Source organism: Hevea brasiliensis, chromosome 3, assembly GCF_030052815.1.
Source record: "Hevea brasiliensis isolate MT/VB/25A 57/8 chromosome 3, ASM3005281v1, whole genome shotgun sequence".
In the NCBI taxonomy this organism is placed as follows: Eukaryota; Viridiplantae; Streptophyta; class Magnoliopsida; order Malpighiales; family Euphorbiaceae; genus Hevea; species Hevea brasiliensis.
In genome coordinates this window covers 5248918-5321006 of record NC_079495.1, presented here as the reverse complement: position 1 = coordinate 5321006, position 72089 = coordinate 5248918, and the positions used below count along the sequence as shown (strand labels likewise).

The 72089-nt window shown below is 30.7% G+C and overlaps 6 protein-coding genes across 14 annotated transcripts; 3 read left to right on the top strand and 3 right to left on the bottom strand.

The window, feature by feature from the left end:
* Positions 1-7835: 7835 nt before the first annotated feature.
* On the top strand, positions 7836-12095 carry LOC110642614 (BEL1-like homeodomain protein 1). Of its 5 annotated transcripts, none has more exons than XM_058143680.1 (8): positions 7836-7852; positions 8113-8217; positions 8387-8439; positions 8820-8924; positions 9081-9887; positions 10316-10689; positions 10807-10867; positions 10958-12095. In XM_058143680.1, exons 5-8 carry the CDS (start codon positions 9123-9125, stop codon positions 11786-11788), a joined length of 2031 nt encoding a protein of 676 aa, XP_057999663.1. In that variant the 5' UTR covers positions 7836-7852; positions 8113-8217; positions 8387-8439; positions 8820-8924; positions 9081-9122; the 3' UTR covers positions 11789-12095. The 5 variants fall into 5 exon arrangements, with proteins under 5 accessions (XP_057999663.1, XP_057999664.1, XP_057999661.1 ...); XM_058143681.1 differs by lacking the exon at positions 7836-7852 and adding an exon at positions 7942-7984; XM_058143678.1 differs by lacking the exon at positions 7836-7852 and having other exon boundaries at positions 8067-8217; positions 8817-8924.
* A 306-nt stretch (positions 12096-12401) lies between these two features.
* Positions 12402-17706, bottom strand: LOC110642616 (BTB/POZ domain-containing protein At3g05675). Of its 5 annotated transcripts, none has more exons than XM_021794722.2 (4): positions 17549-17706; positions 16543-16606; positions 14252-15527; positions 12402-12789 (listed from the first exon to the last, which is right to left on the bottom strand). In XM_021794722.2, exons 2-4 carry the CDS (start codon positions 16543-16545, stop codon positions 12671-12673), a joined length of 1398 nt encoding a protein of 465 aa, XP_021650414.2. In that variant the 5' UTR covers positions 16546-16606; positions 17549-17706; the 3' UTR covers positions 12402-12670. The 5 variants fall into 5 exon arrangements, with proteins under 5 accessions (XP_021650414.2, XP_021650417.2, XP_021650415.2 ...); XM_021794725.2 differs by having other exon boundaries at positions 12402-12784; XM_021794723.2 differs by lacking the exon at positions 17549-17706 and adding an exon at positions 17191-17542.
* Positions 17707-26189: 8483 nt separating this feature from the next.
* Positions 26190-27967, top strand: LOC110642621 (E3 ubiquitin-protein ligase PUB24-like). The gene has a single exon (XM_058143449.1). The coding sequence runs from the start codon at positions 26374-26376 to the stop codon at positions 27589-27591; it is 1218 nt and encodes a 405-aa protein (XP_057999432.1). The 5' UTR covers positions 26190-26373; the 3' UTR covers positions 27592-27967.
* A 6645-nt stretch (positions 27968-34612) lies between these two features.
* On the top strand, positions 34613-36273 carry LOC110642606 (E3 ubiquitin-protein ligase PUB23-like). Its single transcript, XM_021794709.2, has one exon. It carries the CDS (start codon positions 34785-34787, stop codon positions 36027-36029), a length of 1245 nt encoding a protein of 414 aa, XP_021650401.2. The 5' UTR covers positions 34613-34784; the 3' UTR covers positions 36030-36273.
* A 3561-nt stretch (positions 36274-39834) lies between these two features.
* On the bottom strand, positions 39835-41589 carry LOC110644054 (dof zinc finger protein DOF3.5-like). Its single transcript, XM_021796659.2, has one exon. It carries the CDS (start codon positions 40808-40810, stop codon positions 39890-39892), a length of 921 nt encoding a protein of 306 aa, XP_021652351.2. The 5' UTR covers positions 40811-41589; the 3' UTR covers positions 39835-39889.
* Positions 41590-41716: 127 nt separating this feature from the next.
* On the bottom strand, positions 41717-68131 carry LOC110642617 (protein virilizer homolog). Its single transcript, XM_021794727.2, has 28 exons — positions 67861-68131; positions 67495-67583; positions 67105-67228; positions 66200-66850; positions 65626-65994; positions 65427-65531; positions 65161-65343; positions 63674-63815; positions 63412-63593; positions 63207-63292; positions 63071-63119; positions 58864-58930; positions 58290-58768; positions 58112-58211; positions 57266-57399; positions 53538-53605; positions 53236-53452; positions 52744-52959; positions 51948-52103; positions 51816-51869; positions 51511-51722; positions 51335-51404; positions 50790-51112; positions 49326-49506; positions 47870-49240; positions 46966-47745; positions 46804-46875; positions 41717-42106 (listed from the first exon to the last, which is right to left on the bottom strand). Exons 1-28 carry the CDS (start codon positions 67933-67935, stop codon positions 42086-42088), a joined length of 6576 nt encoding a protein of 2191 aa, XP_021650419.2. The 5' UTR covers positions 67936-68131; the 3' UTR covers positions 41717-42085.
* Positions 68132-72089: the final 3958 nt, after the last annotated feature.

Sequence of the window (72089 nt, the reverse complement as noted above, 5' to 3'; positions counted from 1 at the left end):
ATTATTATTATTATTATTATTATTTAATAAAATCCTTGTTAATTGTTTAGAATGTTTCAACTAATTTTGGAAGCATTTGATACCGGGTTAAAAAATTAAATGTAAAGTGTTATTCTTGTAAATTTTAAAAGAGTAATTATTAAGGAAATAAAAAATAATTAATGATGTAACAATTAATGATATTTGGTAAGGGGTTAAAAAAAAAAAACCCTTCAATAAAAGTATGCTATTACTCAATTTATTAAGTTTTGTTAACCCAAGTTAACATTTAACCCCTAAAGATGGGTTAAATGTTAAGGAGGTTAAAAATGAATCTATTATCTTATAGCATTCAAACAACAGTAATAAAAGATTAAAAGTTATAATGGCAATAATTACCTAATTTATATCTTACCAAACGCCCCAATAATGTGATTTGAATCATATATTACTTAGTTTCTAAAACATTTAGCTCCAAAGAGAGTAATTTACAGTTAATCTAATTTTACATGTTGATTATATGAAAATTTTGATGTGGGTAGGTAGGTAAGTTTTAACTCTCTCCTCTTGACGATTAATTTTTGAAATAAATTAATTTGTCTCCTAAAATCAGCACGAAATAATTAAATTTAAAACCATAAATTAGTTAGGAGGTAGGTCAATTTAACCCGAAGTAAATAATACATGTTATAAAAGTGAGACACCTAAATTATTAAGAGTAAATTATATTATTATCCTTTGTTAAAAAAAAAAAACTATTTAGACATTAAAATTTTACAAAAGTGAGTACTTATATTTTTTCAAGATTTTTTTTTCAAAACAAATATTTTTTTCTGTTAGAATTTTTTTTTATATTCATTAAATTTTATTTTTAATTTTGCTGTGACTTTGAGAGAGAAAAAAAAAATAAAATTATGATGATTTTATATTTTATTTTTTAATTCAATTTTATTTTCTATCATTATTATGATTTTTTTAGAGGAAAAACAAAGAAAAATAGGACAAAATTTTTTCTTTCATAAATTACTAACTTATTTAAAAAACAGCTAGTAATTACCAACTAATTTATCAAAATCCATTTGATAAAAAATAATAAAAACTCATTAGTAATTTAATAATAGATTTAAAATTCGTTCGTAATATTTAAGATAAAAGAAATGTGATTAAATTATCAATGGATTTCAAAATTCATTGACAAATTTTAAAGAAAAAAATATCAAATTTCTTTTTTAAAAATTCACCCTTTTTTTCACTTACTAATAGATTTTAAAATCATTGGTATATTTTAGAAATGAAAATCCCTATTAAATTTTAGAAATGAAAATCTCTATCTTCCTTTTTTAAATGCTCACCTTTTTTTCATTTACGAATAAATTACTAATAAATTTAAGTAATTGTTGAAGGAAAAATTTTCACTTTTTTTCTTCTTTTTAAATTTAACAGTTAATTTGTAAATATTTATTAAATCGAACTTAAATATCAACTTAATACCATCTTTCCTTTTCTTATTTCATTTATTTAATTTTTTTTCATTAATTTTAATCTTTTTTTTCTTTTCTCTCCTTTACTTTTCTCTTCTATCATTATTTTCTTATATTTTCTCTCATTTCCTTTCATTTTCTCTTAATTTTCTTTTCTCTTCTCCCATTATTTCTTTTTTTTTTTCCTTTTTCTCTTGACTTCTCTCGTTGTCTTCTTTTCTTTTCTCTTATTTACTTATCTTTTCTCTCATTTTCTTTTTTACTTCTCTTATCATTTTCTTCTTTTTTTTCCATCTCTCATTTCTTTATCTTTTCTCTTATTTTCTTGACTTTTATTTTTTTTTTCTCCCTTCTAATTTTACCATATATTTTTCATTTTTATTAATATAATTTTCCTTCATTTCATTTACTCTTTTTTTTTCCCTCTTTTAAATGCCACTTTCCCTCTCATTATAATATATTTCTAATAATTATTAGTCATAAAAATAAAACATATAATAATAAAATAAATTTAAAGAAGAAAATTAGTCTAAATAATAATAATAATATGTATTATTTTCATTGAATATATTATTTATTTTTTACATTACAGTATTTATTGTTTTTCTAATTTTTCCACTTGATAAGCAACAGATTCTCTAATCCATTGATAATATTAATGAAAAATTCATTGGTAAAAAATTACTAATGAAATTCACTGCAACTGAGTTAATTCGTTAATAATTTAAATTATCAATGAATTTTATAAGATGACCAATAAAAATATTCATTGATAATCTTAAAAATTCTTATAGCGTATTAAATTGACACAACAAGCTATCCTTATAATTAATGTGAAAGATAAATATCAAATTTGTAACTATTTACATAATGTCATTGACGACTTAATTATCTATCGATATTAATTTGGCTAAATTATCAATATATATATATATATATATATATATATATATATATTTATTTATTTATTTATTTATTTATTTTATATGTTATATAATCACACTATTAGTAATTTTCATTTGGTCTAATAGACTTTTTAGGTATTGATAGAGATTTACAATTTTATTATGACTTGTTAATTCAATCTAAAATCAACCAATTTAATTTGTTAGGATATCTTTAAATATTTTGTGAAAAAAACAAAAAAAAATATATTTTTTTAATTTGAGTGAGAAAAAATATTTATTAATCAGTCGGATATAAACTAATTTTTTTTATTAAAATCAGAATTAAAAAAAAAGTAACAATAGGAATTATAAAAAATGATATTTTTAATGATTTAATTCTCTATCAATATTAACTCGGTTAAATTATCTATACATTTTTTTTTCCTTTTCTATGTTATATAATCCCACCATATGAAATTCGATCGTTCTTGCTCTACGGACACGCTTTAATTTAGCTTCATACAATGTTATGTCAATTGGATTGATTTGATATTTCGGATTGAGTTTTTAGTTGAATTAAATAAGAAATTGACTAAAAAAATTTAAGTGATCCGACCGATTTTTTATTAACTTGTGTGACCCAGTGGATTGACTTGTGTGATCATTTTCAAAGAAAATTATATATATATATATATATATATATATATATATATAATTACATTATTTCTTTGTAAAATCATTTCATGTTAATTGAATTATCATATATAAAACATAATAAAATTAAATTTCTTTTTTTTTATAACAAATAAAATTAGCTAACTATTTCTTATATTATACAATTTAGTAATTTTAAATTTCAATAAATTGTTTAAATAATTTATGAAAATAAATATATTTTGCTCAATTTTTTAATATTTTAATACTCATATCGAGTTTTATATATTAAGTATTCGTTACTCAAATTTATTTGTATAAATAATTAATTAAATATAAAATATATATTTTTATAATAATATTTATAAATTTTTATATAATATTTTTAAATAAATATAATTTCAACATTTTATAAAATTATAAAATTTTTAAAATATAAATCATTAATAAAGATATATTTTATGTAAATTACTAATTAAAATATATAAAATTAAATAGGTTTGATATTTTTTTGAATAATAATAAGAGAGTTTATGATAATTCAAGTAAATTTAAGATAAATTTTAATTGAATTTGAGATAAATTTGAGTATTAAGAATAATAATTAGTTTAAATTTGAGTAAAATGATTTTTTAGTATTTTATCCGTTATCATCCCTACTCTAATATATATGCCACTAAAACCAAAATTAAAGGATGTTTAATAAACCGTAAATTGAAAATTTTTAATTTGTTCATATCAAAAATATTATATTAAGTAAATAAAAAAATAAATAATACATGATGATGGAGATAATTTTACATTAGCTAAAATTAAAAATTCATTTTTTCTACCAGGAATTAATTTTATACCTGAAGATTTGCAAAAAGTTTAGAGATTGGCTATTCAACTAATCAGCTTCTTCACCTTTCCAAGTGTATATATATTATAAATACTAAGTAGAATATGGTGATATGGCCCATTTTCTAAGATAGTTTACTAACCTAATGGTGAAGATGGTCCCACAAATTTGCTCACATCACCACCTATGAGAAGATATAAAAATTAATTAAACATTAATTAACTTAATAAACCAATAAAATTATATACAATGATGATGATAATGATGATGCAAGTATATAACTAGGATGCACATATATATTGGTAGCTATATTATATTAGCTTATGCTTTGTGAAATTTCCACATGCCAACTTCTTTCTTTCACCTTTGATATCTTTCATGCCTTCTTTTGACACATATATGAATTGTTTAAGCATGAAATCTCAAGCTTTAATTTTCAAATTGTTGAGTCATTTTCTTGTGAAAAGAAATGGGAAATTTGAAAAAGAAGAGACAAGCAAAGAGCATCCATCTCCATGATAACTATATTGAATACTATATAGATAGACACACTTAAAAGAAGCATATATGTTCCCACTTACTAGCTATTATGCTTTAAAATATATTTGGTATACATTTTCATGAGATGGAGCATAGAATATTCAATATGTTGGCTAAGAGATTTAGGGATTGGGATTACTATGATGTGATATATGAGCTTCTTCTCATATTTTTCAAATGGATTAATTACCATTAAGGGGACATAATTGTACGGCCTTGTACTAGCTAGGGAAAAACAACATCACTTGCTCATCAATATAATTTGTATATCACCTTCAAAAAGTTGGTTCAGAGAGTAAGAAAGATTTATTTAACTTGAGAGATTTCATATCCAAATCTCGTTACTGATATCTTGATGTAATGGTAAATTTACGTTTAATTAACCCCATTCACAGAAGTATTCTAAGTTTTGACCTCGATAAATACTTCCAAATGTGTGTAGATGTGAAAGGCACAATGTTCCTTACTAAATATGTAATCAGTCTATTTATACACTAAATATTTTATTAAAAAATCTATAATTTGTATATAAGATTCAGATTTTGATAGCTAATTTGTATATTTGTTAATTATTAATAATTAGTTAATTGTGATATATATATATAGGTCATCATCAAAGAAGTTGCTTTTACTCTTAGATTCTAGTATGGAAACTTCCTTATCATTCTTCTTAGTAAAAACCCATTAGTTAATATAGAAATACTACTAGAATATGATCTCAAGGCTATATATCAGAGTAAAATTTGGATTGTAGATTAATATACCTTCTCATTTGACAATGTCTTGATGCAGTTGAAAAGGACATTGGAAGGTCACCACATTTTGATGGTTGCATACATATAAATCCACTTTTAAACTGCGACTAATGAAGAAATAATAATAATAATAATAATAATAATAATAATAATAAGAAGGATTAATTACAAGACCAAGTCAACAGTCAATCTTTTGTTTTTTTTTTTTTAATCTTATATTTCAATGGACAATTACTGACACATCATTTAGTTTTGAATTTATGCAGTACTGAGCTTTGCTAACTGATTTTGCAGGCAGCCTCTCTTGGAAGAAATTTCCCAAGAAATTTATTTTCTTCAGCAAGGTCAATCAACTCCTTGAAAGTTGGGCTTGAAAAATTGAAAGATTTCCCCTAACTATTGATAAAGATTCTTGCGTAAGATTGCCGGAAAATAAAGGATATGCATTCAATTCTACAATAACTGCTTCATTTTTTATTTTAATTCATTCTGATACTGTGTCATAGGACACTGCTATAATTATTATAATTAAATGCTTTAATATTGGTTAATTTACAAATCATATTTAGATTTATTAATCAATTTTATTTTAAGAAATCATTCATAAATTTGAAATATTGGTTAAAAAAATTGCATAATATTCAAATAGAGGTTGCAATATTTTTATATGATCTGTCAATTTTGCACCCAAACCTAACTTTGCCAGATGAGTTATGTGCTTTTTAGTTACAGAATTAAGCCAAGATAGGGAAAAAATATATATATATACATAACAATGTTTCACATAAAAAAAAATTGATAATCAAATGGTGTGATATTAATGGAAGGAAACAGAACTACAGAAGAAGTATTTTCAATGGGTATAAGAAAAGACTAGGGAGGGGCAGCTAATAATTGAAGAAGAATCTGACCAAATGGGTACTTTCAGAAGTATACGGGGTGGATGAGCAGCTTTCACTAGCAGTGAAATTAGTTAATGTGAAAGGCTGACAGAGAGAAGTTATAAAAGTGTTTGATGTGGAAGAATCATAGGAAAAGAATATATTTATATATATATAAATAAATAAATTTTGGACTCAGTAGAATTAAAATTCATTAATTTCAGTAATAAATTAATGGGTTTGTATTAATTAACAGTAGTGTCTATTTTTAATTACCAGGTGATGATCAAATAATAAATTATATATTGTGTCCTTGTTTGAAACCCAAGTCCTGTTAACATCAAAGCTTCATTCTTGCACTTACCCTTGTTTTTCTGATGGTGATAGAAGAAATGATTTCTCAATATACGGTCCTATATATATATAGAAGGGTAGCAGACTGGTCCTGTAAAGGATCTTGCCTTCTGGTCCATTTGTGCATTTCTTTTATTTATTTACTGTCAAAAACATTCTTAATGCAAAAATTACATTTTCTTTCTTAACAATTTTAAGAATGCATTTCTCTATATCGAATTAATACATTATTATTTGTCAATATGTAATTTTCATTTAGATTTACATCAAATTATAGAATATATTCGATACACTAAAAATATTCATAATAAAATAATTATTTTTTAAATTTAAAAATATAAAATTTATAATTTTATAAGTAAAAGTACACATAAATCGATAAACGGTGAGAAGTAGGGCTATATTGAGAGAAATGCATGAATTTAATGAGGACCAAACATTGAATTTGGTAGGTTTAGACTTAGAGGAGTTCATTTTTTATGGTACATAAGATTAAAAAGAAACGTGTTTACACGTTTCAATTGTATATATTGGAAAATAATTTTATATGAATTTTCTTTTTTTTTTTATATATATATAATAAAAATAAATAAATAGATAACAATTAAAAAAAAAAAAGATAATTAGATGAAGACCTTTTTGGAGCATTAAAGTAGCTGTTGTATGGTGGTTGGTTGTGTGTTCCTTAGCAATTTAATTGCTTTATCTTGAAACACTGGCATCCAACCAAAATAAATTTTAAAATTTAAATAAAATTATACCAAAATTATGAAAAAAAAAAAAGAAAAGAAAGCAAACAAAAATATGAAAAAGACAAACAGATATTTATTATTGAATTGAAGCATAGGGACCCTCTCACCCTCTTTCCTCTCTTTCTTCTTTCTGAATGTTCATATGGTGTAACTGTTATATATATAATTAAATTTTTATTATTAATTATAATAAAATTTATGTATAATTTATCATAATTAATAATTATAATAAAATTTTATATATTTTTTATTATATAATTTTTTCCTAAATTCACAGATTATTAATAAAAATAACTAAAGAATTAATTAAAATTAAATTAAATAAATCAATTTAATCTGATTTTAATTTACATTTTATGAAAATTATTTAAATTTCATTCTATTTGCAAATTGATCATCCATGCTCGCCTCTACTCAGGTCTTCTCTATCATCATGATTTACCATCATCATCAATTCATCAGCTTCCTATTTCTCTCTTTCTTCCTTTCTTTAATTCTTTTTTTCAATTTTTAAACTTTAGGGTTTATGAGAAGAGACGTTCCTTGCTTTTCAGCCGTAATTTGTTTCATCTACTAAATTCCCATTTTAATTTTTTTTTAAAAAAAATTAAAAACTATTTTTAATTATTTATATATTATTTTCACACTTGCCTTCTGGTTGCAGCAAATGATGATTTGAAAAATGGGAGGTCAAATCAGAGAAGTTCTCTTGTTTGATGTACTCGCAGGTACCTCACTCAAAACCCATTAAAAGAGAAAGATAGAAAAAAGAAGCAACATACATAATTTCTGATGAGTTACTCATAAATCTGCCCAAAAATGTGAAAAAAAAAAGAGAGAAACTTAATTTTGGAAAATAGGTTTGTGATTAATCTTGATTGCTAAATATAAAAATAAATGGTATGGATAATTAGAGAATAAAGATGGGTATCTTTTTCTCAGCCTTTTTAACCAAGTCTTTCTCTTTACTTCTCTTTTTCCTTTTCAGTAAGAGAGTTGCAGAGATTTTAGTCTGACAAAGGGCTTTCCCTTGTGTGAAGAGACTGATCATCCAAATCCCATAGATTTATTCATCATTCATACATATAGACAGGTTTGTGTCTCTGTGTGTGAGTTTTCTTTTCTTTTTTTCCTTTCCTTTCCTTTCCTTTCTTTTCCTCTCCTCTCTTTTTCCTTATTATGTACTTTCTTTCTTTCTCTTAATTTTCTTTCATGGGTTTTAGGTCATTGTAAGTGAAAAAAAATTCTTGTTTCCTTTGCAGTGCAGATGAGATGATCATGAAGCACGTGCACACTCAGATTTCCATCACAACAGGTTCCAATTATATAAAAACTAATACTATAATCAATTCTTCTCTCTCTTTCTCTATCAATCTCTCTCTATTTCTATATATATATATATATAAAAGCAAACTTCCTCCATATATCCTCCTCCCCTTCCCTCTTTCTGTTCTTGTTCTTGTTCTTCTTCTTCTAGATGTTCTGTTCTTACTCTATAGGATGATGAAGCAGTAATACCATAATTTGTAGTTAAACAAGAAGAAGAAGAAGCAACACAATAATTCATTCTTTCAAGATCTCATATTTCTTCAAACTTCAGTTCTTGGACCCATGAATTTGCATAGCTATATATTCTTTCATCTTCATTTGCTTTCAGAATTCCTCATTCTTTTCTTGTCTCTTCGCTCCCAGCAGGCTTTCACTGAAAACAGAATATCAGAGTTTCCTCCTGTAAGAGTATTCCCATCGATTTCAACTCCTTCTTTGATGGGTTGATCAACGCATCCACACTATCGCAAGGTATTTATGTATGTATAGTGTGAGTATATGCATGTACGTGTAGAGAGGAAGCAGATGAAGTAGTGGTTTTCTCTCTCCTTTTTTTTTTTTTAATGTTCTTGGATTTGATATGTGGATGTGAAGTTTAAGTAGCTAACTAACGTAGTCTCTTTTCAGTCCAGAGAAAAAGTCTATAATTTTCCCAAGAAAACAAATCCGATGGCGACGTACTTTCATGGGAATCCGGAAATCCAAGCAGCAGCTGCAGCTTCAGCTTCAGCAGAAGGACTTCAAACCCTCGTCCTCATGAACCCTACTTATGTCCAATACTCCGATACTCCACCGCCACCGTCTTCCAACAACCTCCTCTTCCTCAACTCCGCCGCTAACAACCTTTCTCCTCCACCGCACCTCTCTCACGCGCATCCCAACGCCCAGCAATTTGTCGGCATACCTTTGGACTCCCATGACACTTCTACTTTGCATGGACTTATTCCGAGGATTCATTACAATCTCTACAACCCAGTTGACCCTTCCACGGCTGCGCGTGAAACTCCACGCGCTCAGCAAGGACTCTCTTTGAGCCTTTCGTCACAGCAGCAACCGGGTTATGGGTCACAGGCTCAAGCGGTGTCAGGTGAAGATATTAGGGTCTCTGGTGGGTCAGCATCCTCAGGTTCAGGGGTGACTAATAATGGGGTGTCTGGTATTCAAGGGGTGTTGTTGAGCTCCAAGTACTTGAAGGCCGCTCAGGAGCTCCTTGATGAGGTTGTTAATGTGAATAATAATGGGATTAAGACTGAATTGTCCAAGAAGGGTAATGGGATTAGCGGTAATAATAGCAACAAGGTGATTGGAGAATCATCAGGCGGAGATGGCTCAGCTGGTGGCGATGCCGGTGGGAAGCGCGGAGCAGAGCTTACCACGGCGGAGAGGCAAGAAATTCAGATGAAGAAGGCAAAGCTTATCAGCATGCTTGATGAGGTATGTGGTTTTTAATATATTTATTTATTTAACCAAGGATGATCAATTCAATTGTGTGTTTGTTTTGCGGCGTGATGAGGTTTTCTCTATAGTAGTTTCTTGTGAAAATTAAGCCGAGAGGATGAGGAATTTTAAGAAATTGGTTTCTATCATTTGAAGAGATCCATGAAAAGGAATTGGGTCCATAATTTCAATGTTTTGATCTTTTCATAGCTTCTCCAAGTTCTTGAATGATTTCAAGTGTCAACTCATAATTCACTCTTGAATTGGAAGAGCCATTAATCTGTTATGTTAGTTCGGATTTTCGCCTCCAAACAAATATTAGGCTTTAAAAGAAGAAAATTGAACAAAATGATGTTGAATTTTCATGAGATTAGATCAGAGAGAGATCAACACTTATTGTTGGTTCATTTCTTGTTAAATTGAAGGTGGAGCAAAGGTACAGGCAGTATCATCACCAGATGCAGATAGTGATTTCGTCATTTGAACAAGCTGCAGGAATTGGTTCTGCAAAGACATACACAGCTCTTGCACTGCAAACCATCTCCAAGCAATTCCGGTGCTTAAAAGATGCAATAACAGGTCAAATTAAAGCAGCAAACAAGAGCCTAGGTGAAGAAGATTGCCTTGGAGGAAAGCTCGAAGGTTCAAGGCTCAAATTCGTCGATCATCACCTTCGACAACAACGAGCACTTCAACAGTTGGGAATGATCCAGCACAATGCTTGGAGACCCCAGAGAGGATTGCCAGAAAGATCAGTTTCAGTTCTTCGTGCCTGGCTTTTCGATCACTTTCTCCATCCGTAAGCACTTCAACAAACTGGGAAATGATCTTCTTTTTTTCTTTTCTTTACCAGCATCTTAGATATACAACAATTTTACTCATTGGTTCATGTTCAATTTGTGAACTTGTCTTTCAGTTATCCTAAAGATTCTGATAAGCACATGCTGGCCAAACAGACAGGGCTCACTAGGAGCCAGGTATGCACCTAACTCTGCATTTTTTTTTTAAACTCTATTCCTTTCTCAATCGTTGGAATTCTTATGCTTAAATGTTCTGTTCTATTACAGGTGTCTAATTGGTTCATAAATGCTCGAGTTCGGCTTTGGAAGCCAATGGTAGAAGAAATGTACTTGGAGGAAATTAAGGAGCAAGAACGGAATGGATCAGAGGACAAAACTAGCAAGAGCGAACAGAATGAAAATTCAGCTTCAAAATCAGTGCTGCAAGAGAAGGGTTCAGTTAATGATAATCAGACTAAAAGTTTCAAGTCCTTGGACAGTTCTCCAAACCAGAATGGTCCTGCAATTTCAATATCTACAGCTTCAACATCCCCTGTAGCAGGAAATGTACGAAACCACTCTGGCTTCTCCCTCATAGGGTCATCTGAATTTGAAGGGATCACACAAGGAAGTCCAAAGAGACCTAGAAGCACTGAGTTGATCCAATCCCCAACTAGTGTTCCATCCATAAACATGGATGTCAAGCCTGGCGAAACGAACAATGAACAGGTTTCAATGAAGTTTGGCAATGAGAGGCAGAGCAGGGATGGCTACTCATTCATTGGAGGCCAAACCAACTTCATTGGAGGTTTCGGGCAATACCCAATAGGGGAACTTGGAAGGTTTGACACAGAACAGTTCACACCAAGGTTTCCTGGGAATGCTGTTTCTCTCACTCTTGGCCTTCCCCATTGTGAAAACCTATCCTTATCAGGCACCCATCAAAGCTTTCTTCCCAACCAGAGCATTCAATTGGGAAGGAGAGTAGAAATTGGCGAACCGAATGAGTTCGGAGGCATTAACACATCCACACCTCACTCTTCAACTGCCTACGAAAGCATCAACATTCAGAACAGAAAGAGGTTTGCAGCACAACTGCTGCCAGACTTTGTGGCCTGATGACTAGGACAAGGCCATGGAGAAGTCACCAGTGGAGGTTTCATGGCTTCAGGATGTCTTCACACTATTTCTTGCTGTTCCAACCATTAGTAGGGAACAAGGATAATGCATGGTAGTGTAAAGAAAGAGCAAATTTCACATAGTATAGGTCTATACTTTGGCATATAACCATTTGAGTTCTTAGACAGCTTAGGATTATATGAGTTGAGGATTGTATATTATTTTTGTAAGTTTTGAAGATGGATAGATGGATTGATATCATAAGGATTATTGGGGTATACTAATATATATATATTGATTGTGAGCATATATGTTGTCATTCCATGCATGGATGGTAGCTATTATTATTATTATATTATTATTATTTTCAATTATAAGATAAAAAAATGCATTGATGGTTTCATTATAAACTCTTTATTGCACATCAGGATCATAGTCTGCAGTTGGCAGCAACCTATACTTTCACCTGCATTCTTGGAAGGAAACAATCAATGCAGTTTCAATCAGTTTTTTTAACTCTGATTTTTAGTCCATTAATTGCTGAATTACACAAAAGGAGCAACTGAGCAAATCTTTTTTCATTGCATGACCCATCCACCCAATTCTAGCAAGATTCAAACTTAAAATCTTCCTATTGAATTCCAAATCCCACCTGTGTTTTTCCATGCAAAGTTACTAGAGCAATACAAAAAAGCTAATGCACTGGTAATCTAGCATTTTATGAGCACCATCTCTTAGATCATGGAGAGGAAAAACGAAAAAATATCATGAGATTCTTTCAAATCAATATGTTAGCATCAGCCATAAGCTGCCCCAGACTTAAGGGAAATCCATTGGTCAATTTTCAGAACTCTGAAGAGCGAGCTTCTTGAACCATCAATATCACGTCCCATTCAGACCAAGGTTACACAGACAAGTCACCTTGTTTGCAAATATAATTTTCTGATGCATGTATCCTATGAGATTAGATGAATAGAAGTGGAACCCCATAAAGGTCTGCCCTAGAAAAGTTTGAAAGAAACAGAGGCAGCAGAAAATGAAGTCAGCGAGAGTGAATTGATATAAAACTAACCAATCCAAATGTTGCAAAATCATTGCCTAATTAAAGAAGAAAAGGAAACACAATTATTTTATATTATGATATAAAATATACAAAAGATACCAGATATAGCAAAAATAACTATTTATTTATAAAGATTGCTTGTTTGGCAAGGATATTGATAACTTTGACCTAAACTAGTATAATATTATTATTACTAACATGGATAGAAATCCTCTCAAACAATTTCTATATTCTTCTGGTAGGGTCGTTCACAGATTCAATTTGACCTATAAATCAAACGGATAAATTACTGAAATAGACTTTGGCAATACAAGGGGAAGGGCACATATGTCTCTCATATTCTTACCAAACTTCATCATGCAAGAAGTCTCATGCTCTGAGACACCCAAGATTATTCACAAGCCAATCCTACAGGGATTAGCATATCATAGACTGTATCCACTTTTCTCACGACTTTGGAGTTTGGACGTGACAGTTTGCTAATAATAGATCTCACAATGCCATTATCTTCTTGAGAATATCAACAACATGATAGAAATCCACAGAGAAATATTTTTCCACTTCAGTGGTTTTTGTTTATCTATAAAGTTATTCAAATTTCTACTCTCTACCAAGTATCTCATGCCCCATGGCCAGTTGTCACCAACAATATTCATTCTTCATTCAGAAGATCAATAGTGCCCAAATAATTGCCTAGAATAATTCCAATATAGCTTCATTCAATTTCTTAAGTGGTTAAAGTTTAGTGTGCGCTAGAAAAGGAAAATGCATACAAATCAAATTGTTAAACTCATAGATATGATATCTACAAATCCATATTTCACAATTGCCCAGCTGATATCTATGTTCATTACTCTTTAGATATATTCTCAGTGCCTAAGGGTCCCCTCGCAATAGTATACTACCCTCAACCAACATGGTTTTATGAGTATCAAAAAAATCATACACTCGTGAACTCAGCTTAAGATACTACAACTACCACTTGAATAAAAAACATGAAATCAGCACAAGCCAACATTATAACATAATGCCAAAATATAGAAAGATTACAGAACTTTCATTTTTTGGGGGACAGATTACACAACTATACATCTTGAATTCAGTTGTTCTAGAATAAGAAATATTCACAATTACAGTTTTTACAATCAAATAGTTCCTAGCAATATAGAACTAACAAAAACCTAGCAGCAATTTCATATTTTGAATAATAAGCTAAGAATCAATGCACCTACAGCCCTTGTTCTCTTGGACCTTTCTTTCTATACCAACCTCTGATATATGCAGATGAAAGGAAACAAATGAATTCTTAATACTAGCTTAAGCAAAATTGGACTAAATTTATGCCTAATGAAACAATGGAAAATAGGTTACATGAAATTATCAAAGTGTGTCTGTCATACCATGGTTTTCCTTTATATATGCTAGTCTTCTCTTGGCAATCTTGGACCTGTAACACCAAACCTCAAATGCTTCAGTAAAGTCTGGATAGTGAATATGCTCATTCCCCAACCATTCAGTCAAAATCTCTGCCTGGTCTCCTGAAGGCAATGCAAGAACTATTGAAACAAATGCAGATTCCAAGGACTGCCACATCTCACCATCCATCTTAAGCTCCATAGCTTCCTCATCATTAGTTGTCACAGAATCAATTAAAGGTTTTGAAACCCTCACAAATGGAAGCCAAGCCTTCACCACATGAAGCCGCTTTGCAGTAGGCAATATAACAGTGCCATACCCTATTGCTTCTAAAACCTTTGATGTCACCTCAATAACCTTCAACTTTGTCTCAATTATTTCACCTGCTGAACTAGCATGTTTGACAACTTGAAGTACCTTATCGGATGCATCTACCCAACTGTTGACAAATTCAAATATGATTTCCAACTTGCTTAAAATTTGACAGGCCCATGACATATCCGATAGATGACAATGAAATGATTGCATTTTCCCTGACTCAGAAACTGATTCTACAGGTTTAAATAAGAAAGTGTCCAGTAGGTTGTTAAATCTGCAAAATAGTCCCTTCACACATTCTTTTACAATAGATTTTATCTCATCATCAGCACTTAATAGAGGGGCATCATCATCTTCAGTAAGCATGTACTCCAGCTGCTCTTGTGCAGAAGTTTTAAGATTATTCATGGGTGAAGGAGGTGATGATGTGGCAAACTGAACAGCTGACAGAAAAATTCTCCTTATAGTTGATGAATTAACGGGTCGAAGACGGGCAAGAATTGGCTCTGCTTGTGATCCCATGCCTGGTATGACCCTTAGAATCTCCTCCTCCTCTGCTTCTTCCCAAGGGACTGCTTCTAAGTAATTCACACAAGCGGTAACAATTTGTGGGCACCCAAGTTCAACAGCCACCTGCAGAATACCAAGGGCATTCTTCACACCATGCCATATGTCATCTGATGAGCCATCTATAGCAACATATAGAAGGCGAACAAAATTGACAAAGTGATCAAAATCTGCTTCTTCACAGTGGACTTCAACACAATTCCGTGAGTCAATGATCTGGCAAGTTGGCCAGTTCTCAGAAAGACGGTCAGCAAAATACTTGCTCTTCTCTACCAGGATATGAGAATGACAATAAAACCAATCATCTCGGCCTTCCTGCGTTCGTAGCCTTACGACAACATCACTGGTTGATCGGTCACCAATCCTACTCAGTGCCTCCGTTTAATTAATCAGAAACCATAGGAAAATGTATGAGCAAAGTTGGAAAATTAGACATTTACAAATTACTATATATGCAAAAAATAAGAAAGAAAAACATGAGAATAACTTGTTAAATTCCAAGAAGTTGTATGGTAATACATCACTTACAACTATTCGATAAATTACATGTAGCACTGCACTATCAGTCTCTAATAAAACCGAAAAAAAGGTACCAAAACCTATTTTGTACTGTGTATTACCCTTGACAAAAACTAATGGAGTGCATTTTCTCTTCATCGTTCTATCTTTTGTTTTTTTTCCCCCATTCCATTATACTTCATTATGATTTATTAGATGAATCACAAGCAAGGTTCATCAAGAGAGTCTTTGCAAGAGAGGAGAAAAAGTTAGAGGAACAGAACCCAGAAAAACAATAACAACGAAACAAGAGCAACGTCCATGGCAGTAATTCATTCAGAGTTTTTAAACCCAAAAAATAAGACAATAAAATGCAGAATTTTCAATGTCCTCAACTTAACTTGTACAATTTCATTGCTAATATTAGGAAATTAGTACATACACTCTTAAAGAAGAAATAGAAAATCATTATCAAGGGTTTATCCCAATAAACAAATGAAAATGCTGCATTTGGACCGAAATTTTGAAATGCTAAGATATGTATCTGAATTTTAGTTCAAATTGTATAAATCAGGATTTGGACTTAATAAACATCCAGTTCAACTAAATCTTAAAGAGTATTCAAAATTACACTTTTTTGGGGAGGTATTTTAAGTTCAGCATCAAGCTAATTTTCATCCACACATAAACCTGATATCCATTCAATGAATCTATCTGACTATAACATCAAAATCTACATATCATGACACTAAAACCAACATTAAATTCAAATGCCTCTTCATTTCAAGTCCTCTGATATCCAAGTATTACACTAAATGGAAAAAACCAAAAAAAAAAATACATGCATGCGGAAATGTAGAAAATTATTACAATAAGTGACTGGAAAGCTTACCATAAATGCAAACTGCACTAATAAGTATTTATCTTACTCAGGGCTCCAGTAAACGAATGAGAATCTGCAAGCAAAAGAAGTGTAACTACATAGTTAAAATAGTTGATTAAAGAAAGTAGTATAACTAGAACTCATGCAACTTATTGGATGCTGCGTTAACTTTCTGACCTTGCCGTAGCAATTAGGGTCATAAACTCAACCAAAGAAAAATGCAGAATAATAATCTAACTAACAGGTACAGCGGATGGAATCTAAAGTTTGAATAATAAAACAAACTGCATTCTCAATAAAATTTCCAAGATAGGCATTATATTAATATCAGAGATCACATTCCAATATCAAAATGTTAACATACAACCAGACTAAATGGAAATTAAAAGACAACTTTCGTGAGTATACCTGCAAACCTTATTAAAACATGGAACCCTCTTAACCTCAAATTGAACCAAGATTCATCCAAAATTAGAGAAACAGAAAAAGATCATATTCTATCAATTGTAGTACCCTACTCACACTATTTATCCAGAGCCATTCAAATATAATGGAACACTCAATGGGAGGCGGGTCTGTGTTAAACAACAAACTAGCATCATGGATAAACTAAATGCAAAAAACCGATAATAAATTGGCTCGATGAAGAAAACCCACAAACAGATTGGGCCTGCATTTTGACCCTCATTTATCAAACCAGCATTTTAATTTATCTTCTCCACATGCCCTCTTCACCACTACGTACTTGTACACCACCTCTAGAGGTAAAGAATGAAAAGCAAGAAAAAAAAAAGGGGGGAAAATATGAGAAAGAAAATAAAGATTTGCAAGCAAAGCAACGGTGGGTGTATAAAGAAAGCCCTAAAAACCTGTTTTCTGGCACAAGAAACCAAGTGCCGAACTATGGAAGTAGAAGTTCAAAGAGAAGCAAAAACTGAGTTCAAATTGAAGTTTCAATACGAAGAGAATATATACTGAAGCAGAGAAATGAAAGGAAGAAGCTAGGAATCGAAACCTCTTCGTGTCTCATAATCTTGCCTCTTTCTTGATTCCGCAACAGGATTCAACAGCAGTAGATTACATGGTAAAGCATAAGCTTTGCCTCGGTGTCTGTCTCTCTCTGAAGTGTCGTCAAATGTCAAGTGGGTTTTCTGAGCGGACCCTGATTTTCTCACTCCAAGCGAAATTGCCCAAATACTTGATTTCGTTTTGGGCTTTTGATTTGAAAGACCTAGCCCACTGTGTTCATGTCCAGTTTAGTTTGGACTTACATTTCCAAGAAAAGAATTATTGTGCCCTAACTCCTCACAATACCAAATTGATTTTCAATTAAATTTTTTGATGACAAAAGAAGTGGAAAATATGTTTGAATTTAGGTCTATTGAAGATTAAAAAAAAACAAAAAAAAAGATGTTTTCACTAATTGATAATTATATCAAAATTTTTTTAATTTTGATTGGAAAAGTCTAAACCTTTAATATTAAGAATAATTGTATCCAAATTTTAAAATCTGTATCAATAAATTGTAGATTTAAATGTTTTGGAAATCCTAAATATCAAAACAAAGTGATTTAGAAATTGTTTGTGCTTAAAATGTGAAAATACTAAAAATTAGGTTATAATGTTGCTATTTTTGTGGGCTATTTTTTAAAATATATTTGGAATTAAAATATGAATGATATGTCATTACAAAGCAGATTATTTTGTGACCCCAATCTGATAAAAGATGATAGAGAATTGTTTTAACAATAATTCATTCTCGTCACTAATCCGTATGTGCATATATTCTATTCTTTTTTTAAAAAAAAAAATTTGTAGGGGTGAATATTATTTGATTTAAATAGAATAAACCAAATCGAACCATCTTAATTTAATAATTCAGTCTGATTTTTAAGATAATTCAATTTAATTCGATTTTGTATTTTAAGAATTTTTATTATTTTGGTTCGATTCGATTTTGAAGACAAAAAAAAATTAATTAAATCGAATTACTTTATTATTTTTAAATTGATTTATTTTTAAAAGAAATTTACGGTAATTATATATATAAATTATTTAATTTTATTAATTAATTATTATTATATTCAAATCAATATTCAAATTAAATCAAATAACTTAAAAATTAAGTCTAAATTAAAAAATAATTAAAACTAAAAAATAAATTAATTCAAAATAAATCGAAATAGAACTGTTAAATTTGATTTGATTTTTTATTTATTTTAATTTTATTTAACTTTTAAAACATAATAATTTAATTAATTTAATTTTAATAATTCCATTCGATTGAACTGGATGCTAAAACCTGGGAACTTGCAGCATTGGAAACTAGAGATTTTTGTGACAAAACCCTTTAAGTTAAAACAACGTAAAACCCCTTTTGATATACCATAATTGGTTTTTAATTTATTTTTGTTGATGGGATATATGTTATATTAAAAATTATTTTTTAAAATAAAAATTTAGTAAAAAAATTTATTTTTTATTTTTTATTGATCATTACTCTAATAATTAAAATTATATAGATCGATACCTTAATAATATAAGTTTATTTTGTCGAAATTATTAATCATTAAAATATAATCTTTTTAATTTAATAAATCACATTAGTATAAATAATTTAAAAATTTGTTATTGAATTTATAAGGAAATTTTATATTAGTTAAATTAAAAATTAGAGGCACATACTCTAAGTTACCATGTATATATAATTTACCCCTACTTTCCTGCTCTCAGGCGGTGAAAACAAGCAAGTGGCAGTGGAAACTTCAAAGAGACGGTACGATTCGCCAAATAGTTTTCCAAACTCTCTTAAAAACCACTTGAATGTTGGCCGCCACCCACTAGGCTGTTGCCTTGCCCTACCGCCACCAACCAGTGCAAAGCTTGCTGCCACCCTCTAAAGCCTGCAACAGAGACACTTACCATTTTTTAACCCATTTTCTCTAGGGTTAGGGTTGTATTTTTGCTAGTATTGTGATCATAAATCATCCTAATTACCTCACCAAATAGCCCTATATAAATACATGTTAAACTTTATGGTTTAGAGGCTGAAAATTCACAATAGTAGCATAATAGAAAGAGTTATGTGAGTTAGTAAGCTAAAAATTTTAATTAACTTCTAATTAATTAAAATCAATTTCCTATACCATAGTTTATAATTTTATGTACGCAATTTTTTCACGCTTGAAATAAGAGTGATATTAAGATAAAATTCTCTCAATAATGACAACTTAAAGAGTTTAATTGAATCTCTGAGCTTACAAGTAAAATTTACCTAAGAATCAATTCTATACTACTATACAGCCACTTATTGGTAAAATTATAAGAATTTTAATTCTTTCTTTAAAAGAAAATATAATCATGTTAAAATTTCACTCCATGAAATTATTAGAATTAATTAATCATTTAAAATTTTTTTCCTTAGTTATAATTTTAAAAACTTTTCAAGTCTCATTTGTTAAGTCAAACCATTGAATGTTCAAAAATTGGAACGATGAACAGGTGATTCCCTCATTCTTATGTGCAGACTGTAGTTATCATAATTTAACTACTCCCCATTTAATTATCTTCCTCCGAAAAGAATATTAATTAAACTTTAATTATTATAAAATTCTACAATATTATTCAACCATCTATATTGACAAAGCAAAAAAATTTGATTTTGTAAGCAAAGAAAGTTCTATCATTAATTTTGCTTTATTAAACTGTGGGTTGCTATGGTACGTAGTTTTCTGTATCTTTTCTAGTAATAATCTTCCTTCATATTTAATTTTCATCCATTACTTCATTATCATTACAGTTTTATAACATTATTAGGTGCTCTAAATGTTAATTAGTTAATTAAGACTGTTGCATTTATAGGTTGATGTGAAGAAATTACTCAACTTAAAAGCTAGTATTAGATGCTCTCAAAATAAAATGTTAAGAGTCTGAGAATTCTGATAACCACATTTATTAATTAAATATTTCAACACAAAGCAAGATAGGTTTATACTTGTTCATACTTTAAACATAGTAGACATTCACGTGTACACGTATTACAAATATAAAACTATTATTGGATGCCTCGTCTACAAACTTAACCTTTTAGCTAAATTGAATTTTTTTTTTTAATTATTGGCAAAAAATTAGAACTCTTTAAGTATAACGGTCATAATCCTCTTAGGATCGAGGTCCAGGGCCATTAATTGACGTTCTCAATTTAATCTAACTCTACAAGAAGAGACCTACTACTGAGTTCAAGATGGCACACAATAAGACGAATCATTGAATAACATATCGCCAACTCCAATTACACTCCTAAATAAAGACAATATCTAGTTATCATACTAGCGTGGAAAGTCATGTTAAATTTTAAATTTGGAAAAAGTATTAGGCAAATTACATATTAATTTATTTTAATCTGTCTTATATAAGTGATTAGATTATTTTATACATTGAAATAACTATTTAATTTAATAGTACAATCTAGCTACTTGTATTTATCCTTTCATTTTCATTTACTCCTGATATGAGACTTAGATTGCCAATTCATCAAATCAAGATACAATAAGGTCATCTCATTAAGTTAATCAAATTTTTATTAGAATGCCATGAATTTATCAACCCTATAAATGAAAAGTAAAATTCGAGTTTATTATATAAAATATATATTTAATTCGGAATCGTGTAAGAACAAGACTAGTAAATTTTGGTATATTATTATTATTATATTTTTTTTTAAATTCTCTTCAAAGGGAGTGTTGAAAGGGAGTAGAGTGAAGAGAGACGACCAAGAAGCAAACAAAATTGGTGGACTTTAGAAGCATCGAAATTCAAAGTAAAAGCCGACCTTTTTGGCCAAAGAAATTAACACTAAAGTTAGTAGCGAGCAATCTATTTTTGCAACTTTTAATTAATGTCCTGTCCGTGTCCGATGGGATCCCATCCTACTGCAAATTCAGCCATTTCATGTTTCACGCCTGTTTGGTTTCCGAGAAAAATACAATTCAACTTTCTTTTTATCCCTCCCTTGTATGAAACCAGTTCACTCTCCAGGTTCTGATGTTAATTTATATATAATAATATCAAAATTTATTTAAATTAATTTTATATTAAAAATCCAATAGTATATATTAACTTATTTTATATATAAACCAATTACTATTACACCTCGTTTGTTTCACAGGATTCGAGCTTAGGAAACCAAATAATTATCTTTTCTTTTCCTTTTCTTTCTTAAGAATGATAACAATCATTATTGATTGTTAAGGAGTATAGAGGAAGTTGAGGGTATGTTGATTTGTAGAAAACAGTTTTGTATAGAGGAAGTTGAGGGTATGTTGATTTGTAGAAAACAGTTTTCATTTTTTAATAAAATTTTAGTTTTCATTTTATTTATAAAATAATCAAGAAAAAAAAAATAAAAACACATTCACCTATTAATAATAAAAAATAATTTTTCATTATTTTTTTTTTAATTTTCATAATTAAAAAATAAATTAAAAATAATTTAAATTAAAACTTATTTTACTTTTTAAATTTTTTTATTATGTATTATTCATTTATTTTATAATAATATGGTCAATTTTTTTTTCTTTAAAAATAAATATTTTTCTAAATAATTATTAATTTTAATCATAAAAAAGTTATAATTAACCTGTTTGGAAATTAAAAATTTGAAAGAATTCAATTTAATTAATTTTTTTTTCATTCTCATTTTTAGAAATATAATAAATAACCTGTTAAGAAATTAGAAATTTGAAAGAATTTAATTCATTTAATTTTTTTATTGTTAATTCTCATGTTTGAAAATATAATAAATGAAAAAATTCAATTCTTTTGTAATCTGTCAATAAAAAGGATTTGATGAGAAATATGACAATTAAATCACGATTCTTGAAAAAAATTTCTTTATCCTTTTTCTTAGATTCTATTTATTTCATAAAAAATATATTTATGTAAATAATTTTTCACATTTTCTATTGTTTGGGATACTAAAAAAATGAGTCAATAAAAAATAAGTCATTTTCAAGAAAAATAATTTTCACTCTTTAAAAATCATTTTTCATTTTCTAAACTTTAATAATTTTATTGAAATGTTAAAGTATAAATGATATAAATATATTTTATTAGTTTAATATTACAACTAAATAACAAAAAATATTTTTATATAAAATATTATTTATATAAAACATTTTACATATGTAAGTAATTTTTTACGAAATAAATAGTCTTAATTTTTTTTTATTTTACGATTTGGAGAGAGAGAATAAAATTTTATAAATTGTAACAACTACAATAATTAAATATTTTACTATATTTTAATATCTAGCTAGTTAGGTGGCAGTCAAAATTTAATAATTTATTTTAAAAAATAATTAAAAAATATTTTAGATTTAATTTAGTAAATGCATCACTTAATTTCAGAAACATCTAAAAACTATAATATTAAAACTCAAACCAATTATATTTTCATGTTTTTAAAATAATATAAAAATAAATTAAAAAACAAAGGCTTCGAGAGAGAGAGAGAGAGAGAGAGAGAGAGATGGGTTGGCTTATTTAAATGGGTTGACTTTGGTGCTAGCAAATGTTGAAAATTTGACTTGACTTTGCCCAATCCGCGTCCCGTGAATGGAGAATGGACTACGTGTAACTTATCAGTGTTTATTTTATTATTTTTATTCAAATTAACGAATTAATTGTTGTATTTTAATGCTCATTAATTATTAAAATTAGTAGTCACTTTATTTTTAAAAAATACATTTTTCTGTTAAATTATATATAAAAAATATTATTACACTTAATTAAAATAAAAATAAATTATTACTTAATTTTTGAGGACTGACAAAATTAATCAATCAAACTTTACTTTTTCTAAAAAAAATTATTTTCCCAGAATTTTTTTAAATAAATAATTTTCAAGAAAATAAATTTTTAAAGAAAAATATTTTAAAAATTATGTTCAAGAAAATTTGATTTGGAAAAAATTATTTTGTAGGAATTTTTTTCAAGAATTTTAATTTTTATTAGTATATATAATTTCACAATTGAAATACACATTTTGAAGAGGGTTAAATACCTTTTTAATTATTTAAGTTTTTCCTTGAGAAAATCATTTTTTATGTGAAATTTTATTTATGAAAAAAATTTTGAATTTTTTTGAAAAATATTTTTTAAAATTTTTTTATTAATGGAAGATTTATTAATATTTTAAATATTTAACTGCTTTAATTAAAGGAAAAAGATATATATACGAAATAAATGTAGTTACTAGTGTGTTTACAGAATCAAGCATTAGAATTAATTTAATTTTAAAAATACAAGAATAAAACCATTAATTTTGTTAAACCTTGACAACTAAATAATAATTTAATTTTTAAAATATCTTTGGGTTTTATTATCAAAATTGGGATTCTAATTTCCAAAATATACAACTTTATTTTTTAGTTTTCTCTCCTCAAAAAACATTATTATTTTATATTGAATTTACCATCCTTAATTAGCTACCTCTAATGTATCGTTTATTGATAGAGAAAATAACAATAATTGTTGTCCCTCGTTGATTTGGAATAGACGTTTGAGTTATATATAAGATTTAAACAAATCTCATTCTCTTTAGTTAATTTTTGGACGGAGTTAGTCATTTATAAATTTTATATTTCAAATGTTAATGTCTGAACACAAGGGGTGTGTTATTTAAAATGTTAAATATCAGAGGATATATAGTGTGTATATATATATATAAAATACACAAAATATATATTTATTTTGATTCCTTGGAAAATTATTTGATTTGGAGAATGAACCAATTAAGGGCGAGATCCTGAGGCTATGAGTCGTCTCTGCGTCTCTCCTTACAAGGCAAGCTTGAAAAGGAAAATCCCAATCATTGTCAGAAAAATTAAAGTAAACCCACCAATTGACTCAGCTTTATTGACTGGATAATGGCCTCAAGTATTGGCCATTGCGTCTCTTTGGGAAATGTTGAGGGCATGATTCACATATATCCATTTCTTAACTTCCTTATTAATATTGATTGAATGATGATATGTATGCACCTCTACAACAGTTTTGTGGATTTATAACTGGAACTCTTTTCTTGTCTTCATTACCTTTTTAATTGCGTGGCCTTTTGGTTAACAATGATATTCATCTATGCCAATAATAACTTAACTAAGCCACTGCAAAGTTACAGAGAAATGGGTAGTTGGCTTTGTTCACATATACTCATCTGATAAATGATTTTGGTTAACAATGATATTCATCTACGCCAATAACAACTTAACTAAGCCACTGCAAAGTTACAGAGAAATGGGTAGTTGGCTTTGTTCACAAATACTCATCTGATAAATGACAGGTCATGATTCAAATCCATGATTTCTAGGTTACTATACATTCTCCCAATTTCAATTCATATATATATATATAAAAGGGCACAAGAGAATGCTACAAGTAAAATTTGGCATGTGTGTAATGATTAATATTCCAATTCTATTCGGATCTTCTATTTAAATAATAATTTAATTGAATTCAAGAGATTATGGTCTTAAAAATAATTTAAATATGAAAAATTATATCCGACAATGATGATTATTTCATGTAAAGTCAATAACATGAAACACTTATAATGATAAGTATTTATTATTTGCTTATAAAAAATTATAATAATAAGTAATTAGCAATGATTCTCTCAAAATTTAATTTTATTTATATCTTTTTAAAACAGTTTTTTTTTCTTGAAATTTTAATTTTTTTTTCTTCATTTGTCACCTTGAGATTAGTTTATTAATTATTTCATGTATTAATCCAGCGGTGGAGGGAGAGACAAGAGGGAGGAGCATTGACCCCAAACACTTTCAAAAAATAAAATAGGAGTAGAAAAATGAATGATGAAGGAATAATAAAGAGTTTTGGCCCCCAATCACTTATAGAAAGTTTTAAATATGTATAACAAATTTTTTTTAATCAATTAAATTCCTCAAAATTTTTATTTCCTATTAATTTATAATTTATTTATTTATTAAAGTGTTAGAATATTTAATTATTAAATAAATAAGAAATTTATTTAGAAATTATTTATTTAAATTTTTATATTTACAAATTCAATTGTATTAAATATGAGATTTCATAATTCAAAAGTTGTATTAAAGTTGATTGCTTTAGTTAAATATCTATAATATATGAGATAGAAGATTTGATCTCATTGCTATATATTAAGGAAAAAGATTTCTCCTTTTACCAAAATAAATAGTACTCCAAAATAAAGTTGAAGGGAATAAACTAAAAAATCTAAAGACGAATGGTCTGAATAATAATGAGAAATTCTTACCTAATTAAATTTAGGATACAAATCTGTGAAATCATATAGTTAATAGTTAAATTTCATCGTATATTTTGTATCTTAAATTTATAATTAATTAAATTTAAATAAGCAAAATTCCTAAACAAATAATGATTTGATGCGGAGTATATTTTCCTTATTGGTTAGGTAAATTAAGTTTGTTCAAATGCATAATTAATACCCACAATTACTAAAATTCAGTAATTGGATTGGATCTTACGTGTGCTTTTAATAAATGTCCATTAATTGTCTATATCTCAATTTCTTCTTTGACCACTAACGTTTCCCTTTGGAATGTTATATCAATGGTAAGAGATCCTACGTTAGAATATATGACCACCAAGCCAAGAAGACCATTCCCCACTCTCTCTCTCTCTCTCTCTGAATAATTTTTCAATAAATTAGCCGCATTCTCTTACCAATATCCTCTGAACAAAAACTCTTTACTTCCCAGATTTGATCATTAACTTCTTCTTCTTCTTCTTCTTCTTCTTCTTCTTCTTCTTCTTCTTAACATGGAAGATATTGATGTTCCTCAGTATTTTGTCTGCCCAATATCTCTCCAAATCATGAAAGACCCTGTAACAGCCATTACTGGAATCACATATGATCGCGAGAGCATCGAGCATTGGCTATTCACCAGCAAGAACACAATCTGTCCTGTCACTAAACAACCATTGTCTGAAGATTCTGATTTAACCCCTAATCACACTTTGCGCAGATTAATTCAGGCTTGGTGTGTTGAGAATGCTTCCAGCGGTGTTGACAGGATTCCTACTCCTAAACCTTGTCTCGACAAGTTTTATTTCCTTAAGCTTGTTAAACATCTTTCCCATCCTCAGCTGCAAATGAAAACTATTAGAGAGTTGGAACTGCTCGCTGTTGGGAGCGAAAGGAATAGGAAGCACATGGCGGAAGCTGGGGTGCCTAAAACCTTGTTGCAGTTTATAATAACACGTTTCAAGCAAGGCCGGATAATTGATGGCCTACAAGAAGCGCTTAGTATTCTTCGGTTGATTCGAATTCCTTCTAGGGAATCCAAGGTTTTTCTCATCGAAAACCATCTAATCATCGAATCTTTGACATGGATTTTAGGGTTCAACATCGATAATCATGTTACACTTAAATCTAACGCAGTTTCTGTACTGAAGATGCTGTTTGAGGAAGCGAGTTCTAGTGTACTAGAAAGGCTAAAATCTGAATTTTTCAATAGGATTGTTGGTGTCATAAGAGAGAAAATCACTCAACAAGGAATTAACGCTGCTTTAAAAGTATTGTTAGATGCTTGTCCTTGGGGAAGAAATAGGGTAATGATTGTGGAATCTGGTGCAGTTTTCGAGCTGATCGAGCTTGAATGGAGATCACCAGAGAAGAAAACCACGGAGATGATATTCGGCATACTATTTCATCTATGTTCTTGTGCTGATGGAAGAGCACAGTTCTTGAGACACAGAGGTGGAATTGCTGTGGTTGCAAAGAGGATCTTGAACGTGTCTCCAGCAGCTGATGATCGAGCTGTTTTGATCCTTGCATTGATAAGCAAGTTCTCAGGAACAAGCATGGTGCTCCAAGAAATGTTGAACGTTAAAGCTGTGTCAAAGCTTTTTATGATAATCCAAGCTGATTGTTCACCTTATTTGAAGGAAAAAGCCAGGGAAATCCTTAGATCACATTCTGAGCAGTGGAAGAACTCTCCTTGCTTTGATAATGCTTACACTCTCTTGTCAAGGTAACTAAAACTTAATTTCTCTGTACATTTTTTTTTTCATCCCTCTTCCGGCAGCCGGCCGCGTGCACTGGTTAACCTCGTATTCTAAAGATTTGAGCAAATCTAGCTACTAAATTATAATAATGTTTAATTAGGACACCCAAATGGTATCGATTGAGATGAAGATCACTAATAAACTCAAACGTCTCAAACTTGATCATTTGAGTTTATTCTGCGGCCTTGAAGGATCAATATATATAGCGTTTATGATTTCTGGTTGGTCTTTGATTTTGGATTCATTTTTTCTTTTTTACTCCATGTTTTCATATTTAATTTATAAAATATGTAATTTTTCACTGCTCTTTCATATTATTTTACTTTAAAAATTTTATTTCATTTCACAGTGATTTTTAAAATTTTAAAATCGACTCTAACATCATTAAATTAAAACTAATTAATTACACTTTATTATTATTCTTTCTAAATTATTAAATTATAGAATATTTTAGTGTATAAATCTTGCACTTCTTATTAATAATACATGGTAATATAAAAATAATTAAAAATAGAAATTAATTATATATTAGCAGTAATATATATTTTTTATTTGGAATATTTTGAAATTGTTTAAAAATTATGTAAAAAAATGTGATGTTAAGATTTTAAAAGATAATATTTTTAATTATAAATAAAATAATAATAAATCAATTTTGGACACCATGAATAAACATGTGGAACCTATATATTATTTGTATGTGATTATTTTTTAATTTACAATTTTAATTATACGATCGAAAATCAACTTCCATTACTATTAATAAAATAAATATATAGATTGTTAAATTAAAATTTTAATAATTAAATATCTATATACATATAAAAATAGCAATCATTTTAATTAATTTTTCATAAAGGTAGCAATCTTTAAATAAGACATTTAAGATTCTGATTATTTCATAAAAAATATTTTTCATATTTTCTAGTGTTTAGGGCTTTAGGAAAATGAATTAAAGGAAAATATTTTCCTGATTAAAGGGAAAATTAAGTCATTTTCTATTTTCTAGATTTTGATGATCTTTTTATAATTAATAAGTGATATTTTTATATTTAATAAGTTAAATTAATAAAAAAAATATAACACCTATTTTTGTTTTAAATTTTAGTGAAACTTTTAATTTTAGCTAAAAATAAAGAAAAGGCAGGATATTACATGAACTTTATTAATTAACATTATATTAATTATGAACATCTAAGGAAAATATTTGTGATTTTATTATTTAATATTTCTTTTTGTTATTATTTATAAAATTCATCATTTTTATGAAAAATGGTTAGAAAAGCTTACAAATACACTATATTAGAACATAAATTATATTCTTAATAATTGATTAACATATCAATAATGGCAATTAATGTCAATTAGCATAAGCTTACCAAATTAACGTAAAATTTACTACATGCTTAAGCAGTAAAATTCAGGTGTTTTGGACTCTGGTTTAGGGTAAAGCCTAAACGTTAGGCCCAAAACCATTGCTTAGTATTTTAATTATATCAATCATGCACTAATTGCGTAGCCACTCACTGCCTTTGGAAATAATAATAATAATAATAATAATAATAATACTAATACTAATACTAATAATAATAATATTATTATTATTATTATTTAAAGGATTTATTAATTTTAAAGTTATTTTTGACGGATAAAAGAAGATTAATGGTTGGCTATTTATTGGTTTCATATTAATTTATTATTTTTATTAATGGAGACAAATTATATATTGAACTATTTTTTTATAAGCAAATATATTGAACTAATAAGGAATTCTCCGTTTGTTTCTATATTTTTTAGCATTTGGAATACTAAAAAAATAGGTCAATAAAATTATTTTTTTAATCAAACTAAAAATTAAATTATTTTTTATTTTTTAAATTTTGATAATTTTATTAAAATGTAAAAATATTTATATATATAACTTAAATATATACTATTATTTTAATATTATAATTAAATAATAAATTATATTTTTTTATTTTTATAAATTATTTTTTGTAAAATAAATATCGTGCTTCTTCTATAATTTTTAACAATTTTTAATGTAAAAATAATAATGGAGATTAATAACAAGAGTTAGTGAGTTATTGAAATTTATTACATGTTTTGGACTTTAAGGATTACTATTGGGAAGCTAAAAAGTTAATTTAAAAAACATGTTTTTATTAAAGTTAAAAATAATAATTTAAAAATTGTTTTAATATTTTAAATTTTTTAATTAAAATATATTAAATTTAAATTAAATTCAATGATATTTAATAAATATTTTTAAGAGAATAAATTATAGAATTAATAATATTATACACCATCCAATTGACTGTAATAATTATGATTATAATATTTGAGAAGATGAGGATGATCATTTTCTCTTGTATTGGATATGCAAAAGGATCATATCATACAAGTCCACATTCCACACTATTTATTATTATTCTTTTTAATGAAATTAGTAAAAAAAAATTGATGAATAATGCACAGAAAATTATTCACAATACTACAGCTGCCAATTTGGTGGTCAGTTATATATAGTTGACTTCAATTTTATTGAATATATTTGTTAGGTTACAGCCAAGAAAACTAAATATTATATACACCAATAAAATTTTCAATTTTGCAATATAAATTCTCTTATATTTGAATTAATTACTATTTTTTTTTTAATTTTGACCTATATATTGTGTACCTTTTCTTTTAATATATATATATACACACCCTTAAAGCTTATTTAATGAACTCTTTACACCTAGTAAGGTTTAATGCACCCTACTAGTATGGGGAATTATAATTGTAATGATGAATACACTTTCTTCATATAAGTGGGGTGTATTTTTTATTAAAATTATAATTATTCATATCAATAGTGTGCATTAAATGAATTTTAATAGTGCATATTTGCAAGCATTAGAAAAATTATTTACAAGGTTCTCACTTCTAACACTTTAAATATTTCTTATTTTGATCATGTTGTGAATGATATAAAAGCTCTTTAACATAAGCTTGAAGGGGTATCTCTCCAGTTGGTGCATAGATCAGTGGATCAGTAAGCTCATTCTATTGCAAGAGTGGTTGTTTCTAACAGCCTGTTTGGTATTGAGTTTTAAAAGTTAAAATTGATTTTTTGAATAAAAGTATCACCTTAAATACTGTTAAAAAAATAGTTTGAAAAAAGCTATTTTATTATTTTAGTATTTTTACGATAAAATTGATAAAATTTAATTTTTAATTATTTTTTAACATTCTCTGACTAATATATTTAAAAAAAAATAAATTTTTCGACAACAGTTTCAACAGTAATGCCCAACAGGTCTTAGATGATGTGCTTCCCTCATTTATGTTTAATGTACTTGAATTTGATTCTAGTAATTTATAAAGTTTTTTATTCGTTTTTTAAAAAAATATATATAATATTAGATAAAAAAAAGATGTAATATCACATATAAAATATATTTAATAAACATTAATAAATGTATATTAAATTTTTTGTTATCTTAAAATTTTTATAGAATCTCATTTAAAATGGTTGAAAGCGAAGAAAGTACAGATAAAAGCTTCGTAACAACCAAAAATAGGGAAATTGCAAAAAAGGCACAGGAAAAATGGAAATTGTGAAAAGGGGGAAAATCAGAAAGGCAACACTGAGTCTGACACGCGGCTCTAGAGCTTTTTTTTTTAAATATATAAATCGGAAAGTATTAAAAATTAATTTAATATTAAATTTTATATCTTTTAATTATAAAAATTTTAAAACAATAAAATAATTATTTTCAATATTATTTTAAAATAATATATTTTTAAAAAGTGCTCCTTTTAATTAGAATTAATAGGCCTTTAGTCTTGATTAACGTTTAGCTTTCGGCTTCTTTGAAAACGTGGGTGGGTCTCATCGGATAGTCAACTTTGTCTCTCAACAATAAGATTAAACACAAGCGCGTCCGATCCGACAGTGTGGTAAGGTGTGACGTCCACTAGCATTTGGGCCATTAACGTCGCTCTCATCATATGGGCCTATATCATTCAGCTATGCCAGCTACTTCTTCTCTATCCTAATATATACATTCATCCTATTAATAATTAATGTATTAATAAAATAATAATAATAATAATAATAAATATTTAAGAGGGATAATCCCTCCAAATCTTACGTCAATTGTAAAATGGTGTGTGTTTAGATTATATAGAAATAAAAATTTTTTTAAAATTATTATTATTTTGAGGTGTGATTTACTTCTATCACTAATCTAAGTGTGCGTGTATTTTTATCTAACGAAAGAAAAAATATTAGGCCTTGAGCAGTTTTTAGAGTTACTGATGTGGTTAGGGCCCTAGTTGAGGTCCCATATAGGGTGTGCTTATGAGCTAATCCTTTGAGATCTTACATCGGTTATGGAGTGTACGTGTATTTAGATTATATAAAAATAAAAATTCTCTCAAAATTATAATGATTTTCAGATATGATTCATTTGTATCACCGACTCAAGTGTGTATGTCTTTACCTAACGAAATGAAAGAAAGATACTTAAGAGTGACAATTTAAATTTGATTTATATTTATTAATTTATCATTATATAAAACATCATTTATGAGTTAATTTATTACAATTCAAAATGAGATCACAAATTAACATGTGATATTAAAAAGAAAGTGTATCATAAATGTGTTAAATTAAATTAGCTAATTAATTCATGACACAATATAATTATTTACATATTATAAATGGGTCAAACACAAACAAATTTAATTCTAATTCTCTATTTAATTAGTCCTTACTCGGATTAGCCCTTAGTCCAGAGTTGGACGGTGGCGATCCTGGTCGCCCACCAACTAACGCTGCCATCATATCCATTCTCATCATTAAAGGACGGGGAATGTACCCGTATTCCACAGCTGCCTTTTTTTTATTTTTAGTATGTTAGACTTCTCCCAATTGAATATTTTTTTTCTAACAATATAAATATATTTTCTGTCATTGTTTTAGTAGAAAATTTTATCACATGATATAATAATATAAATAAATAAATAAATAAATAAATAAATATATATATATATATATATATATATATATATATATATATTTTAAATTTCTCTTTAGTTTGAAAATTAAACTTTAATTCTTGGTTGGTCATAATTAACAAATCATACAACAACCAAGCTTCTTGGGCATGTTAACTCGATTTAAGATCAACAACCACCACCACCTTCCATCTCTCGACCAAAATTAATTAATCATCCAATATTGTTGGAAAAATATAAATATAAGAATTACTTCTAATGGGATCAAGGTATAGTATATAATAAAAAAAAAATCTAAATTAATAATTTAATTTCACGTTTATAATCGAGAATTAATATTCTTTGCATATTCAAAATTTTATTTGCCATAAGAAATTGACCATACACCAGCCACACATATATTTGTGGCTACCAACTATTGGCGAGTCAAAAGGAAAAAAAAAAATAAATAAAGGAAGGTTTCTTAAAAATCATCACCAAGCTATGTATTTTTAAGCAAATATTGAAACCAAAGATATCATCAATCTTGTTTAATTTCTTCGATTAGTGAAAAAAAAAAAAAAACTTGTGTAATATTTGCTAGGTTATAGATAATTTTAATCCCATGTTTGTTGTAAATTTGTTATTTGGCTTTTTCTCTTTGTATCAAAGCCTTTCTAATAAAAAAATAATAATATAGTATCCCACATTGATGGAGAAGAGATTAATTATTAAATTGTTTATATAATTTTATAATCAGTTAAAATAATTTGAGAATTAATTATTTAGATTAAAAAATATTTATATAGAGTCGATCCATCATGGACCTGAGATATATTATATATGATAAAACTCACATATTAAATAAATAAAAAATATATATTTATATTTTAAATTTATAAGCTAATTAAGTACGACTATTACAGTAACGTCAATAATATCAAGCAGGAAAATTCTTATCTAAATCCGATTTATCATGAACTATGAACCGAGTCTCTATACAAAAAAAATCCAAACAAGCTACTTTCTTGAAATATCATAAGTTTGTTCTAAAATGGTGCCTTTGTTAGCTTATAATTCTAAACTTTTTTATTTTTTTTCCTTTCCAAATCAACTGCCTTTTTTTTTCATAAAACCTCTATGGACTTCATATAAATCAATATATATATATATATTATCTTTAATTATAGAAATTTAAATGGGGTAGCACACACTCCTTTTATAAACCATAACCTAATTTTAATGAGCTTAGAATCCAAAAGGGGAAAAATTTTAATTAACCATGAAAGCATATCTTTACTGGCATTGGACGTTTCCCCTCTAAGTAAACTCAATGATGATGATGATAACGTATACATTATGTTTATAAAAAAGAGTATTAGGAGACTCTTAATATTTGTATAGTATGATTTTGAATTGTTTTAATTACATATAATATTCTTAAATGACCTAAAAATTAGTAATATATTTTCAATAACATGTTTTATTATAAATACAAAGTCTTTGTTAAAGAAAAAATGAAAAGTCAGACAGAGCACAAACGGTATATTCCCATAAGTATGTTCACATGGATAAATGTCAATGCTGGAAATGTATGAATACTTGTACCCTGCATGGCTAATCTATACCAGGTTGGTCAAAACTGGAAACTCGAGAGAAAGAGAGCTGGAGATTAGTAGAGAGAGTAGAAATCAAGGAGTGAGGAAGCAGCTAAGCAAAGGAGGTGCATGCGAGGAAGATGCAAAAATGCCATGAGGCTTTCTGGGCACCTCTTGATGAGTCTAGTAGCAATAAAAGCACGCTTATAAAACACGTACTAATTTTCTAGAGAGAGAAAGTCAAAAGGTTATATACACATGACACATTTTCAAGACTCGGTGAAGTTTGCCTACCCTTAGAAAAGTCTTACCTCTCTCCCTCTCTCTCTCTCAACGCCCTCGTGTTTTGACTTTCTCTCTCCTCCTGTCCTCTATGCATATATAAAACCTAACCCCTCTTCCCTACTCCGAACTTCAAAACTACTTCTCAACAGCTACTACCAGAAATTCTCCTAACTTCCTCTCTATTTTTTTTTCAGATTTCACACCAAACATTTTCTGGGTTTTTCTTCAAATCATTCATCTGTTTGTTTTTTAGTTCTTCAGCTTGTCATCATCAGCAGCAGCTTCTGATTAATGGAAGAGATTGATGTCCCTCCATTTTTCCTCTGCCCTATTTCTCTCCAAATCATGAAAGACCCAGTTACTGTGCCAACTGGGATAACCTATGATCGCGAGAGCATAGAGAAATGGCTATTCTCAGGCAAGAACAACACATGTCCAGTCACAAAACAAGTCATCTCAGATTGTGACCTAACACCAAATCTAACTCTTATGCGATTGATACAAGCTTGGTGTACTCTCAATGCTTCTCATGGAATAGAAAGAATCCCAACTCCCAAACCTCCAATCAGCAAGGCACAGATAGCTAAGCTCATTAAAGATGCCACCAAATCACCCCAGCAGCTGATCACTTGTCTAAAGAAGCTACGTTCACTAGCTACCATGAATGATACAAACAAGAGATCCATGGAGGCTGCAGGTGCTGTAGAGTTCTTGGCTTCAATTGTGAATGACTTGAGCTCTTTATCCTTTGAAGAATCAACTTCAGATGGAGATGGGATTGTGGTCATAACACCAAGTGATGAGGCCTTAAGCATTCTCTACAGTCTTCAATTATCCGAATCCGGGCTCAAGATTCTTATAGGCAAAAATGGGGAGATCATTCAGTCGTTAACCAACGTCTTGCAAAATGGGAACTACGAGTCTCGAGCTTATGCAGTGTTATTGTTGAAATCAATCTTCGAGGTTGCTGATCCAATGCAACTTATCAACCTGAGAACTCAACTCTTCGTGGAGATAGTCCAAGTTTTAATCGACCAAATCTCTCACCAAGCCTCCAAAGCTGCATTGAAACTCCTAATAAGTCTTTGTCCGTGGGGGAGAAACAGAATCAGAGCAGTTGAAGCCAACGCAGTGTCTGTTCTGATCGATCTTCTTCTTGATTCAACGGAGAAAAGGGCTTGTGAAATGGCACTAACTGTGCTGGATTTGCTATGTCAATGCGCAGAAGGCAGAGCTGAATTGTTAAGGCACGGGGCTGGGCTAGCAGTTGTTTCAAAGAAGATACTTAGAGTTTCTCAAGTGGCAAGCGAGAAAGCAGTGAGGATTCTCGTATCTGTTTCAAAGTTCTCAGCAACTTCAGGTGTTCTTCAAGAGATGTTGCAGATAGGTGTTGTAGCCAAGTTGTGTTTGGTTCTTCAAGTGGATTGTGGAAGAAAGACCAAAGACAAGGCTAGAGAGGTGCTTAAAATGCATGCTAGAGTTTGGAAAAATTCTCCTTGCGTACCTCCAAATCTGCTCTCTTTTTATCCAGATTGAGACAAAGAGAGACTAATTAATCAGTCTTCCCTTCATTGTCATTAAGATTAATTAGAATGTAGTGTACATTATTAACTATTATTTATGGATTATTGATTATTATTAGAAAGAAGAAAAAACAATACCATACAAATTTGGATACAAAAGTGGTGTCCAATAGTATGCATGTTTCATGGGAAATGAGATTTTGTTCTATTTTGAGGAAATTAATGATTATTAACAAGTTGAGAGATCTTTATAGTCATCTCAAGCACTAAACCCTTTTATTATTGGTCACTACAAATCATAATTTCCATTTTCTTTTTTATATGGTGGGGTGAAATGTTTGGAATATAAACTAAAAGGTTGTGAGACAAGATCAACATGTTAGATTCTTGTTTCCTGTTATATTACTGAAGACAAATTGCTTTTAATTATATAATGGAAGAAGATAAGTGTGAAAAACATTTTTTTTTTTTTCTCATTACGAGTTTGAGGGTAATCAAACATTCAAACCCATAAGGCAGTTCTCAAATATAGAAGGAAACAAACCAGATTAATTCTTATTCTTATTTCTTTATTTCATGTTATTGTCTGAAGTGTGTGTTTGTGATCATAAGACAAGCTAAATATAGAAGGATAACCCTTTTGTTTTCTTCCAACTTCCATCAATTTCATTGTTGCCAGTAAAATCTAGAAACAATTTGACCCATTTTAAAGCAAACTGTTGTATCAAGATCAAGAAAAAGCCAATCTATTAAGCAAAACTGTGTATTGGGACACATAATATATTCAAATGGCTGCAACCCATTTTTGAATCGCACCTTTTCTGGTGGCTGAAGGTCAAATTTCCCGTTCTCTTTTTTTAATTTCAAAATTTGGCATGAGGTCAATGCCAAGGCAATTTATATTGAACTTGTCAAGGCCACCCCGCCCCCAAAATGCAAAAGCCTGCGTTTTTTGTTTTTGTTTTTTTTTTTTACCATGCAACAATTATACAACGAATATTTTAAATATTTAATTATAATAGAATCCACTATATTTAATTTACATACAATAGTTGCATCAAAAAAAAAATCCTCTACTTATATGAGAAATTATATCTATTATTATGATTTCGTGTCGATTAAGTTATTAGTAATATTAAATTATTTTTAAAATTATAAAATATCAAATTTAAACTCTAATTAAAATTAATTTTGACTTAGTAGTATTAAATTATTTTTAAATTATAAAATATTAAATTTAAACTCTAATTAAAATTAATTTAATAAAAAAACTTAAGAGATTATTTTTCCATTTTCTTTCTATTATATATTTGATGAATTAAGTTGACAATTATTTTTCAACGCATGTTTTGGCTTGGGTAGGCATAAAATTAAACATATACTTCTCTTCTCCTGGCTGTATGGTGCTTCAAAATTTATAAAGGAAATATCAAACCATGTTAGCCCTTGCCATCTACATATGGGCATAGAATAGTAAATACACAACTTGCACATGGTGCATGTATTTAAGTTAACAAAATGGACCAAGTCTCTCCTCTCCTCTCCTCCATGTCAATCCATTCTGTGACACAATCAACTTCAAGGCCCTATAACAGTTGTACATGTAGATTAAATCCGACCCCGTCTAAGAACCTTATCAGATGATCCACTCATTTCTTATGCATATATTTTACTATATATGTGATCTCATTCTTGTAGCATTTGACTGCTTGAAATCTTCATTAAGCTGTAGCTGTTTTGTTTACTTGTCAATAATTTGATTTGATCAAACGTGTAGATCCTTTTAATTCTATAATTAAGCTTTTCATCCATGATCAGCAACTTCTAGATGCATGATGATGTGGGACTCAATTTAATTAATATTTCTTGGATCATGAGATGCATTTTTTAATTTTTTTTAAAAAAAAATTTATGACAACTTAGTTTGCCTATCCTGAGCCAATATCAGAGCCGAAACACTATTGTTGAGTTATGGGAGATTGGTTCCTTCCACCTAATTATAAAATAAAATTAATTTTGCATTTAGAGATGTTTGCCTTTTGATTTGCAATTGAAGTTTTCAAGATGCATGATATATATGGGTATTTAATTTTCATAGAATTTGTACCAATTGTTTGAGGACTACTTCAATCAATTAAAGTGGGTCAGTTCTAAAAATGCTTCTTAGTATTAAGTTGCTTGTTAATTAATTTTAATGTGAGAAGACAGTAAAGGGTCAATTCCAATTTTTTGTTAAAAAAATGGTAAGAGACTGAATGAGATTTTTAATTTTCTTTTTTATCAATCACTATTTTAAGTGGACAAAATTTAAAATTTCTCAAATTGATTATAACGTTTAACTATAATTACCCTTAATCTTATAAGTTTAAAAGATATATGATTTAAAATTAAAACATTTGGATATAATTATTAATTAGTGAAAATATTTTATTTTTTCTTTACAATCACTTAAAAAAAAAAATCAAATAGAGGTAATTTGAGCAGATTTATTGACACGGGTCTACATTTGTTAAATCCTCACTTGCCAAATTAAAGGAAGCGTCAATGTGTTTGATATGTTCAGGCATTGAAATTACAAAAATTATAAACTTGTAAAGAAGCGTTTGATAAAAGAAAAATTCCTTTTCTTAATTTCCCAGAGAATCAATTAAACTATGTGTATATGATTATGGTGATGGACAAATCAAACTAATGAAAATGTTACATGTATTTGACCGTATTCATGTGGTATAATTAAGGTCTCCTTAAAGAATAATTAATCTTCGAATAAAATTAAAGAAAATATTGTGCCTGTATAGAAAGATTGGAGTTAGTAGGTAAGAAAGAGATCTCTTGGAGGACCACTGTGCTCACTTCAAATGCAAGATTTGAAATTCTACATTAATTTGGTGGGTATCTTCTTTCTTTCAAGCCTATTTCTTAATTCAATTGATGCAGTATGCACTCTAGCAATTCTAGATGAAAGGTATAGTTAATTACTTAGGATTTCATTAACTCTTAAAACAAGAAACTCTCAAAACTTCTGGGGATAATCATAAGTGCCAAAAAGAAAATTTCTTTTGCTAGTTATCATTATTTCTTTTTAAATTTTTTGGATGTTGAGAGAAGATGGACTTCCATTTACTATACTGAATATACTAAATGCACGTCCTCCTAGCTATATAGTGAAAGCCAGAAACTTTCATTTCGAACCCTTAAAACACTTGCTAGTTGCTAAGTTAACATGCAGTCAGATATGAAACCTCTAGTAATTAATTTCATTAACTGAAATCCATTATATATATATATATATATATATATATATATATATATATATGGTACTTACAGTCAGGGTATCCCGAGTTAGCTTTTGAGTACTAAGACTAGGTTTCCTCCCCAGGCGATCTTAAGGGCGCATTCCCCCATATCAGGCTGGCGTATTTAGGATAAATAATCCTGTAGTGCTCTCTAGCAGAAACGATCAAAAAAATAATTTTTTGTGTGTATTTTTTTTATAAACGAATATTTTATGAAAAGTGAAAATATAATCCAGAAAAAACTTAATAAAATCAGTTTCAATTAAACCATAGTCGATAGACCCTTCCCAATACATCTGTCCTAAGAACTGATATGCTATGTGAAAAAGCCTGGAACAACAGTGTACGACAAAGACCAAGAGACCTAAAATACTGAAATAAAATGATACAGCACAAAGAAGGAACTGTTAAAAAATTCATCACTTGTTTAAAAAATTCTGTAATTAGAGATAAAATTAATTTGAATCTTGAAAATCTTTTACATGCTATTATCTGAAGTGTATTTATATATATGTTTCCAGGGAAAATCAAATTGCAGGTGCATGCCATTTGCATATACATTATTTTAAGTTCAGGTTTACATGTATAGATTACTTGATACAGTATTATCAATAGAAAAATCGAAGGGATCCCAGTTACCGAACATTAGATTAGACTCTTGAGTTTCAGGTCCAACAACAGGCTCTTGGGTCACTTGCAGGGTATGATCATTACTCATCAAGTGAGAATTGGAACACAATATCTGTGGATGAGAGCCTATCTCCTCTCCTGGCAATGGTGGCAACCCATAGTGGATTGATTCATGATGAGTACTTATGCATTGTTGAACCTTATTATCATCAGCTTGGTGCATGTGCTGTGAGTTCACCCCACAATAGTACATCAAGTGATGAACATTATCATTCAAAGGAGCTTCCATGTAAGAACCAGAGATAGTAGCGAGGCACCCAGCAAGATTTAGACTGTTGTGATTGTCTTCATGTAGTTGAACGCTAGTTGATTCCAAATTTGAGTTTGGAATGGTAGTAAAATCAAGAGATGGATCAAAATCACTAGTACCCAATTCTTGCATTTCAAAACCAGTAGTAGTAGCAGCAGTAGTACTCTGGGAATTTGGTGGCTGATGAGGATTCAAGAAATTTGCATAAACAAGTGCAAGATCAATAAGTGAACCATCAGATGTCATGGAAGAGCTACAACACTCAACAGAGGAAACCCCTTTATTAGAGAAAGCACCCCTATAACCGAAGCTTCTAGAGTGAGCAACATCAGAAGTGGAAATCCTTAACGACTTCCCTCTCCTGTTCTTCCTGCAACCACCACCCACGGGGACGTTCCTTAGGGATCCACCTTTAGTCCAATACCTTCTACAAGCTTTGCAGAAGTATCGAGGTTGCGTTAAGCTGTAGTTGTTGTAGTAACAAAATTTAGTGTTTGAAGAACCACACCGAGGACAGCTTAGTGATATCTCAACATTAGGCTTCCATCCTCGGTCCATGTCCCAAATTGCTTCAAAGCTGCTTCATAGAAGTTAAAATACCCTGGTGAGCTCTCTTACGCCCTCTTCACTCGCATATAGGGAGTATTCAAGAATGTGCGAGTCAAGTTAAGCCCTAATTAAGGTCATGAATGGTGTTGTTTTGTTTGAGTGTAGTAGCTAGCTAGGATCTTGGAAATGTGTATGCATCCATGCACGAGTGTGCACAGGGCAACTCTTGGTTTCCGGTGCCGTTAAGGGTGACGGATGATGGGTAACAGCCCCGTAGGCTAATACATTGTGTCGGTGTTTGTCATGGGATGGTGCTACGTGGCACCATGGGATTGATAGGAATGAAGGCAGCAGAGGAAACAATGGCCTCGAGAGGCTAACTCAGATTTCTTTGAAGAGCAGACAACATAGATTAAATAAAAACTTAGCTTGGATTAATGACATTTAACAAAACCCTTCCCTCGTAGACTGGGATTTCAGATTTTGTACTTGTACACAATATGAGAGAGCTTTATGAACGTTAGAATCCTTTGCTGATCTTCTGAATCCTTTATATCACAAAATGCTACTTTATTTCCCAAAAAAAAAAAAAAAATCTTCATTGCCATATAAAAAAAAACCGAAAATAGAAAAAAAATAATAATAAGCAAAAGGAATCCCGTGCGAGGGGCACATGCAAAGAGGTGTTTCTTGAAGGAGGAATGTCTCTTAGGTTAATATATATATGTTAGGCAAGTTGCAAAGGATCTCTCGGATCATGGGCCTCCTTGGATCATGTGACCTTGCTAAACGTTCTCACAAATCTAGGACAACCAGACAGCTACGCCACTTCTGAAGGAAACGAAACTGTAATGCATGAATCTGAAATAGGCAACCATGATTCAGAAGGTGAATCGAGCAAGAACTGCAAAGGTCTGAGAACAATTAACTTATCGCATTTTTGTTATGAGTTACAGTTAGAACTAACAGTACAGATTAACTCTCTACAAATTGAATGAAACTTAGAGCACAACAGTGTTTTAACTACGGATGAAGAAACCCACAAATACTTGCAGTCTACAAGTCAAAACATCAACTCATCAAAAGAGACATCTAGAGATGATAAATCAGATATCATATAAAAGGCAATTCAATGGAGTTTTTTTAGCAAACAAGAACATATACATTATATAGTACAACATGAATACAAGATTTTTGAGGGTAGCTCAATGGGGTGATCTTGCATTTGGCTCGGACTGTATCCTGAAGGGGGTAAGAGATCAAAATTGAATACCGCAGATATTGCTATTGTTGGCCCAATCTTTCCTGTAAACCACAAGTAATATACCAATCTTAAGCATTTCAGCAGCAGTGGTATACAAATTAAAAAAAAATAATGTACAAAGAAAAATCATGATTTATATAAAATCTCCACATAAGGAAAAACAAATCAGTATCAGGCATCATTAAATTCCACTAATCCTTTTATCAATGCTATTGCTGGTTCAGGTAACTTCTCTACGTGTCTTGTTTCTTTATCATCTAAAATCCATTGATTCTAGTGCTATAAATCATAAGATAGTTAATTCGAGTACCTTTTCTACTTTTCAATCCCATATAACACCTTCTAATATCACTTTAGCAGATGGGTCCACCTCTTGTGATTTTGGTTATAGAACTGTTAATCCAACTTCATCAATCTGTTTATCGCCCGTGTTGAGTCTACCTAAGTTTGCTTTCAATTTAATTTAGGTTAGTAAATTACTCGAGCCTTAAATTGTTCCTCCTCATTCTTCCCTCATTATTTTGTATTTCAGGATCTTATGACAAAGTAAATTATTGGTAGAGGACATGAGTTTAGAGGTTTCTATATCCTTGACACACAAGTACCTAGGGTACCTAGGTCTTTTGTTTGCTCCAGTGCCTCAACCCCTTTTGCAATTCATTGTAGAACAGGGCATCCTTTCTTATCTATCTAAAAGAAGTTATGTCCTCAATTCCAGTCATTATACACTTTAGAATGTGAGTTATGTCACTTTGCTAAACATTATCATTTACCTTGTCCCTAGAGTTAATAAATGGCTTTTGTGTCCTTTTGAGCTAGTCCATTTTGACATTTGGAGTCCATGTTCTGTTGTTTTCGAAATCTAGGTGTATATATTTTGTTACTCTTGTTAATGACCACTCTCGTGTTACTTGGCTCTATTTAACGAAAAATCGCTCAAAGTTATTTTCTATTTTTTACACCTTTTGTACTAGAATAAAAACTCAATTTAATGTTTCTGTGCGTATATTACAAAGTGAAAATGCTAAAGAGCATTTTTCAGAGTTTTCACAATTATATGACATAGAATGGCATCCTTCATCAATTCTCATGTGTTGATATACCATCTCAAATAGAGTTGTTGAAAGGAAAACCATCATATTCTTAAAGTTGCTCGGGCACTTCTTTTTCAAATGAAGATACCCAAAGAATTACGGGCCGATGTAGTCTCTATGGTCTGCTTTTTTAATTAATCGCACACCTTCTATTTTCATGGTGGCATTCTTATATTGTTTTATTTCCATCTAAATCCTTGTTCCTTATTGAACCACATATACTTGATAGCACTTGTTTTGTGCAAGTTATCCATCCACAGATAACTAAATTTAATCTAAAGTCTCTTAAATTTGTCTTCCTGGGGTATTCTCGTCTTCAAAAAGGGTACACGTGCTTGGTTATAAGGAAGCTATTGTTTATAAGTAGGCCTTTGTAGTGAAAGTGAGCCTAGATGGTTCTGTGGCCAAGTTAAAAGCCTGCCTTATTGCCAAAGGATATGCTCAAAGTTATTGACTTGACTATTCTGATACATTCTCTTGTAGCTAAGCTTGCTTCTATTCGTTTGTTCATCTCTCTAGCAGCACATATAATTGGCCTCTTCATCAACTAGATATCAAGAATGTTTTTCTTCAAGGTGACCTTCAAGTAGAAGTTTAGACGAAGCAACCACCTGGATTTATTGCTCAGAGGAAGCTAAGTAAGGTTTGAAGACTTCAAAAGTCTCTTTACGGCATGAAACAAAGTACCCGAGCTTGATTTGGGGATTTAGTGAGGTTGTACAAGAGTTTGGTATGTAAAAGAGTAAGTATGATCATTTAGTGTTCTATATGTAGTCAGAGGTTGGCCTAATTTTGCTATTAGTTTATGTGGATGATATTGTTATTACTGAAAGTGACTTCGCAAGTATTTCATCATTTCAATGTTTTCTTCATACCCAATTTCAAACAAAAGACTTGGGCTTGTTAAAGTATTTTTTAAGTATTGAAGTTATAAGGAGTAAGAAATGCATTTTCTTATCTCAAAGAAAGTATATCCTTGATCTATTGACAAAAAAAGGGGAATTAGGTGTTATGCCTTGCAATGTACCAGTGGTTCTGAATTTAAAACTTATAGCAGGGGATGGTGAGTTGTTTAAAGATCCTGAGATGCACAGGAGACTAGTGGATAAACTAAACTATCTTACAATAACTCGTCCTAACATTGCACATTCTATCAGTGTAATAAGTTACTTTATGTCTTTAACTGTTGCTCATTGGGAAGTCTTAGGACAAATTTTGTGTTATTTGAAAGGTGCTCCAGGACAAGGACTACTATACAGTAATCATGGACATTTGAATGTTGGATGTTTTTCAGATACCGACTGGGCAAGATCTAAAACTAACAAGAGATTAACTATAGGATACTATATCTAGATTAGAGGTAATATGGTATCTTAGAGGAGTAAAAAGCAAAATGTAGTCTCTCGATCTAGTGTTGAATCAAAATACAAAGCAATGGCAAAATTAATGTGTGAAATAATGTGGATACTTCAATTACTGGATGGGGTTAGTCTTAAGACATCTCTAAATGCTCAGTTGTGGTGCGATAACTAAGCTACTCTCCATATTTCTTCTAATCCAATATTTCATGAGCACACTAAATGCATAAAGATTGATGGTCACTTTGTTCGTGAAAAGATTCAGGAGAATATTAACTTAACAAGACATGTCAAGACTGGAGAGCAGTTAGGAGATACTTTTACAAAAACTCTAAATGGAGCTCGAATTGACTACATTTATAACAAGTTGGGCATAATTAACGTCTTTACTCCAACTTAAGGGAGAGTGTTATATATAATGTTGACCCTCTTATATAATTGTACAGATCTAGAAGCTTAATTAGTTAGGAATTCCTAACTAGTTAGGGTAGCATAATTACTTTGCGTGTGTGTATGTGTGCGTGTGTGTAGGTGTGTGTGTGTGTGTGCGTGTGCGGGTATTTATGCACATCTTGTATCAATCATTGTGAAATAATAAGATAAAAATTTCCCCACAACAAACTTATAAAATAAAAACTAACTAAAAGTGGGAAAAAGGTCAAAAACAACAGCAAACCATGCAAAACGTATGGTGGGAACAGACCATATCCATAAAAGCTAAGTAATGAATGGATACCAGAAGAAAAAAGCAAACCAATTATCAGGCAAGGCCCACCTATGGTCTTTATTCTTTTTCAACCTTTGAAGATCAGATGCACCAAACAGATTCCACATAAAAGTATCTAGAATTTTAGATTCCCAAGTGTTGAGTAGACATAGCAGCTTAACTTTAATGGAATAAGATTGCAGCACCTGCCTCAATCTCACATTTACCATCTTAAAGCATGAAATATTATTATTCAGTCAACTTCAAATCAAACAAAAGAAAAAGAATCAAGAGCTCCAGAAAACACTTTTTTGGATGAGATCTCCCTCCAAGAAGCAGTTTCTTAACATCTATTAGTAAGTAAATCATTATAGAGTATCAATGCAGCTATTTTTTCGTGCACGGATTTCTGTTATCCTCTTTCTCAGGCCTACCTTCAGAAATTAAATTTCCCCATTTGGCTTGTGAGTTTTGAAGAAAATAAACAAATTTTCAAATTCGACGTTACAATTTTTTATATGAAATTCAAGTTTATAATTTGTAATTGTTAAATAAAACTACTTTAGTAATGATAGCTTGATATTTGTGACATATTTGTTTGTGGCCTCAATGTGAGGTGTTAATTTAGAGCTCTTGTAAAAGGTGAAAAAAAATGAAAAACAGAAGTGAAAGGTACTGGTCCAATTCTTAAAAAAAAAAAAAAAAAAAAAATTCAGTGTTCCTAGGCCTCAGTGTTGAGGGGACTGGGTTCATTTATGCAAGTTGGAGTTGGCAACCCATCTCAGATAGGAGTGAGCAGACTTCACTTCCAACCGAAAAAACTGACCAAATCAATTTAATTTGGAAATTCAGTTTTGTTTATTGGTAAATTGGTTTGGTTCAATTTTTATTTTTAGGAAGCCCAAACCAAAAAAAAAAAAACTGAACCAGTTCGATTCAATTCGGTTTTCTCCTAAATCAGTTCAGTTAGGTTCAGTTTGCTCTGCTATAAATTTCAGTTTTTCAGTTTTCCAAACCAAATCAAATCAACCAAAGCTCACCCCTACTCCCAGACCTTAGATGCACTGCAAGACAAGACCAATAGGAAAATAAAATGCAATAAAATTGGTTTCTTTTGCACATGCCAACACAACAAAGGGAAATTAAAAATAAATAAATAAATAAATAAAACTTAAGCAATTACTGTCATGGTGTCAACTCATATTTTCATGACCAGTAAATGGCAACCACTAGCACCTAAAGTCGGAATGTTGTTGCAGAAGAACAATCTTAGCACTTAAAAGACAGGAAAATATTAATAGTGTGTTTGATAGAAGGTTAAAAAATCAAGGGTTAAATATTACCCTTGTAAGTTTTTAACTTTTAAGGAGGATAATTATTAACCTAGGCTCCCCAAGATTAACATTTAATCTCCCAATAAGGCATAAATATTAATGAAGTGAAAAGTTAACCTATTCTCTTATAAGTATCCAGACAACATTAATAAGGGTTAAAAGTTACAAGGATAACAATTACCCCTTATCAACCTCGTACCAAACACCCCCTAAACAATAACAGTTTCTCAAAATAATGATAATAACCTGAAGCATCTGCATCAATTTTGGATTCTGCTCCAAAAGCCTACAGAGTTCTTCCTTGTTGCTCAATAAAGACTGCCATCAAACAAGCGCATTAATGATTTAGCAAACTACAGCATTTACCTGCCAGGTGCATTTATGGAATTCCTTGAATGGAATGCATACCGTAATAGCTTTAGGATCCTGGAAATACTCTTGTAATGACATTCCTAACTCTTGTTGATGCCTATTTGCAGCATCTCCTTGCTGATGTGGAACTTGTGGTTGACCATGTTCAACTTGCTGCTGCTGCTGAGATTGATAATGGGTATGCATAGGAGAAATCTGTGGCTGCTGCAGTATTTGTAATTGATGCATTTGAACAGAGTTTTGCAAAGAAACCCCTTGCTCAAGCTGCTGAGAAGATTGTACAGGTGGCCAGAGATGCTGAGGTGGCTGTGGAGGACGTTGAAGTGGAGGCTGGAGAGGCTGTAACTGATGAATTGATTGAATGGAAGATTGAGGAATTGGTATATTTTGCATGATAGTTGGGTTCTCGCCTTGCTGCTGAATTGGGGTGCTTCCATAAGGAGTAGCAGGAATTGTACCTGGCCTACTGAAAACTAAAGGTGGCATTAGAGGGGGAGGCACATAAGAGGTTAGTCCACCACCTGTTACAGAAATATTTCCGAATCGAGCATCAATTATAGGTGAAATAGAGGTCTGTGGAAGTTCAGTAGTTCCAACAGGGTATACTGAAGATTGGGAAGTAGAAGCCTTTAAAGATGGTAAATTATATGGGCTAGATGAGAAAGGTGGTGGTGTGGGAGGAAGTGGTGGATGAGGCCCAGCAGAACCACTGGGAGAAGAGATAGAAGCCCGTAAATACTTGGAATCTGACACGGGAAGGGAGGATGCTAATGATGCAGCGCTGTTACCAAATGCAGACAGATAATCTGACTGAACCTGCAAAATAGGGAAAAAATTATCGCCGAGTGCAGAGGAAGAAGCAGTCGACAGAAAAGGGAAAAAAAAAAATGCTAGTCCAACCAAGAGATATTTTGAACAAAATAAGCATATTTTCTCTTACTTGGAATGCCGTGGCAAGGGGTTGCTGACCTTCTGTCAAAGAGTTGACAAAGGGGGATGACTGACTGGGGACTGGATCAGGGTTCTGAGATATAAAAGGTGAGATCGTTGATGGAGGTGGCATTGGAGGCAAAGGTGGTTGATTCAGAGGAACTTTCTGCTCATAAAGTCCCCGAGATCCTGAAGCATTCTGTGGACTATTGTTCATATAGAAATTTTGTGAAGTAATCCTAGAATCTGTTGGTACCTTATTATAAACAGAAGCAGGAAAACCTGAAGTACTAGGAGCTGCAACAGAATCAAACCCAGAAGAGGTCTTAACTGGAACAACATTCTTCATGTCATCAGGATGCTCAAAAAACTTCTTATCTGAAGAAACACTGGGCTGTCGGTTCAATGGCATTTCAGGCCGTGAAACAGACATTCTCGAAGAGAACTCACTTTGGGTGTTTTCATCAATGTTAGAAGCTAATGGTGTACCCAAACTAGGAAATTGACCACTTTCATTAGCATCACTCTCCGTCTCTTCAACAATTGAATGGGGTGAACTCTGCTCAACTATAACAGGGGCAGGCTGCTGTAAATTATCGTCAGGTTGAGGAAAAGGCAATTTATCATCAGATTCAGACTCCTCACCATCAAAAACTATATCTATTCCCTGAAGATCATCATCGAGATCTGTTTTCAACTGCTTAGGCTTGTTTACTTTTTCTCTCTCTGTATCAATATGCGGAGCTGCATTCTTCAATTGTTCTGAAGGCTCCCCAACTACGGCTGCCATAGGGTTCTGGCGTTCCCTTTGTCTGGCCATAAATTCATCCACATGAATTGAGGGAGGTCTTCCACCAGTAGATCCTACTCGCTGGACTGCTATGACATTAGAATTGGTACCAGCATCAACATTTCTTTCCCTTGCAACATAGTCATCCACATGCATTGATGGTGGCCTGCTAGTATTTGGCTTTCGTTGCCTAAAAGTGTCCCTGCGAGTTGGGGCGGAAGAAGCAGTAGATGGACCCAACCCCCGTGAAAATGCATTTTGACCTGTGACCTCCGCCACTGAATTTTCTCCTTTAACACGCTTACCAGCACTATCTAGGGATGACAATTTCCTTTTGCTAGGAATAGACTGTGACAATCTATCAGGTAACATTTCTGGACATTCCCACAGAAACTTCTCCCCAAGGTCCCCAAGGTAAAGAAAATCATCAAACTTTCCAGCATTGGTATCTGATATCTGATTTATTTTTGGAGAAACCATGACATCATTTTGTGACAACGAAACAACTTTACTACACATGAGATGATCCAGTGCAATTGAACCAGTAGGCTTTTCCAAAAATAACATCAATGACTTGGCAGACTCTGAAGCCTGTATATAGATAGTAAAGGCACTAAGGTTCCACAAATAAAAGAAAAAAAACAGTCTAAAGGAATAAATGGTCGATTCAGCTAACCTGACGCAAAGTGGCACCCATCTCCAAGGTAGCTAAACAGTCATCATCTGATGTCTTTGAACTCAACAGTGTAGTCATCTCCCGTATTAAAGTCATATTTTCTAAAGAACCATCTGTCCCATCCATATCATCTTGAAGCCCAAATAGACGTTTTATTGCATCCACAGCATTTGAATTCAGACTAAAAAAAAAGGGAGGGGAAGAGGAAAAAAACAAGTGAGCTTTAAAAACAACGATTTGGAAAATCATAATGGGAGTAGAAGTTTATTTCATAAAGCAAGATATTCAAGAGTCAGAGACAATGCCAGTACAGCAAATGTATTTCTATTTTTAGTTCAGAGCCAGTATCCAAAACAATATAAATGAAAAAAACTGTAGATACTACAGAATCTCATCCTGCCTTTAAAATGAACATCTTATTCATTACATATTTGAAAATAGTAGTATCCAAAAAATATAATGTTCCAGGCTGCTTTGTTGCAAATCCTTAGCTGACCCAGATTACCCTGAAGAGATAGCGTGCCCATCCTTTACAAAGGTAAAAATATGTAGAAACTTCAACCTCAAACCATTTCAATCCAAGTACCGCGAGTCAAAATTTTTGGGAGAGATATAAAAACAATACCCTGTGTTTTAGTGCTATTTAAGCATTGCTGTTACTCCGTAATTCGCATACAAACACCACCACAAAAACAACTAAGTTTTTAATCCCAAACTAGTTAGAGTCGGCTATATATATCCTTTTTTGCCATTCAGCTCTATATGTATACAAACATCAAACTACAATAATCAACAAAATTATAAGAATTTCCACCTATAACTGTTATTTCTCTACTTCTATAAAACCTTGAAACCAAGTGCCTCACCCGTATCACATTAACAACAGTGTTCAACTTGCAATATCCGGTTACCAAGACAGAAAGGTTTCAATAAACTTAGTACATTCTAAGACAGGCAAAATCTACTAAGCAACTCTCCCTCATGTAGCTTTTATATGAAAATTAAGATGGAAGTGACTGCATCAAATTAAGTTTTGCATTCGATGGTATCAAGATATCTTTTGTCAGTAATCCAACTGCAAGTTAAAAATAGAACTACCACAATAAACACCAACTGCTACAACGTTAAAGAGTTTAAATGCTAAAAGATACCATAGAATTTAGATGAATCATCTTCAATATATTTCTGGAATTATAACACATTATCTGCAAATTGTAGTTAATACATGAAAAAATAGACAAGCTAATAATCCACAAGCCAAAATAATATCGTATGCAAAACTGGCATAAAGTGCAAAGCATTTTGGACAGAAAAAAAAAGCTCTCGTAAATTCCAAAAACTCAAAATGCCTGCTCACTAATGTTTTCAAATTTTCTTTTCCTTCGCAAGAATACCACTCACTAATCCTGCGTGGCATTTTTAGGTTGACAAATTGAATTATTTAGCTCAAGGTAGTTGACTCACCTTTTACCATCCATGCAAAAGCACAATGAACCTATAAATAATTCATTAACAGCCTCAATTGCACAAGCTGACAGAGCATCCTTTGAATCAATTGATTTCATCAATTTTTTCCAGCAATAAAGCAAAGGAGGATACTTTTTCCTTTCAAAATCATCAAGATTATAGTTCCCATTCCTTTCATGCACACTTTCTGATCTAAGTTCCTCACTGCTGGTCTTGACATCACGAAATGAAGTCAGCAAAGCACTTCGACCTTCATTGCAAGAACCTAGTTCTTTAAAACAGGTAAGACAAGACAGTAATTCTTTTCCAACTGGTAGGACCTGGAAAATAAGAGCATTCTTTGTTACCACTGATTAAGAAAGGACAGACAAGAATTTTTCTTACCTCGACACCAATTAACACATACCTAGAACTTTCTTTAAATGATCAGGACTATTCATACCATAAAAATTAAACATTAACTTCAATCAAAGACTGACTAATCAGCACAGACAGTTCAAACATATTCAAATCTTAACATATAGAATCACAGAAGAATTTACCTGGCAGAACTTAAACATATATGGCACAATCAACAAAAAATCTGTGTTGCTCAAATTTGCAGAACTGAGCCTAATAAAAAATCAAAGAGTTATATTAAAAACACAAACGAATTCAACATATTGAGGAAGTAGAGGAGGGAAGAAAATAAAATAGCAATAAAAAAGCATCCACTCACGAATCACATCTCCCAGAGTATAGTAAAGATGTTTGACCCAAAAGAAGTGGTAAACACTTGAATACAGGAAGACACCAACTAATCAAAGTAAACCCATGTTTAGCTGAACTTTTACTGTCCGGGATCTGTTTCTCATCATAATCAATAGCATCAAAACACTTCTCCAGCACTTTTATTAGAACCTGAGGAAAGCCCTCCTCCAATAATAGCACCTAGTAATAAAGATCACATTGAGTGACATTATATGCTGGAATAAGAAGCAGATGAAAGGACAATAAATTAACTGAAAAAAAAAAAGCAAAAACCTTGGCACTAGGATGTTCCAATATACTAGCAATGAAGTCTAGATATCTGTAAACCTGAAAAGAGGAAATAGAAATAAATTAGATATAGATGAATGGACAGCGCAAAATATGGTAAGTGGCAGAAATCTTCACCTTATAAGCATCTACGTCTGATGGAAAAGATGAGTCAGAAACATGATTATGGATGGAGGATAATATGGGCCGCAGAAGTATGGAAGCATTTTCAACTTTTTGGCTAGCAATGCGGATTACAAAAAGTCGAAGCATGTCTTGGATGACTACCAATGCCTGTTTATAAATAAATATCAAGAAACAGGATAACGCAGTGATAAAGGGTAAAGTTCACACACAATTGCTTCAGTTGCTAAATCTCATTATCTCTTAAAAATCACTAACTTTGATCTTTTTATTGATAAAACCAATAGGACCAAAATCCAACTAAGGGTCTATTTGGCATTCTTGTTAAAACTGTTGTTGAGAACAACATTTTTTTTAAATATATTAGTTAGAGAGCATTAAAAAATAATTTAAAATTAAATTTGATAAGTTTTAGTTATTAGAGCACTAAAATAGCAAAATTACTTTTTTCAATAGTATTTAAAATGGTAAATTTTCTCTAAAAAGCGGTTTGGGCCTTGAAATCTCAATGACAAATAGGCACTAAATTCAAAATGGAAGTATGTCATGGCAATCAAAATGGACGTCTTAAAAATATTTTGTGATGGTTCACTAAATATAAAAAAATACACAAAAAGTCAAATATTGTTGCCAAATTATATTTTTTGTTTGAATTTAGACAAATTTTAAGTCCAATGCTTTGGTTGTTTCAAAATAGATGGTAATTGCTGAGAGACGAACTGAAATTTAGTATTTTAATGAGATCTTTTACATCACACGTCTAAAATGAAAACAATTAGGAAACACATACCGATATAGCATAATGCTGAATAATATGCGCAATTTTATCAAGATGTGGTGTCAATTGGCTAAGAAGTTTCTCAAGGTGAAAAGGCTCCAAATACCAGTTGACCTGCCTTTCCTTCTGTGGCCCCAATAATGTACCAACAGCCAATGTTCTCAGTGCACTCAGCAAAGGCATTCCATTCTTCCAAAGCCAGATACCTTCTTCAGGGAATAAATCATTCTTGCAACCAAAAGAGTGAAGAACTAATGGTCAAATATTACGGTTCAAGAAGAACTTAAATTGGATATATTTCCATTGCTTCACAATAAAAGAAATACTGCATATGCATCAGCTAAACAATAACAAGAATCAGAAAAGGCAACATTGATTTTTTATCAAATAATTAGGAAAAATAAACAGCATTATTTTAACAAAAACATTTACTTAAATTTTCTGTTCCACAGAACAGTTATCACATATTAATTAGGTGAAACATAAACTGGACAACTTGTATACCAGAAGACACAGCAAACTGCAGGTTTCCTTTGGACCCAAGGCTAGCATTGAAGTAACTTGCACATTGGAAAGAAGGGAATGGAAAAGACCAGGAGTCCAGCCATATACAGGCCAACAAGTAAGTGCTGACACAACAAGGTGGCAGACAGCTCCAAAACCAAGTGCAGAATCAGGATACGATGAAGACAAGTCTGCTGCACACGCAGCAAGCTTTGGGCTGCAGTCACCATAATTCACTTAATCACGTGCAAAAAAAAAATGCAAAGCCATAAAGAGGCAAGCACAAGATAATTTTAAATTACCTTACTTCTCGATGCAGTCGCAAAAGGGCATTCATTAGTTTTGTATTTCTGTGCTGCTCTTTAGCTTCCTATAAACATAACAATGAAATAACTCATTTCTTGTATATTTCAATGGTCGAACAAAATTGTACAGAATTAACAGATACAAAACAAGTAGATAATTAAATAAATCTTGTCGTAGGAAACCATCCAAATCATTCCAGTAGTTCATTTTCTTTTCTTCTTTTCCCCCTTATATATTATTTAGATAAATGGTAAAGGGTAGTGCAACCCAAGTGCACTGGTGGCATACAAGAGACAGGAAGAGAGCAAGAGATGTGAAACAAAAATAACTGTAACACCATTTGATTAAGAAAAAAACCTTGATTACCTTATTCTACTATGGGAACAAAGGTGATGGCAACGAAAACAGAAAGAAATTCCACAAATTAAAAACCACACGAAACACAGTTGTTGGATTTACCCATGGCTCTGCTAATTAAATAGATCTGTGTCAGATTCCAATATCTAAATGAAACAAGGGGGATTGAAGCCATAAATTTTGAATAATATGTGACCATGGTTATCAAAGGCACAAGGCGCACTAAGGCATAAAGAGATTCAGGGGCCTAGGCGTAGGCGCACACCTGAATGAAGTGAGACTCAAAAAAATAAAATTCAATAAAAAAAATTAAAATTAAATAATAATAGATAGCTCTATTTAACCAAACTTATCAAAATCACCAATCTACAAAGCATTAATAAGCATAAAAAAGTATAAAATAAATATAGACTTTACATTAATATTGTTTTGTAGAGCTTTTTAGAAAATAAAATAAACTCAAATTTTGGACATTCAAAAACGAACCCTACATTTTTTATATTCACAAACAAATCCAAATACACAATTGGTGTTGTTAGAAAAAAAAATGAGAAAAAGCAATTTTAGATAACCTGGAAATAGAGGGCCTAAATAAGACTCAACTCAACTCAACTCAACTCAACTCAACTAAGCCTTTATCCTAAGAATTTGGGGTCAGCTATATGAATTCTCTTTCTCCATTCTAAACGATTTTAGGTTAAATCCTCAGAAATGTGTAGGGCCTAAATAAGACATTAATATTTTTTTTTCTTTAGAAATAGATGGTAGATAATCAAGAAATAAATTACCTAAATAGCAAGTTAGTATCTTAAAAAAAAAAAAAGAGCAAAGAAGCAATATCTAAAAAATACTAAAATAAAGGACCCACATAGCATTGCTAGTGGTATTCAAAAAAGGACAATTTCAAATAAACTAGAAATAGAGGAGTCCAAAAAGCAATTAAGATGAGAAAATTAATAAGAAATATTGAAACAATGTATGTGGAGAGGGATTAAAAGGACCATGAGAGTTGAAAATGGAAAAATGGGAGGTTTGCAATCCTTGGTGTGATGTTTGGTGAGATTTTAGCAACTAGTTATCACCAACAATACTAATTCCAAAAACTTCCTAGTGCATCAATATCAGATTCTAGTAAATCAACAAATTTTGAGTCAAGTGGTAGTGTTTTTTGCCAATGGAAGTGTTTGCCCAAGGTGGAAATAGAGAAGGCACGCCTTTTCTAGAGCCTTGCACTTGGAACAAGGTGCATAATGGGCGCATAACGCGAGTGCCTGGTGACTGTTGCTTGCCACATAGAGGCGTTAAGGTTGTAGCCTGGTAAGCCTTGAGCCTAAGGCATGCCTTTAATAACTATGTATGTGACACATCCTTTAAAACATGGCTTGAAAGGTACTTTCGATCAGATGGCTAGAAAGGAGATATCCAACTTGGAAATCCAGGACTAGAGCTATTAATCCAACACCAAGAAGAAGTGTGCATTTTGGTCAAAGGTTTATTTTTTCTGTTTAGTAATTATAATGCTAATACTGATTATGGGATCTTTTTATTTAGGAAATTAAAGTTTATTAAAAATTTCCTGTTTAGGCTTTGCTGAGAAGGATAAAAGTCATTTAATCACTACAAATAATTAGATAAACTAGTAGTTTCAGGCTTTGAGAAGCAATAATAGGTATTTAAGTTCAGTTCAGCCTTAAGCAATAGAATTCTTTTAGTGCTCATAATTTCTTTTCCTTCTTCTACAGCTATAGTGTCCCCAGTACTGTTCACAACATAGTTAACAGCCACAAAAATTCTCTTTTTTCGTTACTCTACTTGGATCTCATCCTTTCACCTGACCAATATAAACCCTACTTCCCACTTATTTTTCCTACTCTTTATTCATTGATTAAGAGCAAGTTCAGTTAAGCTTTTAAAGCTCTGAGCACAAACTCCAAAAAAGATGAAACAAATTTTGTAGAGGAAGTTGCTTTTCTCTTGCTTTTTCAATGATTGCCATTGGTTTTATGGGTGTTTGTAATTGTGCACAAGGGCCAAGAGCTCGCCAAACAGGTCCAAAATCTCTACAAACCCATCCTAAATGTCAATTTTAAGTTGTTGCCCATAAATTCCAGCAACCAGTTATTTTGATTCTAGCCACAAATTTTGCCGTTAAACTCATTCAATGCATTCTAAATTGAGTCTACAATATCTTGTAACCTGGTGAGATTTATTAAACCCTAATCCACCAAAAAGTCATTATAAGCAGATTTCAAATTCCTTCTACATAAATTTTTCACCAAAACAGAAAAAAATAGAGAATCAGTATGGATAAAACACAAGCCAAAGAAAGTCAAGAGCCTTCTCTATCTTTCTAGTGAGGCCACAATTTCTACTTTGATCAACTCAACTCAACTCAACTAAGCCTTTATCCCAAAAATTTGGGGTCGGCTATATGGATTCGCTTTCTCCACTCTGAACGATTTTGGGTTAAACCCTTAGAAATATGTAATGCTTCTAGGTCATGTTGTACTACTCTCCTCCAAGTCAATTTAGGTCTACCCCTTTTTTTCTTTCTATATCCTCTAACCTAATGTGCTCTACTTGTCTAACTGGATCCTCCGTATGTCTACGCTTCATATGACCAAACCACCTCAATCTCCCTTCTCTCAACTTATCTTCAATTGGCACCACTCCAACCTTTTCTCTAATACTCTCGTTACGGACTTTATCTAGTCTAGTATGGCCACTCATCCACCTTAACATTCTCATCTCTGCAACTCTTATCTTAGATGCATACGACTCTTTCAGTGCCCAACACTCACTACCATATAACATAGCCGTATGGTCATGCACGGTAAAATTTTCCTTTCAATTTATTGGGAATCTTACGATCACATAAAACTCCCGTGGCACGTCTCCACTTCAACCATCCGGCTTTAATCCTATGACTGACATCCTCCTCACATCCCCCTCATATCCCCCATCTACTTGAAGGACTGAGCCTAGATATTTAAAGTGATTACTTTGGGACAGTACCACTCCATTCAAACTAACTCCTTCCCTATCACCAATTTGGCCTTCACTGAACTTGCAATGCATGTATTCTGTCTTCGTTCTACTTTGATCACATTGTGAAAATAACAAGGACAGGGGCTGTCTCATGTCACAAACTATTGATCGAGCAAAACCTCATCTTGAGGCAAAAAGTCAATAACTTGGATCAAGATTGCACTCCTCTCAAGTGGACCAATCTAAAATTTGACAAAAAGATTCAGTTTCGAAGTAACGCTATCATATGTCCATCTTGCTCAAAGAAGCTCCTTTTCATAGAATACAAGGATGAAAGACACAATCTCATCAAGACACTCAATATTAAATGACAACTCACCAGCAATTTCTGCAAAAGGGTGATCAGCAAAACCAGAGAAGGCACCAAAAGGTCAACCAAGCTCTGCTCACGATTACGTTCCAGTAGTAAATCAGAAGTAGAATTGCATTCTGTACCCTCATCAACAAGGTAATCTGTTCAAGAAATTAGCAGAACATTCCTCAAATATAAACATAGAGGATAACACAGCAGAAAATTGTTGATTGAGATTTATTGACAGTAAGTTCAGCAACACAATTCCACAAAGCTAATTACAATGAAGACTGAAAAGCAAAACTGGATGACATATTGTACAGCAGATTTTTATGGAATGCTAGATTGCCATTAAGAGTAAAGTTTTTTATAACTTATACCTCACAACTTGAAAGCCCCTAGTTCAACAACACACATACAAGCCAAAGTTCAGCAATATAATTTCATACAGCTAATTATGATAAAGACTTCGAAACAAGACCTCACAACAGATATTTAGTGCAGCATTTAAGTACAGTAATTAGGAATTTTAAATCTTATAGTTGCCATACTTAAAACCTCCACTACACCTAATTCCAGCATAAGCATCTTCAGCCAGCACTTGCCCAAGTATAATCTACAAGGACATTTACAATTTATCAATGAGAAAACAGCTCATGTTATAAAATACTATATTCTGGCCTCCTTCCACAAACATAATTATTAGTATTTCTAATCTTAAAATCATTGTTCAAATCAACCAACGCTTCACTTTTATTACAGTCCAACTATTTTGAATTTGATGAAATGCACCAACAAATCCTTTCTATAAACCCTTATGTACGCATTTAACCTATACAGATAATTGAAAATGAGTGGCAGTAAATAACTAACCATAATTATTCGAGGATCTCTCAAGCATGAAGCTGCAGTCGACCAGAATTGCATAGATTACTGTTATAGCACCTTCATCATATAAAGCAGCAGCAACAGTCTATACCACCAAGAAAAATTAAAGTGAGCCTAAGTAATTTCATCATTGCTTTACAGAATAAGTGAAGAATTAACATACTGAGTTTTCTGAAATAAAGGCCAATATTCGAATAGCTGTTGTCAACTGTGCTATAGATGAATCACGAAGTGTAACACCATCAAATGTCTTCTCTGAGACAAGTTTTCCTATATTGTCCATAACATTTATATCAGAATTACCAGAAGCATCTCCAATGACATTCTCCACATCTGCCAAATCTGACACTAGAATACTGGTAGAGGTCAAATGAGCATCTCCCCCAGAAGCTAACACAGCAGAATACCGTAGAAGACCAATAGCACCATTTTTATGATAAACTGCACCAGCATCTATCCACTCTAACAGCCTGGTTGGAGCATCTTTCCTATTCGACCCAGGGGAAGAAGAATGTAATGCCTTGTGAAGTTCCACAGCATGTCCAATCCAAGAACCAAGGGACGATGCAGTTGAATCATTAACAATGATTTCAAAAATCTCAGCAGCAGAATGAAAAATTGCAAGATTTATTGGAGAGGCTCCTGCATACCCAGCATTTCATCCAATTCCAAAATATTAGATAAACAAGCAAGAAAAATTTTACATTCCAAAATTAAACGCAGAGAAGTTGAATTACCACTATTCTTGGAAACTGGTTCTGATTCCTTAACAAAATGTAAAGCTTCAATCAAGATTGATACAGCCTATTCCCAACAGCCACCAAAAAAGGGTATTATGAGGAAGAGGAACAACTAAAGTATGTGTCCACAAATAAAATGATCCAGAATACCACAAGAATTGACTGAAAATATTGATAGATGAACAATGATAGCATCAACAACAGTTTGAAAAATTAACTATTCTAGAGGCAGTTCACTTTCAACTTTGACATCATAGTGATGCACAACCATTTGGGTATTGGGGATTTAGGGGTGAGAATTCTCAAATCGAAGAAAAACACATTCTAAATTTATTAGCTCAAGCAATAAAGTCAATCAATAATCATAACAGAAGTCTATAAATATGTAGAGATCCTAGGCCTTATTTATAGAGTTTTGCAATCCTAATTACATTAGGATTAGGAACCCTCGTTCAAATTCTAATTACAAAGCAAATAAAACTTCTAACTTCTAAATAACATAAACTATTATTTCCTATAATTTTTTCCTAAAACAAGTAGTCATAAAATCTTTAGGATTTCCTACATCATTCCCCCTTCGTTGAAATCTGGATCTAAAGTTCAAAACTCCTCATCAGTAATCCTAGTAGCAATGGAATTGGAAACTAAGGTTTTTAAAACTGGCCCAGTCATTGAACCAATAAAGCAAAAGGTTAAGGGTTTAAGATTCAACTATGGTCCAACAGGAATTTAACCAGTACATTATTAAACAAATATTAATTATGCATTATACAATTAATAATCTCTAAAAAAACAATAATAATGCATTGTTACAAACACTAATTTAATATATTTTACAAATAATTATTAAATTAAAATTAATTATATTATAAAATGTAATTTTAAATAATATTTTTAAATTGTTAATTAAATTTTAGATTTAAATTACAATATTTTATAATAAAATCTTATATTAACAAAATAAATTATTAAAAAATTATTTAATAATTCAAGTTAATATAGTAATAAAAAATTATTAATATCATGTCACAATTTAAGAAAATAAATAAATCTTAATTTCTTTAATTGTTATAACTTAAAATTGATTAATTATTTTATCTTAATAAAATAATTTAATAGATATATTAATGTATATGATGAGGAATCAAGTAATATGTGTGTACGTGTGTGTGTACATATATAAGCAGAGAAATGAGCAAAGCTGTTGCCTAATGCAGATGGTTAAAAGGCAACTGTCTTTAGAAGATCTCAAGTTCGATCCACCTTGAATGCAAGTTCCAAAATTTTTTTCAAAGTGAGCTATATTAAACCGTTTAAACCCGATCAAGTTGACAGGTTCACCAGTTACCCAGTCGCGTTGAGTGCGTCGACTCTAGTTTTTCATAACTCCGGATTTGATATCTAAACCAAACCGAACCAATGGCCGGTTCCCGATTAAACCAGTTCAACTGGCTGGTCCGATCCAATTCTAATAAGCATGTCAGAAGCACAAAGCCACTTGACAAGAAATCTTTGAAAACCACCATTAGAGGAGGTAACAAATGCATTATGTAGCAAAATTTCAATGGAATCTCGTTGTTGAGAACAAGACTACGGCTTTGGCAAATTAACTTGCAGAAACACTAAATGGCAAAGCAGAAGGCTCAAAGATGCCTCGATAAGGAGACAAATCTTCCATGTTAAAAACAAGACTAATCTTCATAAGATTAGAAAACTCAAATAAATGTGTTAGATCCAAGTTTTTGCAAAATGAATAATGGGCCAAAGGCTCAAGCATATAATTTCTTTAAGGAATTTTAAGGTATTTGTCAAGGCGTACACAAACCATCACATAATCACCTAAATTGAATTCTTTATTTCTACGATGCACATCAGCAAGAAGTTTTGTAATTTGCATCACTTAAAGCAATCTTTCACCTAATCTCAACATGCAAATCATGAATTTGTTGGGCAAAAAATTCAATAGTTTGTGAAACGTGTAATCATGTGGAAGAGAAACAAGGTCAATGGGTCATAACCTATTTCAAAAGGGCTTTTAGCTATTGAGATGATTGACAAAAATTATTTCAGGCAAACTAGCAAACTCAGCAACAGAAATAATCAAATCCCAATTAATTCGTTTGTCCCCAACAAGACGTTGAAACAAAGCACTCGAATTACGATTAACAACCTCAATTTGACATTAGTTTGAGATGCTGAAGAAAACTTTAATGTAGTGACAAACAACTTCCGAATTATCTTTCAAAAATAACTAATGAACTAAAAATCCCCATCAAACACAATGGAAGAAAGTGGACCATGCAATTTGACTACTTCCTTAAAAAAAAGCAGCTATATGTGAAGCATCAATGATCTTGTTACATTGAATGAAATGTTCCATCTTAGAAATCATATCCATTACTACTAGAATAGAATTGTGTCCTCAAGCTGTTTTAGGTAATCCAATAACAAAATCCATACATCTTTCCAAGTGGCATCTGGAATAGGAAGAGAAGTGTACAAACTACAAAGCCTTAGCTAACTGACAAGCGTGACAATGTAAGACACTCCTAGCAACATCTCTTTTCAAAGGAGGACAATGAAACCTTTCCTCGAACAGAGCTATGGTCTTATCTTTACCAAAATTTCAAACTAATCCACCTACATGCAATTCTCATACTAAAAGCACAACTTAGTAGACTTAAACAAATAATCATCATGAATAACAAAATTATGACGATTACATGAACTTACTTCTTGAAAAATAAGACCAAACCAATCCAAATCTTTTTCAAAATCATCATTTAACTTTAGAGATAGCACTGATAAAAGCAAAGATGCCAATAACAAAAGTAAAATTGTTGTATTCTGCTAATTCTCATTATGTTGTTGCAACCAGTGGCCCCCATGCTAGTAAATCCTCCATAAAATGTTTTTTACTATCATGATAAAGGTCATATTACTTTTCAATGTCCACATTGTGCATTAGCTTTAGAACAAACATGCGAAAATGAACATAACATGAGAGTGAACATAATAATTCCTTTTATTACAAGGAAGAAATTATGGGACCTACATAATATTTTGGGGATGAAGATGTGTCAATTAGGCAACAACTTGAATCACCTCATTCTGTTGAGTTTGCACTTGCTATAGTTTATAAACCAAGACACAACAATATGCATCTCATAAGGGAAGCAATATAGCACCAAAGCATGTGAGATCTCCCCTGCTAATAATCTCCCTCTACACTATGATGATAGGACAACTTTGAAGTGTGATGAACCTTTCCTTAAAGAACCACCTCGCACTCACTATAGGCAAGACCACCATTATGGGACGCACGGTCCTCATGGCAATGCCCCTAATAGGAACCACAGAGATCCCCCTAGACATGATTATGATGAACATGTAGATATTGCTAGGAAAGTCAAACTAAATGCTCCTAAATATGATGGAAGACTAGATCCTAATGGTTTTATTGAATAGTTAGAAGGGACGTAAAATTATTGTGGTTTCTATCATGTCTGATTTAGGGCGTGCTTGTTTTGCTAAAATAAAATTGATGGGAGCTGCCAAAAAGTTTTGGCAAATTGTTCAGCGCAACTTGCAGCATTTGAATGAACCACCTATCAAAGGGCAGGGATTTTCTTCAAGGCTTTGATACCAAATTGACGTAGAATCAATAGGGTATTGAGATTTAGGGGTAAGAAACAAGTTCTCAAACTGAAGAGAAACACATTCTCAATTTATTAGCTCAAAGCAATCGTCAATAATCATAATTAGGAATCACAAATTACAAAGCAAATAAAACTTATGACTTCTAAATAAAATAAACTACTATTTCCTGTATTTTTTTCTAAAATAAATAGTCCTAAATTCTTTAGGATTTCCTATGTCACATAGATTTCCAAAATATGTGTTGTGCATTAACATTAAGTTTATACAACATCTAAGGAAAACTCAAATTGTTTAATGCAATTGAAGATAAAAGGCAATTAAATTTCAACAAATTCACCACCACTGCCACAACAACAACAACAACAATAATAATAATAATAATGATAATAATAATAATAATAATAATAATAAATAAAATCACTTGACAATATCTAAGTTCTAATTTCAAATCATAAAAATTCTTTTCATAAAATATCAATGCATAAAGTATGGAATTGATTTGAAAATAAGTTTCCACATGCCATAATGTAGCTCATTTATATACCTCTGGGAAGTATCCAAGAACCAACAAAGCCTGGCGTCCACAATCAGACCTGCAAAAAATGAATGAAGAATGTGTCAAAACCAACAACCATTTCATTTATAGTCAAAAGTAAAACAAGAAGTCTATCAATTCCAACCTAGAGAGACCACACAGCTCCCACAACACCCATAAAAATTCTTCAGAGTGTGGAGTCGATGCAACCAAACGATCAATTGCATTAACCTGCAAGAAAGGATAAGCAAATGACTAAACTTAGCCGAGGGTCCATAATGGAATTCAAATTAAGATAAAATTACAGAAAAGTAAAGAATGTTGTGCTAGGAACTAGGAAGGTAACTAACCACCCTCAAATGCATCTCAACAATAATCCCAACTTCACGTGGACTGCAAACAAAACCCTTTGACAATAAAATAGATGCATATCGAAGAGGAACACATTCTTCCTTACTTATGTTCCCTGAACCCCTTAGAGCATCAATTAATGTAGTGGAGAGTTCAGGGTGTTGCGAAAGGAAAATTAAACCTAGAGAAGAAAACAAGCAACATGATCCCATTGATCTCTTCATCTGATGAAAAATGTAAAACCAATTTCAGTGAAAAAACCTGAACGCGACATTAGCAGTGAAAGAAGTATGGCCCCAATAGTTGAAGCAATATCAATAAATGTGTCCATAGTATCTCCAACTTCTGAACGCAATACGGGTGATGAAAACAGCGCAGCTGACAAAGGAAGAAAGCCCCTTTCCTGCTTCAAAGAAAATAGTTTGAATACTAAAACAAAGACAGGAATACATCCAAACCCTACCAACCCTTCCAAATCACCATATGCAAAAAAGATGCAAATAAAGCAAATCTCTTATCAAGATGAAAATTTAAAAAATAATACAGAAAAGTTACAAGAAAAATATAATAATCTAGCTATTTTCACATTTTTCAATCATAGGTCAGTGTATGGTCATTTATAAACTAAGAAAATAACACTATTATGATTGTCAAAAATAACAGGATATCTTCATTTTTGTCAGTTGGTCCACATAAAGGAAAAGGATACATACTCATCATGGCTATGTGTAATCATTTAAGACTATGGTTATAATGTGCAGTTTTTGAAATTGTTTATTCACATAGTGCAATAGCTAGATTCCTAGAAACAAGATCAAGTGTAGAAAACCCAACAGAAGGATTTTTGTTATCATTCAACAATGAGCCCACATCCAAGAAGCTACCTATGATTTTTTACTATGAAGGAGAAAAGTTACAGCTGTGAAATACAATACTTAAGGTTTCTTCGCTAATCCCTATGCTCCCTTGTGTATTCGTACAAAAAAAAAATCTGCAAACCAAACCACACCCCCCCCCCCCCCCCCCCCCCCCCCTCTCTTTCTCTATTTCAAATGAATATTTCTTCCTTGGCCCTTGTCTCTTTGAATATGAACCATAATCTCACGAAGATGTGATTCACCATTTATTCAAACACAAAAATTAATGACTCAAATTACCAAGCACTACAAAGATGAAAGAATCCAATCTCGTTAATGATTGGTATCACAACAAAATATCTTAGCAAAGAAGTTTTTAAATTGAGTAACCAACTTATATAGCCTGAGGCACTTATAAGAACATAATATCAAGCTAGCATACAAATAAATGCAACTTAGGCATATCTTTAGTCTTCTCCTTGCAGCTATTTAAATTGTCCAAACATTATAACCAATTATGAAAATCAGAGCCACAAAAATACAATTTTGTAGCTTGTTAGCCTAAGCCTGCCATGCATAACTTCTAATAATTATTTGACAAATAGAATTCCATGCCATTCACAATGCAAAAGGTACAGATCATTGTTTCCAAAAAATTAAGAAATGATATTGCACAGCCACACATGCAAAATTTCTACTTTAAAAGTGTATTAAATACAATAGAAAAATAAATATATTCAACTTATAAATTGAAAGAATCAGAAAAACCAGTATTTACTGCAAATTTCAAAAGGAAGATCAAAGCCGCAAAAGAAAACAATGTCAAAGAAAGAGACAAAGAACATATTCTACATCTTCCAAAGAACAAAAATAACTAACAGAGTTGTATACCTTCAGGAGTGCAAGCAATTGCAAGTCCATATCCCAGTTAGAAAAGCAGCAGTTTGATGAACAAATCAAGTTACTGGTTGCTTTATATGACAATAGTCCTTCTGTTTGACCAAGGATCAATGACCTGCTTGCACAAGCCACTAGAGAAGGATCTTCAACTGGACCACGGGAACTTATCAATTTCTGCATCAAAAGTTGTCAACAAATATGATCTAAGGATTTAATTATAAAGACAAATATAAACGTAATTCAAAATTGTAACTGACCAAAAGCCTCTTTAGTTGAGATTTAGCATTGTTAAGCATGTCTGAAGTAACACTTGTAACTCGTCCAACAGCAGAAAGGCCCCCCAATACAGACAGGACAGCACACTGAGAAAGAATGGAACCACTAAGAGTTATCAAAAAACGTAGTTTCAGAAACATAAAAGAACACGTCACATGCACATGCAAATTGAAAACGGACCTCGTATCTTGCAGCAACTTCATAAAATCGTAACCGATGAAGAACATAGGTTACCAAAGAAGCAACATCATGTCGTGGCTTTTGCAAGAACAACCTCAACAATTGACTATAGCCTTTGCTAATACCAGATGGGATGTTTTCATCTTCACGAGGCCACCAACCTAGAATTCCTTCACAACCAATTGGATAACGTGTAGCCTTCTCAATAACTCCAAGTAACAGTAACAAAGTGGCAGAAGAATTCTGCATGCCATGAGAGAAAGCATCTGCAAGCTGCCCCATTCCCCCACCATTGACGAAGTGAAAGCAGCTTTCTCTATCAGAGCACAATAAAAGAGCCATACTCAGCCCCAGAATAATATTCTTGTTCTGAGATCAAGACATGACAATAAGAATGGATAAGTTGCCATTAAAAAGAAAAGCAGACAGACCAATTGATGCATATCTATGCGTGTGTGCATACATGGAGAGAGAGAGAGAAAGAGAGAAGGAACATATGTGTCTTTCTTTCCTTGCACTTAAGGAACAGAAGCAGAAAAATATTATCTCAGTGATGCATACTTAGCCAAATCACCTGTGAAAGCTGGTGATGTCCGAAGTTTATGGAGTTCTTGTTAAAACACCAGTACTGGGTTAATATGTCCACCAACTGCTTTGAAGTAGCCAAATCAGCATCAGATTCAAAAGAAGTGCACTCTGCTAACAACTCAGCTGACTCATCTTCTGAACCTTGTTGAAGCACTTCAAGAAGCTGCTTTCTAGACTCATTAATAATGTGGTGCAACTGATCACCTTCTTTGGATCCACCCATTTCAAAACATCTCTGTTTGATTCCTTCGCTAGATATATCATGAGTAACATGAGAACAAACTGCTGTCACTAGAGCACCAACAACTTTATGTAAAGAATCCTTGAGATTTGACAACCCCAACATCTTCAAAATTAGCTGCAAAAACTGTTTAACCTCGAAAGATATATCTGAAGCAGCAACTGGTAATGATAATACCTTCAAAGAGGTTAGGGATTCCTCAACTGCCCTATTAGCTGAACGTAATGCCAGAGGAAGATCCTCAAGCTTTCCCTCGGAAGAACTAACAAGATTAGTTAAAGAATTATCATCAAATTCAATATTGAACTGCCCTAAATCCTCTGCTGTGTTTCCATATATGACCAAACTTAGACTGCGGTAGCTACCCCTTACAACCAGATGATTTGTTACAACAGCCTGCAATAAAAATAGTACATTATTCTCATACAGAATTTTATGTCTTAACTCTAATTTTCTAAATAAAAATTACAGTAACATGGTAACAAGCACATAAGGAAGGATGAACACAAAATTTCTCACTAAAGACAGAGGTTGTGATATAAATGACATGAAAGCACACTAAAATCTAGCGATCGAGCAAATGGTCAAATTAAGCACTAAAAATTGGTAACTAAATAGCCAAATATAATGAGGCAAAATGCAATAATTACCTCAACTTCTAGAACATTTGATGAAGAATGAGAATAGAGGAATGGCTGGCACAGACGCCTAAATCTTGTCTCTCCCTCACACTGAACAAATACCTCCAGAGCAAATGAAGGAGGTGAGGTGGCCCTGAATGAAATAGAAGCAGTGAAGCACTTTAGAATAAGCCCTAGTTAAAATCATAACAGTAACATCTGCTTTTGTTCATTCATATAGATTGCTGCAAACCCAAAAGCTAAAATCTAAACTCATGCCATTTTTAACACCAGTATAAGCAAATAAGAATAATATGGTAAACATTATATTTCAGTAAAATTAGGTAAATAATTGCTTCTAGTTTACAAACCATTCATATTCCTGAAAATAAAATTGAACCAATTAGTGGCATCACATACCCAACAAGCGGCACCACTTGGGAGCTCGATGAAGCGTTCTGTTCGAGGAACTCACAAGCAGTAATTACAATTGGCTCAGCAAACAATACCTGAAAAAGAAATGCACATTCATTGGGGTAGCAGTCGAGAAACAACAAAAATTTTTAAAGGAAAGCAACAGTAATAGTACGAGTGATTAATTCAGTACAGAAGTGAAATCATTCCACCCAATTCATACTATAAAATCAATTTAACAATAAATGTACAAATAATTTTGCTCATAACCAAATTTACTAAAATTCCAAATCCAAATTAAAAAAAAAAAAATCAAACAACATGAAGTGAGAAGAGAAATGATAGAACGACGTTGACGGGAGGAGCGGTTACCTCATCAACGTATTCATCTAGTTGGGGATGAACGAAGGTCTGGGAGAACAAGACGCAGGGCTCGGGTCGACCCATAGTTAGTGTATTCGGATCCTTGTATTCAAATCAGGCAAACAGAGAGATAAAGAGGGCGCGCATTGAAGGTCTTGTGAGACCGAATTCACATGGCATTCTAGGGTTTTAAGGGTAATTGGATTTTGGGGGGAGTTCTGTTGGTGACTTTAAAGAGGGGAAGACATGAGTATGTTTTGGGCATACATGTACTGCTATAGGTACAAGAAACTAACATCCACTTCGCCTTGAAATTAAATGAGAATAATTATTTTTTATATGTAAAAAAAAATAATGTAATTTTTTATTTAATTTGCCAGATTTGTTGATTTAATATTGTAGTTTGGATTTTTTATGATATATTTTATTATGAGGATTATTGTGGCTCCCTTTTTTTATATTATAAAGGTGGTATAATTTAGAAGAAATATATGAAAAAGACTCAAATTCATGATGTATTTGATAAATGACATAATGTAATAATATAATATAATTAATTATATAATAAAATAAAAAATATATATTAATAATAATTCTATTTTAATATTTAATTTTATTTATGATAATAATAACAAGTGGAATTAGTAATCCAACATTGGTTGTGGTATTTATGGCTATGCAATAGTGGCAGTTAGAATCATCACCAAATAATGGTACATACTCAATTATACAGTTTTAATCCACAACCCAATTTTAGTTATATTGTCAATATAAATTTAAAAAGGGGTGTTTGATTTACTTGATAGCTGATAGACACCCAAACAAGTAAATTGTGTTGTTTGACAAGTTTAAAAAAATAGAGCTGATAGCTGATGCAGTTTGTATCAGCTATATTTTTAGAGCTGTTTAGTTTTATTTTTTATTTTAACCATATTATTTTTTTTATTTAATTTGAAAATTAATATTATTACTTTTTTTATTTATAATTTTAATATTTTAATTAAAGTATTTCAACTTTTTTAAAATATTTTTTATTAATAATATAAAATATAAAATAAAATATTTATTTATATCCAAAAACTTAAAATTAATTATAAATTTTTCTGTTAACAATAATAATTATTTTATTATTTTATCTATATTTTTAAAATTATTTAATTATCTTAAAAAATAATTATTTTCTTATTTCAATAATAAAATAAATGATATAATATAAAAGATTAATAATTATATATTTATTTAAATAATATAATATATTAATTTAATAATTATATATTTAATTTAATAATAAAATAAATAATATAATGTAATAAATTTATAATTTTATATTTATTTAAATAATAAAATAAATTATATGATATATATCCTTATTAGTCATTTCACATATTAACAGCAACAGCTAAATATAATTTTACCAAACACTTAATATAAAACAGCTATCATCAGCTATCAGTAACAGCTATCAGCTGTATTCAACAGTTAATCCAAACAGGCCCAAAGAGTATTAATTAAATTATAATTTAACCATTACTCAGGGATAACCTGATTAGTTTCTTTTATCTTTGAGGCGTAAAAAGTGAAGAGATCTCAAGTTTCATTACCTTCAACTACCTATTTTAAGATAATTCATTTTTATTATGAGAATAAAGATGGTAATCTCTCATTGTGTAACATATCAATTGTTATTATTGGGCTTCTATTGAATAAAAAAATATATGATTTAATTATTTTAATTAAAGTTTATATAAATAATTAAATTATTTTACACACTAAAATTATTAATTAAATTAATATTATAACTAATTATTTATATTATTTTTATATTTTTTCAATGTGAAATAAATATTTTCAACAATAATTAGGCAATAGTGATGATGTAAGTGGCAACGGTCATGATGATAAGACTTAAAAAGAAAATAAACAAATGAATTGTAGGGTTGAAAATTGAAATTTTAAATTAGTTTTATATATATATATATATATATATATATATATATATATATATATATATATATATATAAAGGAGGAAATATTAGGTTTGGCAAAAATATCTATATTGATTTCTTATATAATAACAATAAAAGACTATTTTATTTTCTTAAATATTAATATATTAATTTTTGATTTTTCAAATAATGTCATGTATTATTAAATTAGCAAAGTCCTATCTGACTTTAATTACACTTACTAAAATTCTTATGGTAGAATGTTTAACTTGATATATTAAAGCATTTTCAGACTACTATTAATTAATATCAATAATATAAATTAAATTTTAAACAAATAAAAATATTATTAAAAATATAAATATATTTGAAAACTAAAAAAATCATAAAATTAATTAAGAATGATTATATGAATTCAGTTCTTGAATCTCAACTTTATTTGAACTCTAAATTTTATGTTAAAAAAATTGAAACAAATCAATATTTATGCTAATATTCCACTTGATAATATTCCACTTGCAAAGTCCCATATGTATAATAATGCTTTCATTTATTTTAAATATTATAACATTAATTTGTGATTTTTTAGATAATCAAAGTCTTATATGGATTTGATATATTAAATTCTCAAGTATTATATTTTATTTAAATTATTATATCAATTATTTGAGAGTTTTATTTTATGTAAAATAGAGTTGATATGGAATAATGAGATATGGGATAATGATATGATATTGAAGCAAAGGTAGTCCATGGTACTATTAGTCGACATTAGTGCATAAAAAATGTAGTATTATTTGTTCTTCGGGAAGCAAAAAGATTGTCAATTATTTATTATTACTGAATTTGACCCGTGTAAGTTGTATGTAGATGAATGCATTAATATATACATAAGATTATTTTATTATATAGTTCAAGGAAAAGATTATTTTATAATAATAATAATAATAATAATAAATTATTTTGAAAATGCTTGATTAAATAATTAAGTACTTTTAATTTTTTTTACAACTAATAAAGAAAATGATGATTTTTAAATGTTTCTATTTTATATATATATATATATATATATATATATATATATATATATATATATATATATATATATATATATATATATATTATAAATTATGTATTTTTTAAATTTTAAAATATGAAATGCTAAATGTTAGATTAATATAATAAAATATATTGAATGAATATGATTAAAAGGCACGTATTGTTTCGAATCTAAAAAATTATGCTTAATATACTTTAAATATGAGGCATAATAAAAATAAATTTACAAAAATTTAAATATATTGCATCATGATAATTTTGTATTTCGATAATAAATAACTAAATTTAATTTATTATTCAAAATGAAAAATTTGTGATAATAATATATTATATACAAAAAATTAATAAAAATTTATATATATGAAAAAAATAAAGCACAAAAACGTAAAACAAGTAAAACAACATGCCATGCATGTTAATAAAAAAAACTAGTTATGTTTAAAATAAGTTATATTTAATTTTAAATTAATTTTAGTACTCTTTAAATAATATATTTTCTCAATAATAATTCTAAAACAATAATAAAAATATATGAATTATAATAAAAGATAAAATTGAATTGGCTATTAAAAATTAATTTTTTTAAAATTTTTATTATTTAAAATTAATGTTATAGTTTGTACAAATTTAAAACTTAAAATTCTATTTACTTTATGCTCAACGAAGTTTTTTATTGTAATTTAAAATAAATAAAAACCTCTTTAAGTTTTTATAGTATTATAATATTAAAAGATTTACAATATCAAAAGAAATAATAAAAAAAAAATAACAATCTTACTTTACGAGAAAAAAAGAATAATACAATTATAATTAATTAAAAAATATAAGATTGTATTACTCTAGTGAAAGAGACTTCTTTCTTTTGTTACAATATAATTTTTTTATTTTTTAATTTAATTATATTTTACATATATTAGTATAATTATAATATATTAATTTAAATAGAAAATAACTGTCACAACCCAACCTATGGGCCGGACCGGCACTAGGACCTGGGCCAGCCTAAAGCCCCCGAAACCCGTAGTAAGCCTAACTATTCTTTAATCCAACTGTAAGGCTCATTTGGGCCCAATTTCAAGAATTCAACCGGACAGAGTCCGGTCATAAAATGGACCTTTCAACGGAGAGTTTTTGACTCACCTGACCTGTAAACATAATATACAATCAATTGGACAGCTCAGCTCACCCTCCACATACTCAAATATCATAAAAATAAATGGAAGCTTAGCTCCC

Coding starts and splice junctions, on each gene's coding strand:
- LOC110642614 (XM_058143680.1), top strand. CDS start 9,123: ATGGCGACGTACTTTCATGGGAATCCGGAAATCCAAGCAGCAGCTGCA. Junction 9,888..10,315: donor TTATCAGCATGCTTGATGAG/GTATGTGGTTTT, acceptor GTTAAATTGAAG/GTGGAGCAAAGGTACAGGCA. Junction 10,868..10,957: donor CAGGGCTCACTAGGAGCCAG/GTATGCACCTAA, acceptor GTTCTATTACAG/GTGTCTAATTGGTTCATAAA.
- LOC110642616 (XM_021794722.2), bottom strand. Junction 12,790..14,251: donor ATATATAAAGGAAAACCATG/GTATGACAGACA, acceptor AAACTTTTCTAG/GGCAGACCTTTATGGGGTTC.
- LOC110642621 (XM_058143449.1), top strand. CDS start 26,374: ATGGAAGATATTGATGTTCCTCAGTATTTTGTCTGCCCAATATCTCTC.
- LOC110642606 (XM_021794709.2), top strand. CDS start 34,785: ATGGAAGAGATTGATGTCCCTCCATTTTTCCTCTGCCCTATTTCTCTC.
- LOC110644054 (XM_021796659.2), bottom strand. CDS start 40,810: ATGGACCGAGGATGGAAGCCTAATGTTGAGATATCACTAAGCTGTCCT.
- LOC110642617 (XM_021794727.2), bottom strand. CDS start 67,935: ATGGGTCGACCCGAGCCCTGCGTCTTGTTCTCCCAGACCTTCGTTCAT. Junction 67,584..67,860: donor TAGATGAATACGTTGATGAG/GTAACCGCTCCT, acceptor TTTCTTTTTCAG/GTATTGTTTGCTGAGCCAAT. Junction 49,241..49,325: donor TGGGTGCCACTTTGCGTCAG/GTTAGCTGAATC, acceptor ATCTATATACAG/GCTTCAGAGTCTGCCAAGTC.